Genomic DNA, 67,592 nt, shown 5'->3' on the forward strand with positions numbered 1-67,592 from the left:
TATTGTTTAGTCTATTTAATAAAATAGCATGGTCAACTGTATCAAAAGCCTTTGACAAGTCAAGAAAAAGAGCAGCACAGTATTTTTTGCAGTCCATTGAATCAACGATGTCATTAACCACTTTAATAGCAGCAGTTATTGTGCTGTGTTGTTTTCTGAATCCTGACTGATGTTGGGAAAGAACTGAATTTTTGTCCAAAAAGTCTTTCAGTTGTTCACTAATGAACTTTTCTAGAACGTTTGCTAGAACACACAATTTAGATATGAGCCTGTAGTTATTAACTGAAGGATCACCTCCTTTCAGCAAAGGGAGAACATAGGCAGATTTCCATATTACAGGGATCTCACTGTTCGAGAGGCTAAGATTAAAAATGTAAGTTATCGGTTCTGCTATAAAATCTGCAGCCAACTTAAGAAAATAGGGATCAAGTTGATCTGGTCCTGCAGATTTATTTAGATCCAACAGATTTAAAGCCCTGTGGACCTCAAAAACATTTAGCGGAGAAAAACTGAAGGGTTGGACCACAGATTCAGTTTGAGCGGTTGCAGAGAGAGCCTCTTGTTGATTAAGCTGTTTTAAATCTGGATATAAATAAATATCAAATAGAGATCCTGAAGAAACAAAAAGTTCATTAAAGCAGTTTAGAATGTCACATTTCTCTGTTAAAGTGCAGGAGTGTTTTATTTGTAGTGTTTTATTTGTGGCATTTCATTTGTAGTTATGTCCCCATAAGAAGATTTTATTATTTTCCAGAATCTTTTAGGATCGTTCAAATGTTTAGTAGTTTTTGAAAGATAGAATTCTGATTTGGCCTTTTTAATTAAGGAAGTTGAACGGTTTCTGAGCTGTCTAAAGATCAACCAATCCGCTTCGGATGTAGTTTTTCTGGCCTGCCCAGGCAGCATCCCTTTTTTTGAGTAGACTGGAGAGCTGAGGAGAAAACCAAGGGTTGTTTCTACATTTTACTCTAAATTTGCGCATGGGGGCATGTTTATTTATAATTTTGATAAAAGTGTCATAAAAATAATTCCATGCCAGCTCAAGATCAGTTATCAGGTAGATTCTATTCCAGTTATAGTCCCATAAATCATGAAAGAAAGCTTGCTCACAGAAATGCTTAAAATCTCGTTTAAAAACTATTTGTGGCCTTGATTTTGGGAGCTTCGATTGTCTGAATACAGCTACCACACAGTGGTCACTGATATCATTTGCGAAAACCCCAGTGTGAGAATATTTATACGGCATATTAGTTAAAAATAAATCAATAAGTGATGACTTTTCTGGGCATTTAAGATTTGGACGAGTTGTGCTGTAAATTAGTTGTGTGAGATTATATGAATCACACATGGATTTAAAACTGTGTGAGGCAGAGGACAACCAGTCCCAGTTGAAATCTCCGGCCAGCACAATTTCATTAAAATCTAAAGTAGATGGTTTTTCACTAAGTGAAAAGTTGGAGCTTGAGTGCAAGAAGTTCAGACTGTTTACAAACAGATACCAATGAATCGACAGTAACATGGAATTTGCTTTTTACATAAATTGCAACACCGCCACCCTTTCTGCGGCGGTCGCAACGGAAAAGATTATAGCCCGTTATTGCAATGTCTTTGTCAGTAATCGATTTTGTAAGACAGGTTTCTGATAATATAAGAATAACGATATCTAACTCTTTCACCCAAATTTTCACAAAATCAAGTTTGGGAAGAAGACTTCTGACATTTAAATGTTAAATTTAAAAGACCTGTTCGAGTTTTAAAATCACAAGGAGTACTTAAGCATTTGCAATCTGGACCGGGATTAGGTTGCACATTTCCAGATAAAAGACTTCTAGCGACTTTTAGGACAGCCAATAGCGATTTTCCTTACTGAGGAGTTGGCAACACTGGAAATTCAGTGGCGAACCGTCCTACCTTTGTGAATATAAGCTACAAACATACTCTGACGGGTAAAATTAATTGCCTTTGTAAATGTGACGTACAAGCATACTTTAACAGCTATATTTAGGTGTCAAATCGTCTTACCTTTGTTAATATGAGCTAGAGCAGGGGTGTCGAACTCCAGGCCTCGAGGGCCGGTGTCCTGCAGGTTTTAGATGTGTCCTAATCCAACACAGCTGATTTAAATGGCTAAAAGACCTCCTCAACATGTTTTAAGTTCTCCAGAGGCCTGGTAATGAACTAATCATGTGATTCAGGTGTGTTGACCCAGGGTGAGATCTAAAGCCTGCAGGACACCAGCCCTTGAGGCCTGGAGTTTGACACCCCTGAGCTAGAAGCATAATTTTACAGCTAGAATTCAGTGGCAAATCATCTTACCTTTGTTAATAAGAGCTAGAAAAATACTCTGATGGGTAAAATTACGTGCCAAACCATGCTACCTTTGACAATGTGACCTACAAGCATACTTATATAAATGAAGTGGCAAACCGTCCTGGCTTTATGAATGTGAGCTACAAGCCTACTCTGATGGGCAAAGTTAAGTGGCAAACCGTCATACCTACTTACATTTGTGCTGGAATTACTCTGTGACAGCAGAAATGTGCATAAACTACTTACGGTAGGCCGTTTTGCCAAAGTAGGACGTTTTGTCAGAACAGGTTTGATGACTTCTAGGACACGTGACCGGGAAAACGTTTCAACAGTCACTGGATTAGTGCTTCTCAATCATTTTCTGTTACGTTTAGATAACTGGCGCCCCCTAATTCTAGCATAGAGGCTCAAAATGGTCCTGAATTCCCTCATAGATGAAACACAATCAGGTTTTATGCCTAAAAGATAACAAACAATAAAAGACTATTACTAGACATTCTAGATTACTCTGAACTATAAAGTCTATACAGTCTATAAAGAAATGGTGATAGCTCAGTGAAACTAAGCGGTGGAACTTGTCCTAGATTAGATTTGATCTGTCAAGAGGCATTCGACAAGGATGCCTTGCCTCTTTCTAACTCTTTTTACGAGTTACCCAATTCTTAGCAGACCATATTAGATCCAGTAAAAGTTTCTCTTCTGGACAGAAATCTGATCATCACTCAACTGGCTGATGATACTCCTCTTTTTCTGAAGAAACCAAACCAAATTTCTGCAACTCTGGAATCTGTAAAAGTCTTCTCTAGAGCTTCTGGCTTAGATCTGAATATTAACAAGTGTGAAATTAGGAATGTTCCAGTACATCTATTTGTAATATACCAATTAAAAATGAAGTGCTATACTTAGGAATAATAATTACCAAGGATCAACAAAAAAGAGCATCCATAAATCTGGAACCCATCATCCAGAAAACTCAAAGTAGACTAAACCAGTGGATCCCTCCTTAAAAGGAAGAGTTCTGATTACCAAAATGGAGGGAATATTACAATTAACATATGCAGCTCTGCCTCTCCATGTGGAGAAAAAACTTTTAAATGACACTGACAAGATGCTCTTTACCTTTGTGTGGAGAAATAGGACTCATTATTTAAGAAAACCTGTTTTCATGAATGCATATGATAAAGGTGGTCTACATTTTATAGATATTAGCTATTTAAAAAATACATTTAAGATTAATTCGCTACAATATTTACAAAAATAGCCCAAATCCATTTAGAATGTTATTCCCCTCCCCTCCATTGTTGATATCTAAACAATATGCAATTATGACATTGATAAAATCACAATTAAGATATTTGCTTTTCATCACCAGGGCTTTTTGTCATGGAATCTCATCTATAAGCATAATTTGTGTAACAATAAGGACATTTTATACAGACACAAATCCCTCTTTTTGGAATACTGGTTTCTTGATAATATTACACATGTGGCTCAGTTATTTAATGAAATGGTAAACTCCTCTCATAGGATAACAAAACAAGTTTCATTTAAATTAATTCATAACATTTATCTGGCTAAAGTCTATATCCAGAAAGTACGGAAGCGTAGAGTTGCCACCCAGGCAAAAGAAAAATACAAGTGTATCACGTTATAACGTGAAAGGTTTATTGTTCTAACAAGATACTTTTCCTGTTTGTACAATATACTATCATGTTTGTACAATATACTTTTCACGTTTGAACAACATAATATCACGTTATTACAATATACATAATTATCACGTCCGTACAATATAAATATTATATTGTACGGACGTGATAATTATGTATATTGTAATAACGTGATACACTTGTATTTTTCTTTTGCATGGGTGGCAGCTCTACGCTTCCGTAAGAAACGCTTCAGAAAACCCCAAAACAATTAAAACTGTAGAAGCCTGCATTAGGGTCAACCTCTTTCTGTAGTTTCTTATTGCCCCTTAGTGCTTAAACAATCCTGCTCTAAACTGCTCTCTGTATATAATGAATTTTAAAGTACTTAAAAAAAAGAAGTTATTTTCTGTTACGCTCCGCTTAGGAAGAAGAAAACTATAAACAGATTTGACTACAAAATTATTATGATAAGTACATCTCTGCATAACATTGTATCTTTATTAACATTAAAGAAAAAAACAAAAACTTAAAAGAAAGAAAAACTTTATTAACGCTGGTTTACTGAAGTAGCTTTCACAAAGAGGGATGATTGTGGGCAATATTCGGCATGTTTTTGCTGAAAAAACTCAAGTGGCTTATCAGCGTCACTGGGGTGTAGTGTCTGTAAGTGACACCTTTATTTAGTTGGCTTTATGCTGTCTGCTGCAAACATTTTGAGACACAATAGAAATGGGAGGTTAATACGTGCAGATCCTGAAGGCTGCTCCAGAAATGATCATGTTCTAAATATTTGTTCACTTCTTTCCCAAGTCTATTGTAGGTTTGAGTGTCCACTAAAATAAAAATAAAAGCATCCTAACCTGTTTGTTTTTATTCAAGAAGCAGTATAGCTCTATACCATTTTTATTAAGAGAGATTAAACTTGTTATTCTGTCATGTAGTGATTGTGCTGACCTGTATGAAGCTTAGGGGCGATTGTCGCTCAAGAGTTGGGAGTTCGCCTTGTAATTGGAAGGTTGCCGGTTTGAGCCCCGGCTTGGACAGTCTTGGTCGTTGTGTCCTTGGGCAAGACACTTCACCCGTTGCCTACTGGTGGTGGTCAGAGGGCCCGGTGGCGCCAGTGTTCGGCAGCCTCGCCTCTGTCAGTGCGCCCCAGGGTGACTGTGGCTACAATGTAGCTTGCCATCACCAGTGTGTGAATGGGTGGAAAACCCGTGAAAACACGGGTACAGACTTGCATACTTGAGTACCGAGAAACGTCCCGGGGCTGTGAGCTTGGTACACTCTGTCAGCTGACTGTTAGCAAAGCTAGCGACTGAAAACATCAGAGCACTACAAACATGTTCTATGTTGACAACCTGCCCTAATAAAACTTACATTTTAGACACCACCACTAGTGCTGCTTGTGTTTTGAAATGCATTCTGGGATACCTGGCTGCCCCAAGTCCACACTACCACGAGGTCATAGCAATTGATTATCTAGACTTTGACGAGTGAGGCTGACAGATAAAATAAATTCAAGAACATAGTGGCAGGGTCAGAAGTGCAAAATGATAAATAAATACATCATTAAACAATTAAATGTTTCAATAATTAATAAAAATGTAAAATAAATAATCAATGTGTTATTTATTAAATACGTAATGAATTGTGTCATTAATTACATTAAATTTGAATAAATAATTTATTAAATGTTTTAAATAAAATGAATGGGCATTTAATCATTGAAATATTCATTTAAATATAATTTTAATTAATTAATGAAACAATTATTTAATGGCGTATTTAATTAATTCATTTTGACACTCCGGGCCCTCCATATTTAAACTGTAATCACATTTTATAAAAATAAATGTAATTTCACTGGTGTTGAATTAACATTTCTCAGTATTCTGAGAGGCTGATGAGTTACTTGGCATTTGTATATCAAGTAACACGACATTAGCGAAAGCCTTCACTGGAAGTCAGTTCCTGGTGTCAAGATCGAGGTCCAAGCCAGCCCCCAGGTTGTTGTTTTTTTTGGTGTTATTTAAGTATATAAGTATACACAAAGAGACATTGAGGCCTGCATTAAAAATAAAAAACACCTCTGAGTGAATGAAGCTTCAAGATCAACAAACACTGTTTAATGCATAATAACAACTAAAACATTTAACAGCATCTAAATGTTGCTGTTAATTACGACTAAGCGCCTTGAGGTGACTTTTGTTGTGATTTGGCGCTATATAAATAAAATTTAATTGAATCTACTGAGGGAGACAGTACATAAAATGTCAATAAGCACATCCACCATCTGGATTACTGTCAACAGGGAGTTTTTCCTCCTCACTGTCGCCCAGTGCTTGCTCACACAGGATAGTTTGATAGCTGGGGTTTTCTCTCTAATACTGTATGATAGGTTTGTAGCATAAACCTATTCGCTGGAACGTTAAGGACAATTCAACTACACAGCAAAAAGCATTAAACACCAAGTAGGCAAAGTTCTTCGTGTTACTCATGCATGAGGGAGAGAACCACGACAAGCGCCGTTCCTTCGCTTGACCCCAGTCGCTCTCGTCCGCTCCCCCATAACACTGCTCTTTTATTGAGGTTACATGAATATACATAGGTTCATTAACATATGACGTCTACATACAAACAAAGAGTACCTTGCCTGTGTGTGTGTGTGTGTGCGTGGGGTCAGAGTGTGACCCCATAAATGACTTCCCTAAACCTGCTGGTCTGGAAGTCCAGCAGTTCATCTAAACAAAAGGCACTTAGCCTAAAACAGATATAGCTATGTTTATCCTACCATAAAACAATAAGACAAGGTACGACCTCTCCCATGCTCCCAGAGTGCTCTGGAATGCACACAAAGTTTGCAGATTATTAAGGATCAAACCTCTACCAATCTAAAACTAATTATAAAACTCTAAGCATAAATGACAATCAGCAATACAAAACCTAACACTGTAGGTTGTTGATCTTACAGAACAAAACACAGATGAGACTCGTTATTTGCCACTTGAATTATAAAATGTCTAATCCATGGAATTCGAAAAAATCCAAATTAAAAATATATTCTAACTTTTGTCGTGTTTTCCTATGTTGTCAAATATGTCAAATCTGGGCATCAGTGATGCTATTGTAACATATTAGAACATGATTTGAATTGCATTGCCGTGGCAACAGGGAAACCAAAACTCAGCCATAACAATTTAACCCAAAAACATCATAATTTTTTATAAATCTAACCAAACAGGTTTTCTATTGGGAAGCAAGTGAGCTATTTTTAGTTAACAGGGAAAATTATAGATATCTGTAAAAATCTGTAACATACATTGTCTAACAAATTTATGGGTGCTACCCCTCAGCTGGCTTCCAGAAGTTAGCCAATCAGAGGAAAGTGGGCCTTTAACAAAGGGGCCTCAAATGGGCTAAATTATTTTTTAGATACAAATCAAGAAAAACAGTTTGGTTGATGTCCCACCATAAAAATTTGAATTTATGGATGGTTGAAAAAGGCACATAATGTATTTATTTTTTGAGCAGCATCATGCACCTTTTCATATCTTTGCTTTGAGACTTGGGCCACAGTACAGGTGAAACTGCAGAAAGCTCAAAATCTTCCTCCAGGAGTCCTCCTGAGCATCAGAGTGAGGTTTGGTCTTTCCTCCCCACAGTAATAGCACTGCAACACACACACACACACACACACACACACACACACACACACACACACACACACACACACACACGTCAAACTACAAATAAAGAACGGTTCATTGTCAGCCTGACGTTTTCTGCAGCAAACTGGACTTATCGAAGGAAGGGCCAGCAGTACGGTTGCACTTTTTTCTTAAGTTAAATGTGTGTTTGTAAGCGAATCAGTAATTAATGTCATTAGCTAGCTAGCTAAGATGAGTAGTCAGTGCTCAGGCTTTTACCTTAACCGATTAGATTTGTTTACGTATTCTACTCTCCGTGTTCAGAATGATGCCTCACGTGTTGATTCGTTATTTTCACTGAATGGTCATCTGTCCGACAGTGTGTCATATGGTTTGATTTATTAAAGATGCTGGAATAAAAAGGTCTCCATCTTGTGCAAATGCATATATCTATCAAAATTACATTCATACAACAATGAAATTATTGTTTTGGTTTGTTTTTTTAAAAAAAGGGAAAAAAAAGATCTGTGTTTTTGTAACATAAAATCAGGAATCCGCCCACATTAACTGGTGATAATCAGTTTCACAATATTCAGCACAAAATAAGCAAGTATGCCTCATTTCCTCAGCACAAATCTGTTGGAGTTTGTGTTTACCCTGACTGATGCGATTTAACATATTTAAAAGGAGGGATCAATGGACAGAGTACTTTATTGGCACACTTTTTGTTTTAATGAGCACTTGGGCTTTTTGCATTCAATACAGAGTTAATGACGCACATGGACTGGTACCCGTGTACCTCAGTAATATAGTCCTGCAACCGATCTGCTCAAATGACCAAATATCCTCCCCTCACGATGTGACGAGTGGTGTGACTGTAGTGACAGTCAAAGGCAGTCAGTGAAGATTGTGACAAACACAGAGGAGATCATTAAATAATCAATCGGGTGTTATGGAGTATAGGCTCGAGTAAATTTATTTGTAATGTTTTGTTCTATGTTGATATAATAAATTCTTTCAGGATGCCCTGAATGTCATTAGGAGACAAAGACTTGTTTTTAGCAGTTTAGAAATTGGTGATTCCACTACAGCCACCTCAGCAAATAAAAATACATTTTTCTTTATCTCCATTTTAAGACAATGCCCAGCACAGAGTCCTCTAAACAACCTAAGCCACACGTCTTACATTGAAAAATAGAGCATTAGAAACAGATTATTACAGCCTGGCTCTTTCAGCTTACAGCCTGTTTCTATGCTGATTGATCTGCTGCTTGGTGTCCATTACTCCCTCGTTTTAAATCTCATTTATCAATTTTAAATGACATCAGTCGCTCTGAGGATAAACACAAGCTCCACAAGATTTGCGCTGAGGAAACGAGGTCGATTTGTCTGTGAAGGTTCTCATTCATCCAGGTCATTGTACTCTAAGAAGTTTGGGGAAAAAAGCGGATTTCTTTAAGTTTCTTGAAGACGCTTCACCTCTCACCCGAGAAGCTTCTTCAGTTCTAAGATCAGAGAGTGGAGAGTCCCAGGTATCTTTGCAGACCTCTGTTTAAAAAGCACCATCCACTTAAAGATTAATATTATACTAGATAACATATAAATTATTGCCTATGTTGAACAGTTCCCATGTCAGCTGTCAGAGGTAAGTAAAAAAAAAAAACCCTAAGAGCAGAACGTCCGATCAGTGTGTGAGGACTGGCAAGATTTATTTATTATTTTAGATTTGAGGGATAAACTTTGATAGTTTGAGATGATGCTTTTCTCTTTGTGATTACAGGAGCTGCCCTCAGAGTCAGACCTCAACACCACCCAGTGATACCCTATATGTTCCCTCTTAATGCTGAATACACTTATTTAATCTTGGAGGTTTTTGTACCAACTCCAAAGTTAACTGATGACAAAGTACAAAGGCTATAAAGCTGCAGCTGTTTTACTGAAAAAAAAAGTTAAAAAGACAAAAGGTCAGAGTGATTAAACATCCCTGTAACTGGTGTCACTATGTAGGAGCATAAAATACCCGTGGTCTCCACCTGTAAAGCCATTCCTGTTTGTCTCATTGTTGCTTGTCTAGTACACCTGTTCTTCATTTAGTCTTTAATTACCACTTAACTGATCAGGTCAATATCCCAAAAGTTTGACTTGATGCTATACTCTCTTTGTTTGAGCAGTGTATTATAGTACTTGATGAAGTTTTGTTATTATGACCAGAATCTGTATCAGGTAAGAAACAGGAAGTGAGGCCAAAGCCTTTGTACAGGTGTGGGAATCTGACCTTTTTCTTTACTGCTGTGTATGACAAAGGTCGTAGCTCTAAAATGAGGTGAGAACGGTGGCTCAATCAGGTGTCCGGTGTCCGGATATGCTAATCTGCTCAACAGGTGTTCCTTTCCAGCTTCACGCATCAACCTGGCCACCTGAGGGTCAGAGGTCAACCTTAGATTAACTGTATGTTAATGTTCACATTCATATTTGTTCAATGTTCACAATACTCAAACAAGAACTGCCAACTTTCCAGTATTCTTGACATCCATCACTCTCATAAACAGCATTTGTGTGAGTGTGTGTGACCTCACATCGTCCGCCATCTCCACTGTGGGCCAGTTCTGATCATCACAGCCGTTAACCAGCAATGTCGGGCAGTTAATTCTGCCTACCTGTCAACAAAAAACACCTTTAAAACAATGTTACAAATAATAAAATAGGTCCAGCACTGACTTGTATTGGTATTTAACATGCAGGTGTTTGCAGTATATTCCAGCACTCACTTCGGCAATGTTTGAGGGGTCAGTGATGAACTCCAGACCAACATCTTTCCAGATCACTTGGTTGTCCTCATTCACACGCGCCTTGTAAAGCTGCCTGTCATAACATATTAGTAATTACGAAACAGCAATAATAATTTAATGGACCGACAAACACGGACCCACCTGGTTACTCCTTCAAACCTGGATGCGACTGTGCTCCCCTGTGCTGGATAATAGTGGTTGGAGCTGATACAAACAATACAACAAGGCTGGAATGAAATGACAAATTACGAAATTTGATTTATACCTCAGTTGGAGTAAGAAAGAGGTCAGTGGGTTAAGGTCTACTTTAAAGGTAAAAGAAGAGGAAATTTAAGTCATTTCCCTCGCACTCTGACCTTGATAATGGTGCTGTAGGCTGCCAAGGTGACAGCAACAAGTGAACCGAGAGAAAGACCAAAAATTCCAACTCTGTCTGGCATCACTTGAGGATGGTCCTTAATAATATTAAACGCCGTCTGAAGAGATCAGAATATTAAATAATAAGTACAGATGTAATGAGGAGTTTACAAACACTCATCATGGACATGAATGTCAGAGTAATTTTGGGCTTTTAATGAATTCTTTGAACTGTTCTTTTGCCAGAGTTGAATCATTGTACAACATGCGTGACTTTAAACAATAATAAATGGGTGCACAAGTTTGAATTTATTTTGGGTTTTCTATACATACATACACTCACTTCAATCTTTTTAAGTGGACCTGAAAGTTCTCGAGTGTCCTTTAACTTGACAAAGTCAAGACCTTTTAACTTCTCGTAAGTTATCATGATTAACTACAACTGATAGTTTATCTTTGCAGCCTAAAACGGATTTGTTTGACAGCACTCACTGAATTGACCAATACTGGAAAGAATGGGTCCAAGTCCAAGAAATGAAATTTGCAGCTGCCCACATGGACAAGACAAATGCCTTCTGGAGAAAAGTCTAATGGTCAGAGGGGACAATGGGAATTTTCTGACCACTCTTTCAAAAGCACATTTGTGAGGTCAGACACTGATGTTGGACAAGAAGGCTTGGCTCACAGTTTTCGCTCCGATTCATTCCAGGGGTGTTCTTTCAGGTTGAGGCCAGGACTCTGTGCAGGCCAGTCCAGTTCTTCTATGTCTTTATGGACCTTACTTTGTGCACTGGTGCACAGTCACGTAGGATCAAGAAGGCGCCATCCCCTCTCTGCAGAAAGTTGGCAACCTTGGTGCCACAGCATCTGCTGACCCACTCTGTGATTTCATGAGGCCTGCCACTTTATGGCTAAGTTGCGGTTGTTGAGTGTGAAATATTTAAGTAGCAAGGAAATTTCACAACTGGACTTGTGATATCCTATAATGGTACCATGCTGGAATTCACTGAGATCCTAAGAGCAACCCATTTTTTTTTTATTAATTAAGCAGTGTGCATGCCTAGCTGGTTGATTTTATACACCTGTGGCCATGAAAGTGATTGGAACGGCTTAATTCATAATTTTGGATGGTGATCTGTCACACAAACCTCAAAGTATTTCAGTTCCAAATTTTCAGACTCCTGGTCAAATCTGAGGTAATCCAGTGCCAAAGAAACATAACCGTGAGACGCGAGCAAGGCAGCACGATACTCCAGCAGCCCTCCACCACCTCCCCACATATCCAGCAGCCCAGGAAACGGTCCAGGACCTGAAGTCAGACAAACAGGACAAAATTACTTTGGTTCAAGTCATCCTTGTGAGCTAAAAACTCGGACATCAGGTGGATTTTTTTCCTACTCTTGGATCTGTATATTGTCAGAAAGAGAGGAATTCACTAATATGGTCACACCAGGCACACAAGCCCTGCCCGCATGTTTCAATGCCACAGCATTTAGATCAGCTTGAAGCCTGAGCTTTTGCTTTTTTTTTTTTTTTTTTTACATGTTACTTGTACACAGGCTGATTTTTATTTATTTTTTTTAATTTTTTACCTTTAGCCATGTTTAATATGAGAATATATTTTAAAGAAAAGCAGAACTGATTTTTTAAATTTACATTTCACCATTATGAAAGAAAAACCCCAGCCACTCTGAAAAAATAAAATCAACAAAATACGTATTTAAGAGAATAAACGTGTCATTACAGGTGCTGTAGGTGTACCTGGAGGTATAAACAGAGTCCCTTGCACTCCTTGCTCATTAATACTGATCCTCTGGATGCCAGGGGCCATGTACCATCTCTCTGTGAGGACTGAGACTAGAGGGGCCTGGTCCCTGAAGCCCTCGTGTCCACTGTGGACCGAGATGGTGACCAGCATGGGTGTGCACACATTCATCTTCCTTAACCTGGCCAATAATGACATGAGTTACCTGACAGATTAAACAAAAAGTAGCCTACACAAGCAAAAGTTAGTTATGGAGTTCAACAGGGTTCTGTAGTAGGACCAATACTATTTACTTTAGAGGTCTGTGTATGTTCTCTGTCATCCAGATCATGGTAATCTAAGGAGTTTGGGAAGAAAAGCAGCTGAACTTCTTTAGGTGTGCTGAAGATGTTTCACCTCTCATCCATGAAGCTTCTTCAGTTCTAAGATCAAATGGTGGTGAGTCCCGGGTATTAAGCCCTAGGGAAGATACAACGGATAATAATTTGCCATCTCTGGACTGTGTTCTTTTCATTTCAAGCTCCTTAGATTATTTACATAATACTTGCTTCCCTTAGGCAATACTATCACAAAGCATGGCATTATTGTGATTGCTATGGAGAGAGCCACCTGCTGTGGAACTCTGTGTGTGAGGAAGACTCGTCATTTATAAGAACTACCAAGGATCCCTGAAGATTTAACTGTATCAGCTTCTTGTTCCTGTGACATGTGAGTTCCTGTGAGTTGTTTAAAATCCTTCTCTTCATATATTAAGTCCTGAGTGATCAGGCCCCATCATATCTTAGACCTTACTACATGGACATCTTCAGATGTCCCTTCCCATTGATTTTTTTTGTTTGTAGTAATAATCCATCCACAATACGAGGTCAGTCATTAATATACTGCTGCATAGGCTGGGCTGTGGTTACATCGTAAGGCTTTAAAAACTAAGCTTTAAAATGAACAGTGGTAACAAAAACTGAGAGAGGCTGAAAGTGATCACTGACTTTTTTTAGGGGCTTGTTCAGATTAAATAGAAGAAGATACAAAACATTAAAACATGTTAAAAACACTACAGCCTTAATAAACGCAGAGTAATTTGGACCTGGAAGCAGGGTTCATACGTCATCACTTAAGAACAAGATAACAAAACAAAAAGTAGCTGACTTGCTGTCGAATGGATTGAGTGAGGCCACAATGCTAAATCAATGGACTGTCAAGCGGTATTGCATCAGTAATTAGTCATTTTCTGACAGAGCACGGCAGCCACAGAGACAGGGGAGGTGCAGCAGATTGCCATGGAACTTTTGATAAGTTCACTCACGCCACAATAACTGGATTGCCAGAAGTGGGGACTGTTTTCACACTGGTTAGATTTACACTCTAAATGCTTCCTTTAGGCAGTATCATTAGAAGGCGTAGCATGCATTTTTCCTGCTATGCAGATGACACACAACTTTATCCATCAATGAAGCCAGATAACACACTACGACTGCAACGATTAGTTGCCATAATAGATTATGTCGACTATAAAAATTTGTTGATGCGTTATATTTTCAAATCGGGTAAATGTGTTTTTGTAACTGCAATACACTCCAGGAAGCTATGGGGGAAGTATTGCCTATATCATCTGCCAAGACTGCACTCAATACTAACAAAGAGCGTAGTGCAAGCAGCAAAACAGTTCAGTTTTGTTAGCTAATGAGGGAAATGTGATAGTAAACCATTAAACAGGAGTAACTACACTGTCTTATAGCTCATAGGCTCTTGCATGTCTCAAATAGCTGAAGTCATTACCGAGAGCATCTTCAGCATGGTTATCAGCAGCTGGGAACATCATCTCAAAAGCAAGCGTCACTCCAGAGCATATACTGCAATCGTGAATTCATGAACTGAATTATCTGGAAACTTTTTATTTTGGACCGGAAAATAAAATCTTTTTTATTTAATTTGAAGCTTTAACTGAACTTATGTGCAGAAGCCATTTAGGTTCCATTTAGCATTTTTATTTTTTAAATACTTCTAGCACTTTAATCTTTATTACCTAACATTTGTATTTATTTCGTTTTTAATCTGAGAGTCCTGTTGAATAATGTTAAAAATACGTTTGATTATTTTCAAATTCATATGAGTGATTGTTTTAATTTGCTGTGGGATGAGACAACAGGGTGATATTCACAAATGGGCAGTCTTAAGCAGGTGAGGTACTACAGCCTAGAACAGGAGGTTTGCCCACAAGAAAAGGTGATAAGAGTTATTGAAATAATTGTTGACTAATCGATTAATCAGAGAAAAATTGGCAGATTAGTCGTCAAATTTCTATCTAGATATGTAACACATCTGGACAGAAGTATGTCCAGACTACCTTTGCTGTTTGGGATTTAATGCAGACCGATGATGTCACTGGGGAAAAAGCCTGGAGTACAAATTTTGATCCAGTAATTAAAAGTCATTTATAGAGCCATGCTACGAGATTTACTAGAAGATTGAATGTGTTACCTGAGGCCTGGGCGGCTGCCCGGGACGGGCCGCATGCTCCACAGCAAACCCATGGGCTCTTTTCCTGTGTATGTGCCTCCGTAACTTAAATCTTCTGATACTGCAAGAGGGGGGGGGGGCAATTTATTTTTCGCTTTATTTGCTTTATTAAAAGTGAGATAACATTTTTTTTTATGTCATTTACAGTTCAATAGAACATGTGCAACAAAAACATCAAAAGTAAAACACCTTTTTCAATAACACTCACTGATTTTAGTTAAAAATGTAAAAAAAAAAAAAAGTAATAAAAGTAATAGTAATACCAAAAGTAAGACCAAAAAGTATTTGGTTGAATTTAAAGATTATGTAGAGGAAAAAAACAAAACAAAAATCCCACTGGAGTACATCTGTTGCATTATGTCAGACTCTGGGACACAGGAAGCCTTCAGCTGGACTACCTGTGCAACCTAAATGAGCTGCAGGTATCCATCTCCAGATTACCTGTCGTCACTTTGATTTACACCAAAGGAGCTGGAATGGATTCAATGCTTCCTGCTTCATAAACTAAATATGACTTTGATTATAGCAATTATGTGTGAATGTACAAATATAATTTTTAACGTCAGCTTCTTATGCATCTGTTCAATGGTTTACTTTATTATTCTTTTCAGGTACTTGGGGTTTTTTTTTGTATTGGTAAGTTAAAAAAAAGGAAAACAAAGAAGCCCACCTGACACGACGCCACTGTGGTCACTGACGTAGTGCCCGTAAGCCTCCCAGTCGTGCTTGTCCTCGGAGTTATGGAGGGAGCGGACGGTTACCGGACATCCCGGAGGAAGATTCTCCACCAACACTTTGAACTTCTCATCAACCAGAGCCCGACTCGGGGTGACGGAGAGGATCGGAGGAACGACCTGGGTCATGGCTGAGAACAGTCTGTGGAGAGAAACTGTGACAACTGAATAACACAGACAGGGTAAAGTTCATGTTCAATGGTTCATGTTCAAAGTTCATGTTCTGGACTGATGGCCAAAGTTCATTAACTTCATGCATTCTTCATGTCCCTTGCACGGGCGGATCTAGAAGGGTGGCATGGGGTGGCAAGTGGCACCCTAAAATGATCCCTTGCCACCCCAGTTTTGCATATGACAGTGTTGTTTATTAAAATAAGATAGCATTAACAGTTTGAGCGTAGTTACAGTCAATACTGAATATAAATGCTAAAACTGAACATATTGCATAGTGTCCCCCCCCTCCACCATTAACAAATGATTCAGGCCATAGCAGGACAGCTTTTTTCTTGTTTTCAGTAGCAAGCGATGGTTATGATTGTGCCAGAGCACATTTTGAACAACACCATGGGAATTTCGGATTTTACACAGGTGGTTGGATGTTACACTCTGGAAATGGAAGGAAGGTGAGTGTTATTAACCCTCTGTGGTCCACGGACACACTGCACCTCCAAATCACATGACTGATGTAAGCTGACATAGCAACACGCTGCAGCCACGCTGACTCTCTATTTCAGCTCACATTTAAAGTTCGGACTTCAAAGTTTTTTAATTTTAATTACAGGCCAGTAAATCCAGAGTTATGATAATGTATATAAGCCACGCTTTTTTCTAAATGCTGTCATCATGATTTTGAGTGTGTGTGTGTTTTAAAGCATTTTGTAATGACAGCGCGAAAACAGTAAAGAAAGAAAAAAAGCCACCTATTTCTTATTGGTGGAAAAATGCACCATGTCGACCAATTAAAAAAAAATAAGTCAACACGTGGGATTTGATTGTTTAGGAAGAGGGAAAGTTTTGGAAAGTTTTGGAAAGTTTTAGTACACAAACACTTGCTGTAATAAATAACCACTCCTGACATTTTGGAGATGTTAGCTCTTTATACAGTAAAGTTACAGTGGGATACAAATAATATCAGGCTGATCCTGCCACGATTTGTTCCCTCGGTTCAAATCCCGGACAAACAGTATCCCACAGCTGTTTATGTTTTTAAACCCATTTTGCACAGAGAGGCATTTTTTGAAAAACGTATGTGCGTATTGATAGCAATGTTGAATATTATTACACAGGGAAAAAAACAACTACATGTAAAATAATTACACCGTGACACCTCTGCCTTTCTAAATAGAGGGACAGTAACTGCATGTGTAAAACCTGAAGATAGTCAGATTAACAGTATTTTGTCTCTATCATTCTGCAATTCATCTCCTGTAAACAATAACGTGGCGCACAGCGTGACGTGGAAAAAGGCACATACCTTTAATGTTGCGTGACGAATCCCTCGTCCACACATAAACCCAAAAAAGGAGTTTTAAAAAAATCTCAGTTTTCGGTGATTCCAAACGCCGTTTACGTGCGGACGAAACAGCTGCGTTTTCAAAATCACCCGTGTACGTGCGGACGCAGCGTAAAAGAGTTAGTAGTTTATTTTCTTACTACCTGCAGATTACTTGTATTTGCTTAATTGTTTACTAAATGTTTGAGGTGTGAAATAAACCGCAATGGAGAAAAATACGGGTGCGTGTGGTTGGAGGATGTGTTTGTGCGTGCGTGTGTGCGTGAGCGGGGGGAGGGGGGGATATTTTTCTTGTAAAACAAAGTGGAGGTCCAGCAAAAAAAGTTTGGGAACTACTGGTTCAAGTGTGCTGCGTTCAAGTACCACATGTAAAATAACCGCTGTCCTCTGTTACCTTCGAAACGTACACCACGAAGAGACGATTTTCTCCTGAATTAGTTCCAACAGGGTGTGACAAACTTCCACCTGTTCGCTTTGTGGAGACAAGTTTCTCTCTCTTATTCTTGACGATTATTTCCACCGCTTCTCCCTGTTGTTGGTGAATTTTAGTAAAGGCCTAAATTAATGGACACCGACTGGATCCGTTGACTGCAGCCAGGAAGAGGAGGCGGGGTTTAAGGCGGGTTGTCACACGTGGGCGTAGACTATAAGTTTGTGCATTAAATTGTAAATGCACGTCATGCAGGAGGAAAGAACACTTACTCCTGACAGGGTAATAGATAATCTACAAACATATACTCTGATTTCAGCACACTGAAGGGCTGCCAGGGGAGTAAGGCCTTTCATCCTCCTTTATGTTCTTCCATATTTTCTTAAATGCGTAGAACAGTGGATATTTATATTAAACATGGCCAAAGGTTCAAAATATTCATGAGTATGTGAGCCAAAGATCAGGCTCTAGAAAGTCTCTGTGAAATCAAAGGCAGCAGATATCCTTAATGTAATAGCTTAGGAGTAACATTCACAGGAGCAAAGGCAAAAATGCAGAACAACAGAGCAGAAATGTCTTGAAGAACATTGCACTTCTCCTGTAGTTTAGATAACCTACAGTGTATAAAACAGCAACTCTCAGTGTAATGCATTCTTCCCAAATGGGCGTCTGCTGAGATAAATGAGAAATTAGTCTTAATAACCAATAATAAATATGTTTTTTAGCTACTCTAGTGGAGTCAGAAATAAAAAGGAGGAGGATTAATGTGGAAATGAGTGGAAGAGATCCACTTCATCATAATATTCTTGCAGACATTGAAAACTCGGAAGTAAGGGCACATGTGAAAACACAAAAAGGCCTTTAATCCAGCAGACTTTCATTGCTTTCAGAAAAAAAGTGGTCAGAAAGCACAGAGTTTGAGTCTGCAGGTGCACCTGGCCTCTCTGGTGGACTTTAAACTCTACCCGCATACTTTCCTCTGTAAATTCCACCCACATGTTGTGTAAATCTCCAGGGATTAAAGCAACACCAACTACAAGGTATTCTTCTGTTGTGTGTGAGCAAACTTTGCTGTTTTGGAGGTTTTTTGTATGCCACTTTCTACGTACCAGTGATCTGTTTTAATACACATTTTGTTCCCTGATCAGAAGTCTTCCAACTAACGAGACAGGAGCAGTCACCCTTACATGAATATGAGCACCCATGTGACTTTTACCTTTTAATCACTCAAATGGCAGCTAGCAGTTTTAAAACATTGTTTTGTTTCCAAACAGGTAACACAGTTTTTACTATTTAAATTACCAAATAATAGCTAAGTATTTAAAGTTTTCATTAATAGTGGTGTCCCCCCCCCCATCCCCCCCATTTACTTACAGCTACTGAATATTCATAATTTATGTGCTACAATTAAACTAAACAATAGCAATAAGTAAAACCTATACATAAATAAAGATGATGGACAAAACTAGAAGCTGGTACAGTCATGAGTCACACATTCCTCTACTTTCAGCCAACAGTTTATGACTTAATGTAATAAGCAAATAAAGAGACAGAAAATGATGTGAAGTAACACTATATTAGCAAAAAAGATCAAAAGAACCACAAAGTGTGGTAGTCTTCCATTAGTGATGAAAAATGGTGCAAAAATGGAAAAAGATTTTTAAAAGATTACAAAGTAGCACAAATTGATGGAAAAACAAAAGTAAACACACAATACAGATATAAAATGACACTAAACTATGAAAAGACAAATGTATACGTACATGAAATAATAAATACACGGAATATTTAAACTCACCACTTGACCAAATACCAGATATAAATTGTAGTTCTGCCTTATAACCTCCAGAGGGTGCTGTTCCCCGCATAATTCTTTTTGCTGTGTGGCTTTTCCAAAGATTTGGGTGAAGTATCAGCGCACTGTTGCTCCTTTCCTACCCCGACAGAAAATATTTCAGAAAAATAAAACTACATTTTTTTTTTTTTGTGTCCCGTTTGGATCTTTAGCCATCAGAATTGTTGTCTTAAGGCCAAGAAAGATGCCAAGCGGATTTATTTTACCAAGTGGATCATCATGGCCTTGCCATATTGGTCCATTTGATTGACCTTTATTATAATTATGAATTTATTTTATTTTCAGTTGCTACAAACGGGACAGACATGACTGGGGGATAGGACAGGGAGAGAGAATGAAAGAAAGAGAGGGAGAGAAAGAAAACCGAAGGGGAGAAGAGACGGTGAGAAAGGGGGGGGGGGGGGAAGGAAAAAAACAACAACACACAAACAAAACACCTGGATCACCTGTATGGAGAAAAAAAAACAGAAGAGAAAGCAAACAACAAAGAGCAACATAATAAAAAAACAGCACCATCACAATAAACTAGCTAGCAGTAGATAACAGTAGATATTAAATAATAAACGATATTGTGCAGCACGCAAGATAGACAGCGCACAATGTGCTTTGAGGCAGCAGCCAAGAAAGGTGTAGTCCGCGTCTGTGAATACCCGTGTGTACATCTGTGTGCATACCTGTGTGGATCAGCATGCTTGCATTCCAAAGGTTTCTCCATGTAACGATCTGCTAGGGAGTGTGGGGGAGCCACAGCCCCGTCCTCCAGGGTATGACGCAGGTATGGAGGAGATCCAGGCCCCAGATATCCAGAGGCCCCAGAGTACAAGGACCCGAGGAGGACCACCAAAGGGGGGGAACCGTGCCACCCTCCTGGGAAGAGCTGAGTAGAGCCCCAAAGGAGAGGTCACCCAGCAGCTACGGAGCAGAGGCCAGAGGGGGTTGCAGTGGCGTGCCCGCGGGCTCTGCCGGCAGCCAGCTGTGCCAGAGAGGACCGAGCTTCAGGCCCAGAGGCCAGAGGCCTGAGGGCATCCCACCCCCCGGAAGGAGCCCAGCCGGGCCACAGGCGCCCGGCCCCGCCAATCAGCCACCAGGAGTGAGCCGGTACATACATGAGCGCCCAGCCCCAGACGACAAGGACCACCAACACACCAACGTCTGAGGGCATCAGCCACCGGCAGGGAGTGTGGTGAGGGGAGGCCTCCGTACTTTAGAGGGCCTGAGATGTACCCAGAGAGGTACATCTCTCTGGGTACATCCCTCCCTCATCATAAAACTACATTTTTATGATGACCTGTCAGTTTAAGACCCACTTTTAATCATTGAGTTTTTCTTCTATGTGGACCAGTATTACTTCTGCATATTGAAACTATGCAGTCCATCACTGTGCCGCTTCTAGATCTAATATATATATTATATCATACTTAGGTACTATTAAACAGTACTGTGCAAAGCTTTTGAACTCTTGAAAAGAGGAAATAAGTGCGATGATTTATTGAAATGTGCAAACATGCAACATGCAGTAATGCAGTATATCAGGGAAAACAGAGTTTAAATAATTCTGGACTTGAAAGTTGATATTTAGTGTGACAACCTTTCAGCACAGTCTGAACTCTCTGAGGCAGCTTTCTTATAATTTCCTTAAACAGTCCTCAGGAACAATTCTCCAGGCTTCTTAAAGGACATTCAAAGGTCTTCTTTGGATGTTTCTGCATTTTGTTCAATTTTCTATTAAGATGATCCTCTACTGCTTCAATAATGTTGAGGTCAGAGCTCTGGGGAGGCCAATCCACGACTAACAGTCTTCCACAATGTATTTTTCTATCCAGATATGCTTTTACTGTGTTGGTAGTGTGTTTGGGATCATTGTCCACCTGAAAAATTAATGCCTTTGACAATCAGGTGTTTTCCATATGGTATTGTAAGATGGGCTAAAATCTGATGGTACGTTTCTCTGATCATAATTTCATCAATTTTAACGAAGATCCCCAACAACACTGGTTTAAATAGAGCCCCAAACTATGACAGAGCCTCCACCATGTTTTAGCTCTCTCCTGACCTCCTCCATGTACACTGATGATGATTGAACCACAAGTATCAAATTTGGATTCATCACTTCATTAGACCAGTTTTTACTGAATTTCAGTAAAAACTGGTGTAATGCATACACCAGCCTTTAATGTCTGTTACCTTACTTACCCTTACTTACTTCTTGACAGCAACCCTTCCACTGACACAATTTCTGATGAGGCTTCAGTGAACAGTAGATGGATCAACTGAAAGGCCAGATGCATCTCTCAGGTCCTGTGTCACATCCTTGCTGGATTATTTCCCATTTCTCAAATGTTCAACTGCTGTAGATAGTTTTTCTTAGGCCTGCTACTTCTTTTTTGTCCTCAAATTGTCCACCATCCTCAAAAATATTTAATGGCGCAGTGCACACCATGCATAGATATGCAAAATTGTCAGCTAATTGCTCTTTAGGAATCTTCTTGTTGGTGAAAAAATGCTATTTCATATCTGTCAAACTGTGTTAGCTTTTGCATTTTTTCTAGCTTCAACTAAATAAATTGGAAGAAATTGTGTTTGCTTGTAACAAAGAGCCTAAAGATACAATTTAAAACTGCTCATTTGTTAGTTGTCTGTTATATGTAGACACAACACTGGCTAAGTTTTTACTACTGTTATTATTGCTTTTAGAATATCAATAACAAAAAGTTGAGTTAGAAAAAATCTTGTTTTTCCAGTTAGAGGCACCAGCATTCTCAGGCATCTATGACAATCAACCTGCAGAGTAATCCTGGAAGTGCTGTTTTCTGGAGGAACTTATTTTCACTATTGAATTTCTACACTATTATGGTTAATTATTTACATTTTTTCTTTTGTAAATGTGACCTGTTGAACCCTTAAAAAATGATCATTTCTACATTTCTTAAACCCAGAGAGTTCTCATGCTGTGGGGTTCCGGAAAAATTCCCTAAGCAGCAGGTTGGAAAGATCTCATCTGCATCTTCAGATTTAAGCTTGATTGAACTGCCCAAAGTGATGATGCAGATCCTAAATGAAGCTACGGAATGACCCTTTTAGCACCCACACAGGATGCAGCAGACTCAGATTGCTTTGGGCTGATCAGATTATGTGGGCGTCTTTCCACAGGACTCGTTACGGTTGCTGTCAGAAAGGTTGTTATAAATCAAAATGTGGATCTTCCACTGCCTATGCATAATCAGACCGGCTGACATTTGGCCTTTTATATGGCAGATCATCACAGCAGTAAAATGCAAGTGTTTTCAGTTAAAAATGTTATTACCTCCTGATATGGCAGTTTGCAGCAATGCTTAGAATGCCCAGTTAAAATGTGAGAGGTGATAGATCTTTATGCCAATACCTCTACAGTCAATGTTTTCAATAAGTATACGTGATCAAATCAAAGACAACTTATTGCAGAAAACAAGAGCTCATGTGTTGGACCTGGAGGAAATATTAAATGCTTTGCAGCCTGAGTCCATTTGTAAGAAACCAACAGTGATCAGATCCTGACCTCACAGCAACTCTTCGATGGTCTAACTCTCATTTCTGTGTTTCAGCCAATGATGCTTATTCCAACGAAGTAAGATTGATAGAACTGATGCAACAGTCCAAGGAACCTGCAGACATCAGAGCCTTGCTCCAGTTGACTGAACTATGTGAAGAAAATAAAGGTACAGCCGTGGTTAGAGGTTTACACAAACTCAACATGGGCATTGGATGGTAATTTTAAGCTTCTAATTGTTATTTTGAACTGTTCTTGTTTCAGGGTGGAATGACTGTACGGCATACATCTTTAATGACTTTTGAAAAAACAAGAGGTTCACTAATCCACACAGGGTCAAAATTACATGTACAGGCTAAATTATATATGCACTCACTTAAATCTTTTTATAAGGGTTTCTAGAATGTATTTTAACTTGAGAAGGCCAAGGCCTGTTAACTTCTCATTTGTAAGCACGATTGACTACTACTGATAGTTTATCTTTGCAGCATAAAAAAGGATTTGCTTGACAGCGCTAGTTGGAGTGATCAGAACAATGGGAAAGTCCAAGGAATTCACAGAAGATCTAAGAAGGAGAACTGTAGATTTACACATTTCTAAACAACTGCAGATTCAAAGATCATCAGTTCAAACAACTGTATGTAAGTACACGTTATTTAGATGTGTCACAACTTAACCAAGGTCTGGACAAAAAATCCAAACTGTCACCCTTTTCTTGTTCAGGAACAATCCAAGAACTACCAGTTCTCAAGCCTGCCACGACCTGGAAACCGCTGGAACTCCACATCACTGTGGACAGTCACACCACATCACTATCCAAAGTTACAGAGCTGATCAGTAAAGATGCCTGTCCTTAAAGAAAATCCACACCTTCACTCTTGAATGATACTTGCTGCTACCCACATATACAAGCAAAGTGTCTTCTGGAGAAAAGTTCTATGGTCAGACAAGACGAAGTTTGAGCTATTTGGCCACAATGACAACAGGTATGCTTAAAGGAGTAAAGATGAGGCTTCCAAACCTAAGAGCAGTAACCACCCGTCAGGCATGGTGGTAGTAGCATCATGCACTGGGACTGTTTTGCACAAAATGCTTAGAATAATGAAGAAGGAGGACTACTTCCAAATTCTTCAACTTTACCTCAAATCAACAGCTAGAAGTTTAAACTTGGACACAACAGGACAATGATCTCAAATAACCAAAACTGGTTATGGAATCGATAAAGCGGGCTAACCTTAAGCTTGTGGAAGGGCCTTCCCAAAGCCTCAAACCTATTGAAAATTTGTGGATTGCACATAGAGCTGGGTCCATGCCAGGGGACCGATCAATTTAAGTGAACTTTACCAATTCTACCAAGAAGAGTGGTCAAATATCCAGCCAGAATTATGCCAGAAGCTTGTTAATGAACTACAAATGTACAAATACATACCTCTGACCCAAAAAACTAAACTTCTAAAGTAATTAAAGTTGTATCCTGTACAATCATTCCACTGTGGAAAAAGAAAAGTTCAAAGAACTCATTAAAAGTCCCAAATTAAATGGCATTCATGCTCAGGATGACTGGATGTAAACTTCTGACTACATCTGTGTTTCCAGATTGGCATTATTAACATGACAACACCAGCTGTTATTCAAGCTAATATTATTCAGTATGTGGCCACCATCTATGTCAATGTTTGTTACTTTGGTATAAGTCTGGATGATTATAATAAGACTACATGAAGCTGAGAGGTCCGGCATGAGCATTTCATTTTCAGAGATAAGTGTTGGATACAAAGATGACTCACTGATTTTCTTCTTAAACTGAAATAATAGACTTTTAACAGTTTCTCTATCACTGACTCTTTGTTGTGTGTTTTGGTGTTTTCACAGAGACTTCACACTTTGGTGGGCCAGCTCTGACCCTGGGATTATCTGGGACTGTAACACTATAATTTCTACACACTGATGGGATTTTCTGAGTTTTCTTCAGGAACAGAAATTCTGTCAGAAGAAGAAAAATCTGTAAAAAAAAAAAAAAAAAAAAGATCTCTGGGGAAGAGTGTGTAGGAAATGGACACACATACTAAACACAGTTCAAGGAAATGGAGTCAGGGTGATCTGTGCAAAGATACCACCACAGGATGTAGCCTCGCCCAATGTCTTTAATGCTGAAAGCAGCTTCTTTTTTTCTTTCTTCCTTTTTTTTTAAAAACCGGCCTTGCTTTGCCACATTCACCTTTGCTTCCTTCCTTTAATAATACACTTCCTTTCTCTGATTTCCCGCATTCAACTCTTTCATAAATGGCGTCCTCCACAGACAAAGTGATTGATTCTCAGTAGAAATGCCTTCAGAGTGAACAGGAAATTACAGTAACCATGTGAACAAACCCTTTACCCTGTCACAGTGGTTACGATTTAAAGCGCAGCAAGCAGTTTGAGTGTTTTATATACAATTACTGCCCGCTTTGCAAATACTGCTCTGCAAGCATTCATTGTAAAACGCTTCATGAATTTATAACAAATGCATTTATGTGACTATATGAGGCTGTTAATACATCAGTATTAATTCTGTTAATGTTCAATATTAGTTTATACACAATGCTTCACAACATAGGGGTCAGGTCCCTCAATAGGGTCACCAAATACAGCTAAGAGGTCGAGAAATAAACAACTAAAGTCAGAAACTTCTCCTTCTCAGAAAATTGCACGAATGCAGCTTTATATGGCTCCTTAATTTCTTTTCAATAAAGAGAGATTATTAGAAGGAATTGAACATCATTTATTGATGCGCAGAATGCAGTTTGATGTCGACTGCTATAAGCTGCTGTCTTTGATATCGAGTGGTCTCTGGAAACTTGTTTCCAGCTCTAGATTTTATTCTTGGACTGTACTAGAGCAGCTTTGTGTGATCCACAGTTACAAATGATACTTTTTTACCTTATACTTGATGTCAGTGCCCAGGTTAAGCTCCTCCCCATTTAAGAAAACGTTCGTCTCATTGGCTGCTCCACAAAGAGAGAAAGTTTAAAGAGCTGGTAGGTGGGGAGTCTGTGGCTGTATCCCAATCCAGGGTCTGCAGCCTTAAAGTACGCATTTCAAGGCCGATTACGTCACAGCGGCGCGCCGAAGGCTGTCCCAATTCAAAGGCTGCTCGAAATGCGACCCTGAAATGCGTCCTTCATTTCCCTGAATTTTAAGGCTGTGGCAGTGTAGACTTCGTGGCCCAACATATCCCAGAATGCATAGCGCGGCGGTGGGTGTGGATAATTTTGCCGAAAAAAAACGGCGGATGAGGGGCGGCCGAAGAGTGAACTTTAAGTAAGTACTGAATATTATGTCACTTATTTATGTGCAAATGTTTAATAACGAAGAACATTAAAACATCACTGTTGGCCACATGTCGGCAAAGTTATGTGACATTAGTGACGTTTGTACTAACTTGAGCCTTTACTTTAAAATATACACCGTTCAATAGCTGAGCTTAATCTTACAGAGAATGATCAAAGCTCATGTAGAAACAAAGAAACAAATGAACAAAAGATTTTCTCCTTCATTTCTGTCAAACAAAGCTGTATCCAGCTGTTAGTATCATGGTTGCTAGGCAACCTGGGCAGCGCAACGGAGGCTAGACCGTCCCATTTCACAAGCCTCGCACTTCCGGCCTCAGCGGTCTTTGAGTATGCGGCCCTTGAGGATCGTTGAGGCTGCGTACTTTAAGGCTGCAGACCCTGAATTGGGATACAGCCTATGAATGAGATGACTGTATTAGGGACGTGCCCTCTCTATGACATCAGACAGACAAGGAGTAGAAAAAAACTATGTAAAAATGCATTTGTCTCAAAGATATTACTCTCACACACAATCACCTCAATATTAGAAACTTTGGCCATGGGTAATATGAACATCCACTGTTAGAACAGCTTATAGAAAATAAGGAAAAGCTTTGTCTTCACTTGAATAAATTACCAGAGTTTCTTGGAGAACATTTTTAAAATGAAATCAAATGTCTTTTGTGGTTAGATTGCAGGTGACAAGTGACCAAATTAGGAAAACAAGTGCTGCTGATATAGGTCTGTCTGCCCTCTGTGTTTCTTTTTTATGATTTGTTTTCATAGATATGATTCCTATGAAGCCTCTGAGCTGCCTTACATTTGCAGGCTCAAGCCTGGGTTGAAATATGAGGCCCTGGTGCGTAAAGATAAGCATTTTTTGCATTCCTGTTTCCCCTCAGCTGTCCTGAGTTATGAGAGTCAGTCTGAATTTTCATCTGAGATCCACCTTTATGCACTGGCTCTGTGTGTCTGTTTACACGGCAGAAATCAGACAAAAACACATCTCTAAGAGGTCAGTGGGGGTGATGTGATCCTGGAACAAGAGTGTTAAGCATGTACACAAAGAACCTTTTGAAGTTCTGGTTGGTGCTTTCAAACTAATCAAGTTGGCTCAGGCAGGAAATTATAGTTCCTTTCATTGCCACCTCTCAGGGGTTCACTTCAGCCTGGAGGCTCTCACTTTTCCTGCAAGGAATGAATCAAAAATCACAGGATGAACTCTTTGATTGAAGCGCTGAAACCTTTTTATTTGTTTTCAATTTCAGACATCTGTTGCATGTCATGCAGCCAACCTGCTTCCAATTACTCCTGTTTCCCTGCGTGAGTTAAAAAAAAGGAAAAATCCTATTGAAGTGTTTTTATGAGAGGCATACTTATGCCGAGATATTGCACAGAGAAAAAAAAAGGTCTGAAGTTTAATATTCCCATGTAATTTTCTGAAGTGTCCTTGGGCAGCTGTCGGGCATGAGCTGATAAATTTAGTCATTTAAATCTGGTGAGTGGCCGCTGCACCTGCTGCATCTTGGCCTTATGCAAGAGTCACGATATCCATCTCCTGTTAAACCCATTCATGCACCAGTCTGTTGTTTAGCTACCAAAAACACGCCATCACAGTTACTATTGTTACTGCAGAGCAATGTCAGAAATGGAGAACCTCAGAAATGTTTGAACCTCAGAAAAGCAGCATCATTAGAACACCTGCAGCTGTTAAGAGAAAAGCAGCTCACGTTTACGTGCCACGTGTGAGACAAAAACTGTCTTGTGCTAACAGTAACAGTAAACACTGCAGGAGACATCTTGTGGGTCAGATTTGAACCTGAAAATCAGGTAATCACTCCTGGACTTAAAATCCCTGCTGAACTCCCTGCTGATCCCAACTGTAATTTTCACCTAAAGGCCAAATTCCTGTTTGGCCAGATGGGCAAAGTGTTAGCCAATCACTTTACAGTTTCACAGACTGCTCTCTTAAATTAAAACCACATCAATACAGAGGTTTTGCAAACAGGTGACCAACCCGTCTGTGACACTCATTGTCTGTGTGTGTCCCCCAGCTGGTTGTCAAAAACCTCCTTGCAGTCACTTTGGCTGCCACAGTCGCCTCTAGTTTGCATGGAAGATGGTGACATGTCTGCAGAGACTCACCAACTACCAGCTGAGTGACAGTAAAACTTTAAAAAGGACAGTGCAAACTGGAAATAGTAAATGTTTGTTCAAAGTAAAAGTCACGCCATTTGAATGACAATGTTGTTGCTAAGCTGCTAGTTAGCCAGTGTTTGCAGACCAGTTGCCATTTTCCATGCAAGCTATAACCTCCAGCAACCAGTTAAGAAGTGCTCATTTTTCCCTTTCGTCTGCTGGTTAAACCACGTCAACTCTCGAGCAGTGAGTTCATGATGTCACTCGGGTCACTCAGGTCCACTCTTTAGCAAAAACACTCAAAATGCAGTCTTACAAACCAGCTGATGATGTCACCACGGTTACACTTTAGGAAAGTCTTTATCTGATCCTGATACGTTTATCAGACGGAGACAAAAACAGCTGGAAATGGATGATAATGCTGTGCTGTAATATGTGGAGATAAGCACTTGTTTGTTAAACATATAAACGTCTGAGCTACACTGAGCTCTCACTGTTGGCTTTTTGGTGCTCCAAGTGGCCAGAAAATATAAATATTTCACTATTAAGCTCAACCCTGACACGTTCACACTGGACAACATGTTGACTCTGAACACAAAGAGAACCCGATCTAAAGAGGTTAGATCAGAAACAGTTACCATCAAGAAACATTGTTGAGCAAAGACAAAAATCTTCATGGAGCCTCAAAACATGCTTGAGCTTTATCAATTAAAATTATATCATGTCTCTCACGCAAGCCACCTAATTTGTGATCCCTCTTCTAGAGGAAATAGGAAGAACCTCAATTTATTGTTCGGATATTTTACTTAAAACCCCTGAAATTCCAGTTTTATGGTGGCACTGCAGGAAAACCATAACTCTGATGATCATAATAGTCTTTATGAAAGATTACTGACTTATGCAGGCCGGATCAATCCACAGATCCATAACTAATAATCTTTCATTACTTTAGCTCTTCACTGCTTTTATACTTAGTGAAAGTTACTAAAAGCAGGTAAGTGATCACCTATAAAACCCTCCTGTTACAGACAGAAAGCAGTCGAACATCACGTGACGACACAAACAACAGCTTTTATCTGCCTTTACAACACGTGCAATACATATTAGAGCAATACAGAGATGACAGAATACATCACACTCATGAAATATTTTCAATATCTACAAACACATCTGAGAATGAGTCTCTAAAGAGGCTCAAAGCTGCTACAGAAGCCAGCAAAGCATGAGCGAGCATCAGAGCATCATAATAAAAATTAATAATTAAACAGATGTTCACAGAGGCAGTGTTAATTATACTGAACAAATAGCACTTTTAATTAGGATTTACACTTTTAAGCAGGGTAGTGTGGATACACGTGTGATTGTCCCAGAGTCATTCCAGCTCCTTAAAGGTAAATATGAGTTGATTTTCTAACCTAATTTCTTTTTGTGAAAGTATTTTTGTTTGTTTGGTTTTTTAATTTTGAAAAAAAAAAAAAAGTTCAACCCAAACTTTCCACATTTTATAACTAAAAGAATTAAATAATTATTAATAAAGTACCTTTCCACTCCAGCGTCTTTAAAACAATGATTTCACAGTATGAAGGTTAAACTTCATAGCTTCATTAAGTGCACTGTGATAGAGGCACTGACTGATTAAATACGGAATGACATCAGGTGAGGGCATGGATATCCCAATGTAGACAAATTCATCCGCCACTGAAAATAGTCCCCCCAAAATGCACTATTTTCCTGTTTGATTGTTAAATTTAGAAAACAGCACAACAAAGAGGATTTTATTGAGGCTTTAAGAGCTGGAAATATTTTTTTTAAGTTTTGTATGTTCAGAGGGAGAAAGCAGAAGCGAGAAAGTATGTAGCAGAAACAGACAAACACATTTTTTTTTTTGAGAGGGAAGGGATTTGTACATGAATTAATTCAAGGACTGCAGAGTAACACCAGACTTAACCTCAAGTCTTAAAAAATGATCTCGTAAACATGCTTTAAATACTTCAATGAGAGCAGCTCTCCAAGGAAACACACCCAATAGTGCATTCAAAGTGAAATACATCCACACTGCCTGTACTGTACAGCATTTACTATCCCCATAGTCTCCAACCCCGCAGACTGGAAATGAGTTATTAAACGTCAGCTGTGTGAACCCAAACAAGCCAAACACCAAAAATGTCCTTTGGAGTAAACTTTCCCACTGGATTGGAACAAAAAAAACAGAGGGTAGGTGTGAACGCACCCTCAGATGATGTCATACCTTCCCTCACTGCTGCAAACCTGCTGCAGTTTTACTAAACACGCACACACATACACACATAAACACACAAAGGTAGTGTTTCTGGGGGTCAGGATGCAGATGGGATTGGCGGGCAGCTTTTGGGGGTGTGGTTGAGGTCTCTGAAAGGCTCTGAAGGGCGTTGACCCTGCAGGCGGGTCAGCAGCGTGGTCCGGCGGATGCTGCTGTCAGAATCCTGGTGGTGGAACCGGTTTCTCAGGTGGCAACAGCACGGCAGGCTGCGGGCGAAGTCCGACAGCAGGTTACCGCTGAAGATCATGTAGATCCAGGGGTTGCAGCAGCTGTTGAGGCTGGCCAGCAGGGCGGAGAGCGTCACAGCGGCATTCTCAGAGTCTGCAGGGGAAACGGGAAGAGAGATTTATGAAGCACACTCAGAGACGTCAGCAACTAAACCAAAGTGTTTTTCCTCTTAAAGTACATGTACTAGTCTGAAACACACTGGAGTACTGCCAGCCTGCCGGGCAGCTCTTAATAAGGTTTGGCCACCTTCATGTAGCTGTGGCCTGCAAAGCAACCCTGAGCGAACGCCAGTATTAACAGACCAGCTGAGCTCTCCTGCACCACCTGATAACAAGGACAGCTGATGCTGAAGGCCGCGTGAGACTCAGCAATTCTCTCCTGATTAAAGACGAATCGTTTGCGGTGAGACAGCAGCAGAGGTTTGGAGGGATAGAAATGGTAATAATTACTGACGTGATGGAGCCGCTGAGACAAGTTTCATTACAGCAGAGCAAATGGTTAAGTCCAGTGAGCCATTCAAACAGGAGTGCATCAAATAGAAATACATGCATTAACTACTCTAAAAATACATTATTTGGCCTTGCTATCATATTCAGGCCTCCTGTTTTTATGTCCTCCAAAGTCATGTGTTTGGAAGAGTCAGCGTATCATTCTGTTTGTAAGCACGATAACTTACATTCACCAAGGTCTTCAAGGTCAACTTAGTGATTTATAACGTATATAACCTCTTACAAGTGTGCTGTGTATTATCAACACATAGAAAGTACCACATAAAGATTTTAAATATCATGTCACATTTGACCTCTGACCTCTCCTTCAAGGTGAATAGATTGATCTGAAGGTCAAAGTGACGATAATGCTATGTCGAGCTATTTAAAACTTTTCGTTGAACTGCCATCGTTTGTATTGACAACATATAGCCATACGGTGAGTATGTGGATACTAAATATCACGTTACTTTGAACCTCTGAACTCTTCCTTAAGGTCAAATAAGGTAAAAGTTTAATAAAATGACTTTTATATTTAAAACTCTATAAAAATTCTGCTGCCTTCAATTCAGTTCAATTTAATTGTATTTATATAGCATCAAATCACAACAACAGTTCCTTCAAGGTTCTTTATATTCTAAGGTAAAGACCCTACAATAATACAAAGAAATCCCAACAATCAGCAGGCACTTGGCGGCGGTGGGAAGGAAAACTCAGTTTTAACAGGAAGAGACATCAAGCAGACCCAGGCTCCAGGAGGGGCGGCCATCTGCTTTGACCGGATGATGCTGGTATACAGGGGCTGAATCCCAATTCAGGGTCTGCAGCCTTAAAGGCCGCATTTTAAGGCCGATTACGTCACAGACTGAGGGACCCACTACTGCACATCATCTGTGAGGCTTTGCACCCCTGATGATCCACCAGGACAAACTCAGCAGTGTGTGAGGAAGAGGAGGCGGAAGAGCCAGCAGCAGCTGATAGATGGAGAGAATAGACAGACTGTTCCCTGTTTGGGAAGGACTGCTAGAAAAGTTTAAAATAACTAATTATCTGTCCTGAATCAGTCTTATTAAATAATTTAATCATTCCAGTGTTTTCAGTGTGGGAGAAAGTACTCAGGGCCTTCAAGTTAAACACTATGAAAGGCAGAAACAAGTTTAACATTCAGAAACCTAAAGTATGTATCAGCAGCAGAATGGACCTAAAAATGTTTGTTTCAGTTCTATGAAGCTTTGAGTATTTTGGATTAGTAGCACTGCTGTGTTTGTTGCATCATATTGCTGTAATTGTTTATAATCTTTATATATTCTGAGGTAAGTTGATCTATAGTGTTACATCATATTCTATAAGGATGTTATGTGTTTGTATACTTTCTGCCCAGTTTGACCCATTTAGCAGAAGCCAGCCTGTTTAAGGCTCTGATATCTATTCTGTATGACTTAAAGCAGTTATGACATGGTCTGATTTTCTCACCCAATAAAGGAATATTTAATATATCAGTCTACTCTTCATTCTATCAGAAACAGTTATCACAGCTTGTACATTTTCTTTTTACACATATATGTAAGCAATGAGCCAAATTTAGTAATGCCAACATACTGAAGGAACAACATTTGTCTCTTATATATAATACATCTATAGATACACTGTCAAAGATACTTGTCTTTGAGTGAAGATTTAAGGTCATAGGAAATATAAATAAATGCAACTTGAATCTATACTGAAGCTCAGTATTTGACACGGAGTTCAAACTCACGGCTGTAATAACTAATAATGATTAATATAATAACTATAATATTGGCCATATTATATTTACATTACCAAAGTGATATGACTTTAGTCTCATGAACAACATCAGCTAATTCTTATTTACTAACTAATCTTGAAATAACTGTTCAGTACAGAAATGAAGCCCAACAATCATGTTTTACTGTCCCGTGGTCTCAGCCTCAGATACTTATTAAATCACACAAAGCTCATGTAGAAACAAATGTATAAAATGTGTTCTCCTTTATTTCTGTCAAACAAAGCTGTATGAAACGTTTCCAGCTGTTAGTATCATGGTTGCTAGGCAACCTGGGCAGCGCAAGGGAGGCTAGACCGTCCCATTTCACAAGCCTACAAGCCTCGCACTTCCGGCCTCAGCGGTCTTTGAGTACGGCCCTTGTGGACCGTTAAGGCTGCGTACTTTAAGGCCGCAGACCCTGAATTGGGATACAGCCAGGGATTCTAAATGTCATATTGACCTCTGTCCTATGAACTATGACCTCATGTTTGCATTTCAGAGCTGCCTTTCTTTCAAGATGAGCCAAAATGTCTTCTATTTGAGAGAAATGATTGAGAGAATGAGCTGCATAGTTTGTTAGAAGTATACGTCTATACAAATCACCACAAATGTCCTAAGGTACATTTAAAAGAACAGCTAAAACTATGTAAATTTGTAGAAAATACAAAAGTGTTCAACTTTCTGGCCTACCAGAAGTTTCTCTTGCCGTGCTTCTTGTCATAAAACTGTTATTCTGCAATCTGTTGAACTTTTGTTGACTTTTTGGGGCCTTTATGTGGACAAAAATGTCATTAAACAACGTACATAACATTTAGTTGCTGATATGATCGCTGGTTCCCAGTGTGGCCCCGCCCATGTGTGTGTTGACAGAAACACAAATATGTAATCAGCCAATCACGGAGCAGCAATTCAGTGCATTTAGGCACGTAAACACGATGAAGATGACCTGCTGAAGTTTAAACTGAACTGCAGGATTGAGATAAAAGTGATTTAAGTGACTCTACAATACACACAGGGTCTTCTTGATTGCAGAAAATTGGAAAAATGTTGCCTGCTCAGCAGAGCATCTTTGGGATGCGGTGAAATGGGAGATTCGCATCGTGGATGTTCAGCAGACAAATCTGCAGCAGCTGTTTGATGCTGTCGTGTCAGAATGATCCAAAAATGATGTTTCCAGCACCTTGCAGAATCTTTTCCACAAAGAATTAATGAAGATCTGGAAGAAATAGAGGTCCAGCCTGGTCATGCCCATGTTCCTGATGACCAAAATACCAGAATTTAGACTTGAAAGCATTTGCTAACTGACCAACACCACTACATTGATCATTGTTTGAATTTTTGGCATTTTAAAACATTTGAAAATGAATCTCAAATCTGATATGTTCTAGTTTTTCAACTGTACAGAAACTCCAGCAGAACCCAACAAGCCCAACAGGGTCCCTATATGATGATACTAGAAAGCTTCATCTCTGCTTCAGCCATTAAATGCATGCTTTAATAACAGATATGGTTTGGAAGGAAAGAGTTGGTATTTGTGTAAGTTTGGAAGATTTCCCTGCAATATTGTAATTATTTAAGTTTTAATTAAAGGCCAATTAAAGGCTTTCTTTGTTTATCTTTGAGCCAGTTTAACCATGTGTGAAGTTTCCAGCTTTTTCAAATACCAATTAAAAAGTAGAAAATATAGAGAAGTGTGGCAGGTCACAGAGAAATTGGAAAGCAGAAACTTGTGGCCAACCTTAACCACAGAATAAATTAAAAGAGGAGATATGTGAATTTTTTTTATTTTTATGTTTTTATGTTTTTTATTAAACCTCAAGCCTGTGCATGTCAGTGCAGAGTAATTTTCCAATGATAGAAGTCAGGATATGAATTTTATTTTGCAGCTTCGGAGTCTGTTAAAGGAGAAAAGGCTGCCCTGGTCTGCTCACCCACTTGAAGAATTTCATTATCACTGTCATACAGAGCCTTACTGACTGGTGAGGGCATGAGTGCTGCTTCCAGCAGCTTGATGGGAATTCATTTTCAGGGAACATCAGGGTTATATCATTTTCTGGCGTAAAACCAGTCAGAGCTCTGAACTTTTTAAATATAATCCCTTTCTGAGTGCAAGGAACAATTTAACCACTTTGTCTCATTTTGAACCCAAACTGCTGCCAGAGTGGAGCAAATTAAAATGAAAGATTTTAACCAAACTGAGCCTCACGTGTGAGAGAAATGTTATAATATGCGAGACAGTAAACTGGCTCTGTCGATTTATAAACTGACCAAATGTTTACCAAACTGCCAAAAGATTATCAGCATATTCTATTTTGTAAGCTATGATCAAGATCTTATTTAAAGAGTTTAGAAATGCTTCATGACTTCACTGATTCAATCACTGTCTGTGTTTGCAAAATATTTTTCCAGTGGCGGAATGTAACAAAGTATATTTACTCAGGTGTTTTACTGATATGCAGTTCTGATGTTATGTTCTGCTCCTTTTCTATTTTGAGTGAGAATGTTGTGTTTTGTACTCCGTGTTATAGTTTTAAAATTTAAGTTACTCATTTTTATGCTGATGTTAAAAATTTATAAATAGATAGATAGAAGGTAAAACTAACCAGCAGTAAATCAGGTCATTAAAGTCATCTCCAGCTGCATCTTTAGAGTGATGGCAACATATTAACCTTTATGTTTAGCGCCTTAACATTTTTATGCTAAAACTTTTGCCCTGTTTGGCAACACTGTGTATAAATATGATTATTATTTGAGGAAAAGTCTAAACATCACTTGGACCAAACTGTTTTTTCACCGGAGGCTGCAGAGATTTGGAATTATTTTTTTTCATACCAGAAAATCTCACAGAAAAAAGAAAAATTTCGATTTTAGTTTGAAAATGTGGCTGAAATATCTTCAGGTCTGCAGTTACTGCCTGTGCGAAGCTTTGGCTCACATGCCTTAAATTTCTTTGCACTGAAGAAATGTATCTGTGGGTTTGTTGATGGTTTGCTCTTCAACTGTAATTTCTTCTTCTTCTTTAAGTACTTTCATTATGAGTACACTTTGTTTTATGAGGGTGCTTCATTTCGCACATTTTTAATATGTCACATTTTTTAATCTGCACTATCGGATGATCTAAGGAAAATGAGCCTTTAGCTCTATCTGGTGTAATATATGTAGTGCACATTGTTCTTGTTAAATAAACCCAAATCAACTACATTAATTAATTAATTAAAATAAAAAATTGTTTCACCACCTTGTAAAAAAAAGTTATTGAGCACTGAAGCACGTTTAAATTATTGCGCAAAATAACATCTGCATGCGGCACGAGGCTAAACACGTGCCTACCAATAGCAATATTACATTTGGATTTATAGGCTTTGCATTGTGATTTTTATTTAACTGGAGCCGCCAAGAATTGAACCAAAGACATCTTAATTAAAGAAAATTTGCTCTTTAGCATTCTTTTGATTCCCTTAAAATCCCTTCCAGGGAAGGTGGAACGTCTAAAGCTGCATTTTCAGGAGCTACAAAGCAGAAAATTTGACTGCAGACCGGGGTGGACAAGTGCGCTAATTTGTAGATGAGTGCAAAGCATTTTTGCCTCATATGTTGAGGGGATGTGCCTCTTTGTGGCTCAAAGGTGAACACATGTCTCACCAGAAAAGATGTGGCTCAAACAGAGACACGTGGACGTGTCTACAGGCTGAAATAACAGTGTTACAGGGGAATACGTGAGCTGTTAGCTTCCGTTTATTCTCACAAGAAGTTGTGATTCAATTTAAATTAAATTAAAAATCTGCATTCTGCCTTTAGCTTTGTAATTTCAAACCTGTGAAGTTCGCTAAATTTACTTAAACCTCAGTCTGCCCATTCGCTTTACTCACACTTTGCCACAAATGTGATTTATATTTTTAGTAAGGTTCTGGTCCTGTCAGCAGGTCACTCACCGTCCCAGGAGAATGTCTCATCCCACACCGACCACATTTGCACCGTGAAGAAAGGCGCCCAGCACACCACGTACGCCACCACAATCACAAAGGTCATCTTGACCGTGCGTAATTTGGCACGGGAGATGGTGCTGACGCTGCTCACCGAGCTCCGGCTCAGCATCCCGCTTTTGCTGGCCTCCGCGCTCTTTCTCCTCTGGGTTTTGTATCTGAGGTTCCTCCAGATCGTACGGCAGATAAATCCGTAGCAGAACACGAGCACGGCCACGGGCACCACGAAGATCCCGACCGTGATCCAGGTGATGTACGCGCGAACCCCCCACGGCTCCACGAAGTGCCCCCAGCAGTCGTAGACGGCTGAGCCGGGGCGCACCTCGCTCAGGGAGAAAATGCAGTACTGCGGGGTGCTGAGGACCAGGCTGCACGCCCAGGTGGAGCCGATCATGATATAGGCGCGCTGCGTGGGCTGCTGGAGCGTCTGCAGCGGGTGGCAGATGGCGATATAGCGGTCCACGGTCATCATCACCATCATGTAGGTGGAGGCGAACATGCCCAGCACCTGCAGGTGCTTCACGATGCGGCACAAGAAGTCCGGCCCATAGAAGCGGAACGTGACCTCCCAGCAGAGCTGCGGCAGCACCTGGAAGAAGGCCACCACCAGGTCAGCCAGGCACAGGTGCTTCATAAACAGGTGCATGCGCGACGGTTTCCGCCGGGCTCGGTACATGGCGAGCAGCACGCTCAGGTTGCCCACCACCGCCGCCACGAACGCCAGGCTCAGCACGGTGATCTCGAGCTTGGCCACCTCCTCGTTACGTCCGAACGGGTCGGTGTCGTTTCTCTTCAGCTGCTGCGTAAAGTTAGAGCTATCGGTGCAGTTTTGGTGCGTGGCATTGCAGGAGCTCACCGAGGGGAACGGCATGGTCACCGTTTCTCCTCCGGGCGCACGGAGGTGTCTGCGCGCTTGTGCGTAACCGTAACCCTCCTCCAGCGTGTACGGGACAATCGAGAAGAATTCACGGGTTAAAAATCCAGAAGGGATCCATCTGTTTCCCTGCGAGGTGCACAAAAACTCCAACCTGAATCCGAGCAGCAGATCTAGCCCCTTTTAAAGTACACTGCCCCCGAGAACCAGCCCTCTGCATGCCTCACTGTATCCAAAGCCCCACACACGCGCACTTCATCACCTTACTCCCTCCCACCAGCTCCATGCTTAGGATAAAGTGAAAGGGGGAAAAAAAAGTAAAAGACGAACATAGAGGACAAAATAAAAACTGAAAATACCAGATTAAAAAAAAAAAAAGAAAAAAAAAAAAAGAAAGAACGATTATTTATTTAGTCTTTAAAAAATTACTTTCAAGATCGACTCTTTTTTTTTTCTTTTTTTTTGTAAATGTCACTATAATAATTTGTCAGTTTCAGTTTTTGAACTTCATCTCTGACATTTTTGGAAAATTAACAAAAGCCACAAAATTCCAGTTCTGGAAGTCAGAAACTTTTCCTAAGCTACAAATATGTGAAATCAGAAGACCATAACTGCTGCTGCTGTCTTGTGACCCAGAATATTTTACTGTTACTCTCAAAATTTTTCCCATTTGCCCTGCTGTGAACCCCTTTTCCAGTAAATTAAAATTACATAATGGAAATTTAAAATGTCACATCTCAGGGTGCATACTGGACACCACGGGCCATATTATTGGAGAGAGAATCACAATGATCATGAGCAAGACTCTGGCAACAGTGGGGAGGAAAAACACTATTTAACAGGAAGAGACCGGTGACCTGTCCAGGATAATTTTATTACCAAAATCAAAGGTATATTTATATTTTCTCATCATAACATAATGATATGTTTGGTCAAACACAGCAGTATTTTGTGTTTTAAATATCAGTGGAGCAACATGGGGACTACAGCTCTGCCTTTGAGACCATCCCACCCAGTAGACTGCGCCAAGATGTCTGACCAGGATCAACACTGCGCATCTCACATCCCATAACACAACAAAAAAGACAAAAGAAATGATTATTCACTTTGGGAGGAAGCAGAATCTCCGTGTGTAACCGGTGTGTCCCTGCACACGGCACACACGTTCCACGTATTCACAGCATCTAGTAAAAACAGGCGTAATGATGACAATAATGAACTAAAACACACAATCAGAAACATCAGGGTGGAGAAAGATATAATTAGTGTTAGAAAAGAAATGACACTGACCTCTGCTACAGAGGAATTGCAGAAAAGGAGAGAGGCCAAACGGGTACCACAAAATTAGGGTTGCACCAAAGAAGAAGAAAAGGATGAGGAGGGGCTGATAATGAGCTGATAATGAAGATAACGACAGGCTTGGAGGTCTTAGAAGTCTGGCATACCACAAACAGTTGCAGGCAGCTGCTCTACTCGGAGCCCCTCCCGGATGGCCGAACTTCTCACCCTATCTCTAAGGGAGAGGCCAGCCACCCTTCGGAGGAAGCTCATTTCCGCCGCTTGTATCCGCGATCTCGTTCTTTCGGTCACTACCCACAGCTCGTGGCCATAGGTGAGGGTAGGGACGTAGATCGACCGGTAAATTGAGAGCTTCGCTTTTACACTCAGCTCCCTCTTCACCACGACTGACCGGTGCAGCGTCCGCATTACTGCAGCCGCAGCCCCAATCCGTCTGTCGATCTCCGGCTCCCTTCTCCTGGTTTAGAACACATTTTGTGTAATTATAAGAATATGTCATTTATGACCCGGTTACACACACATCCTGATACATCAACGGGGAGAAGGTGGAGAAGGTGTCCACACTTCCTGAGAGTGCTCAGGAAGGTGAACCTCACGCAGCATCTCTTGGTGTCTTTCTACTGGTGCTCCACTGAAAGTGTCCTCACTCAGCTCTGCAAAAAATGATAAAAACATCAGAAAACACCAGCTGGCTGCCCTGGAGACATGTTCAGCATCCTGGAAGACTCGGCCTAATCTGTCTGACCTGTTACCCTCAAGAAAACGTACCGATTCATCCACACTTTTCCATCTTAAAGCCATTATCATCCGAAACAATGAACTGAACCCCCCCCCCCCCCTCCCCCAACCAACACACACACACACACACACCAATTACAACACATGCAACAACAGTTACAGGAGTGCACTTTGATGGATTTTTAATGTGCAATAATGGACTTTTTAATGCACACAGTGACAACGAATGTATGGCACTGTAGAAATATGTTTTGTGTGCCTGAGTGGAAAGAACTGTTTTATTATTTCTATTTACGGTATAACTTATTTATATCATAAAATTAATTGAGTCAGACTTTGAGAGCAACTACATTTACTTGTATATGTTTTTTTCTGCGAGTCTTTAATAAGTGTTTTATAATGCGGTCAAACAAGCATTCAGTAATCCAACTTAAAAAATTAAAAATTAAAACCACCAAACTTGGGTGAAATAATGAATACCATTAGATACAACGCCACGGCTTAGCTGTCAGTTTACATTTTGTGGCATCACATGTAACGCCTGCAGGTGGATGAAACGATACTGAGCATGTGCAGTAGGCAGAAGCAAACCATGATGCTTGAAAACAGCAGATCCAAAAGGTAAATAAAATCCCTCCATGAGCATCAGAAGCCCACTTGCCAACAGGCTGATTTTCTTATGAGGAATAAAGTGTGAATCCACATTTGTTTTCAGTTTATGTGCATAATAGAAATAAAAAGATGACACCGCGACCATTAGAAAAAATAAACAGCAGTGCTTAAAGGCTTCCTGCACATTTTCCAAACGAAATTTGCCTCATGGGACCTTTAATTCTCCTCCTCTGTGGCAGAACTTGGTTGTCCCGCCGTCCTCTGCCAATGAAGTAAATAACGCCGTCACTTCTTGCACTTGCTGCCTTACAAGGCCACAACTTAGTATCTTAATGTTCAATCTATATGCAAAGAACGCAAGCTGAGCGAGGGGTGGAGAAAGCGGACTGTTTTTCATGTCAGAGGCAGAGCCAGCTGCTGATGCAGACGATTACATAATGTGTTGTGTTTAAACAATGGTGGGTAATGGTCAGGGCTGTCAGGAGTTATAGATTAATTACGCTGTGATTAGGAAAGCTGTCAGGCTGGTATGGAAAATGATGCATGGCCCATGCCGGCATGCACACTGATAAGGCCTCAGAGGAAGGCACACATGGGAAAAGGCGCATGTTACATGTGTATGATATACAGGTGCACACGGCAAACACACTTCCATGCTCTGTTTTGAAAGGGTTATGTGACCAAAGCCACAAAAATCAGTATTTTCTCCAAGCACGCATATATTAGACATATTGATTTCACTGTGCAAGTCTGAGTTTGGTTCTGGAGACCTCAGCAAAGCAGGGGAAACCACCTCAAAGCCAGAGTTCAGGAGCTTGGCAGAAGTGTTTTTGTCTGTCTGTCAAAATGTGCAAAATTCAAACATGAAACTTAGCAGGTGTACAGCTCAGTTCAAAATACAGGATCTACTTCAGCTGGTGCGATCCCAATCACAACATGGTGTCTAGCTTCAGTTATTTATATTATATAAACAAAAACATTCAGCTAATACCAAACAGGAAAGCAAAATCTATAACAATCGCTTGCTTTAAACCACAGACTGTACAGGGAGTGCAGAATTATTAGGCAAGTTGTATTTTTGAGGAATAATTTTATTATTGAACAACAACCATGTTCTCAATGAACCCAAAAAACTCATTAATATCAAAGCTGAATGTTTTTGGAAGTAGTTTTTAGTTTGTTTTTAGTTTTAGCTATTTTAGGGGGATATCTGTGTGTGCAGGTGACTATTACTGTGCATAATTATTAGGCAACTTAACAAAAAACAAATATATACCCATTTCAATTATTTATTTTTACCAGTGAAACCAATATAACATCTCCACATTCACAAATATACATTTCTGACATTCAAAAACAAAACAAAAACAAATCAGCGACCAATATAGCCACCTTTCTTTGCAAGGACACTCAAAAGCCTGCCATCCATGGATTCTGTCAGTGTTTTGATCTGTTCACCATCAACATTGCGTGCAGCAGCAACCACAGCCTCCCAGACACTGTTCAGAGAGGTGTACTGTTTTCCCTCCTTGTAAATCTCACATTTGATGATGGACCACAGGTTCTCAATGGGGTTCAGATCAGGTGAACAAGGTGGCCATGTCATTAGTTTTTCTTCTTTTATACCCTTTCTTGCCAGCCACGCTGTGGAGTACTTGGACGCGTGTGATGGAGCATTGTCCTGCATGAAAATCATGTTTTTCTTGAAGGATGCAGACTTCTTCCTGTACCACTGCTTGAAGAAGGTGTCTTCCAGAAACTGGCAGTAGGACTGGGAGTTGAGCTTGACTCCATCCTCAACCCGAAAAGACCCCACAAGCTCATCTTTGATGATACCAGCCCAAACCAGTACTCCACCTCCACCTTGCTGGCGTCTGAGTCGGACTGGAGCTCTCTGCCCTTTACCAATCCAGCCACGGGCCCATCCATCTGGCCCATCAAGACTCACTCTCATTTCATCAGTCCATAAAACCTTAGAAAAACCAGTCTTGAGATATTTCTTGGCCCAGTCTTGATGTTTCAGCTTGTGTGTCTTGTTCAGTGGTGGTCGTCTTTCAGCCTTTCTTACCTTGGCCATGTCTCTGAGTATTGCACACCTTGTGCTTTTGGGCACTCCAGTGATGTTGCAGCTCTGAAATATGGCCAAACTGGTGGCAAGTGGCATCTTGGCAGCTGCACGCTTGACTTTTCTCAGTTCATGGGCAGTTATTTGGCGCCTTGGTTTTTCCACACGCTTCTTGCGACCCTGTTGACTATTTTGAATGAAACGCTTGATTGTTCGATGATCACGCTTCAGAAACTTTGCAATTTTGAGACTGCTGCATCCCTCTGCAAGATATCTCACTATTTTTGACTTTTCTGAGCCTGTCAAGTCCTCTTTTGACCCATTTTGCCAAAGGAAAGGACGTTGCCTAATAATTATGCACACCTGATATAGGGTGTTGATGTCATTAGACCACACCCCTTCTCATTACAGAGATGCACATCACCTAATATGCTTAATTGGTAGTAGGCTTTCGAGCCTATACAGCTTGGAGTAAGACAACATGCATGAAGAGGATGATGTGGACAAAATACTCATTTGCCTAATAATTCTGCACTCCCTGTATATAAAAGATGGACATAGCCAGCATGACATCACAGAAAGATATTTTAGACACATGTGGTCTGATTGCAGTGGTGGTCCCTGAGAGGTCAAATGCACTGTGACTGAAGAAAACACCAGGAAATACAAAAACTCAGCAAATTTTAAAAATAGAAAATGGAAGTGTTTCTGGGAAAGAAAAATATTTGTCACTTCTTTGAACAGCTCAAAGAAGTGACAAAGTAAACAGTAAACAGTTAATAGCTAACGTGTGTCTACAGTATTATATGAGTCACGTGATTAAAGTGTGTCTCACGTTTTTGTTTCTGTCACTGTTCCGTCACGTTATTATGTCCCCAGAAAAACATTTTCCTTCTGTTTCGCAGTTGTTTTGTTTTTTGTGCTTTTGAGGTATTTTTCTGTTAGCTGTTGTTTTCTAAGTTGCAATGCGCTTGAACTCTCAGGGCCACTGTAGTTTTCTGCCCCCAGACTGGTTCACTTAAAGCTAACTCAAGCCCTGACACTGGCTGACTCCTGAAGCAGAATAAAATCCAAAATCCAAATCTGTAACAAAAAAAAGGCAGCTTGCCGTTAAAGGCAGGCAAGTAGGTAAACAAGTGGACACAAAGTTTGAGTCAAAAAATAGATTTTAGGCAGAACAAGTGAAGCTGATGTGAAGTGGTTTAACCGTTTAAAGCTTGGACCATGAAACAAAAGCCAGAAAATTCCCCAAAATTTCAAAATTTTTGAGAATGGAAAGTTTATTGAACCATTTGACAAATTTCTTTCAAAACTGGTGAAGATGAAAATTGCCTAAAATGTATTGTGGGTTTTATTTGTTTTTCAGGGGGAAAAAAACAGAAGGATGATGGAAAAGTCTCATAACTTTCACATAAAAAATGGGATGATACACTGAGCGCTACAGACTAAAGGTTTAAGTAAAATAAGTAAATTATTAGCAAATACTAGCAGGCTTGGTTAAAAAGGTGTAAGGCACAGATGCAGATATTTGCTAAACAGTCCAAAGTGAGTACAAACTTCTTATGTTTGAAACAAGTTGAAACAAAAAATGCTCCAAAAGGTAGCGAAACTGCAAACACAACGAAGAGGTCAGTGGAGCCACTGAACTCAAAGTGGCACTACTTTAACTTTAAGCTGTAATAGAAACTAAATGGGTGAGTTATAAAAGCAAATCTACTGTCTTCATTATCTTTATGAAGGAGGAAATTCTTCATGGAGACAAGTGCGTTTTGTGTCAGGCTGCAAACATGTTTATTTCTGCTGCAAAGTTTATGCAAAGAGGCTATGAGGACAGACTCACCTTTGAAGCCAGCCTCAAGTGACCACTAGAGAAACTGCAGGTTACAATTTGCATAGCCACAGTGGTCTTTTTTCAGTGCTTTGTGTGTCTTTAGGGATGTTTGAGTCTCTTTGTAGCTATTTTGGTAGTTTAATAAAGAAAAAAAAACACGAGGGTAATTTTAGCTTTTGGTGCGTTCTGACCTGTCCAGGGTGCACCCTGCCTCTCACCCTATGGCAGCTGGGAAAGACTTCAGCCCACTCAGATGGAAGGATGGATTGACTGATATGTTGATAAACACTTTTCCTAATTTTGACTCTTTCTCTGGAGGTGATGTGGACAAATAAGCACTGTGTCAGAATTTTTTTTTCCACAAAATTCACATTTTTCTGTCTCCTACCACATTTTTAGCCTATACATTTACGTGTTTGTCAGTCCCTGAAGGCTATGAGTCTCTTAACATCATCAGTTCAGGAATTTTTGTTCCAAAATAGATTATGTAGGTTTTCTGGAGCCAGAAGTATCAGCATCTGTTCCAGGCAGATCATTAGTATCGATCTACAACGCTATCAGGACTCACAGATGTGGATTTTCTGCTCCGAGGCTCTCCGGTACACTTTAATTAACTATACATTATCCTAGTCAGTGTGCTGGGCTTCTCTATTATCTCCCTGGGTCCAGGTTGGGCACTTCAATACACAATAATTCAATCCTAAATCAACAGCACGCCTCGGGTCCAAACTGTGAGAAGCCAGAAAGAAAGCACACCAGAACTGATATGAACTGAGATGCCAGAACTTCTTCCACCATTCAAACCCTTTAGTGCTGGCCAAAAATGAATCAAAGCCTCTTTTCTACTGGAAGTTTGTACCAAAACACATGACTCATGAGCTTCTGGATGAAGTAAGAGCTTCTTCTTTGAAAAGCTTTACAGCTTATTGTAATAACTCCAAATTTAGAGAAGGACCACAAAGAGTTTCAAACCAGCTTAAAAAAGACACAAAACGTGCAAATGTGACTCAGAACAGTGCTAAACTTTTTACAAAGAGGCTCAAAATGAACCTAAAATGAATTAAATTGGACCCCAAAGTAGCAGCTGGAAAGAAAAAGCTTTAGTGTAATCATGCACTTTGTCAGGGGTGGTTTGTGCTGGTGAGACTTAAAACTGGCTGGAGCAGGTGAGCAAATGGCGAGTGATTAAAAGAGTGATTGAAACTGACAGTTATATAGAGAAAACCCTGCAATCAAGCAACTACCTATGAGAAAGCACTTGGCAACAGTGGGAAGGAAACACTCTTTTAACAGGAAGAAACCTCAAGAAGAACCAGGCAAGAGGTGGCGTTGAGTAAGACAGGATAAAACATAAAGACATAAACAGAAGACTTAAATAAAAACGAATGATTAATCAGAAAACAGTTTAAACACCATCTACGATATGAATGTTTCTTTTATGTCCCTCTATGCCAAAGACACTAAACTGGTGAAGACACGAGGCAGGATAGATCCATGCTTTCACGTCAAGTGGGCCTCTGTCATTGTACTAGTTTTGTTTTATTTTGAATTTTGGATATTTTGGTGATCATTAGTTTACCTTGCTTCTTGCTTCACAGCTATCTTTTCTGTAGTTCCTGGTTATAGTTTTGGTTATAATACATTTTTTTGTTTTATTGTTTTACTTTGCGTTTCTGCCAGGGACCACCAGCTCCCAGTTGTTTAGAATTTAGTTCTATGGTCTTGTGTCAATTTTTGTCCATTTGTGTCTGTGTTTTTCCCCATTTAGTTATCGCGTTTCACTTCCTGTTTATTTAGTTATTCGTCCCTTGTGCCTGGGGTTCAGTTTTGGAAAGCTGTTGAATTTTGGCCTCAGTTATCTGTTCTTACCTGACAGGTTGTGGTCTTCTGCTGTTGCAGCATTCAGAGATGCTCTTCTGCATATCTTGTTTGTAACGAGTGGTTATTTGAGTTACTGTTGCTTTCCCATCAGCTCAGAGCAGTCTCGTCATTCTTCTCTGACTTCTGACATCAACAAGGCATTTTCACCTGTGGAACTGATGCTCACTGGTTATAGTCTCTCTCTTTTTTCTTTTTCTTTTTTATACTGTTTTCAGTAAAACCTAGAGATGATTGCGTGGGAAATTTCCAGCAGATGAGCAGTGTTTTTTAAATGCTCAGACCAGCCCGTCATGTTCAAAGTCTCTTAAATCACCTTTCTTTTGTCATTCTGATGCTCACCTTGAACTTCAGCGGGTCGTCTACACGCCTAAATATTTTGTGTTGCTGTCATGTAATCGACTAATTCGATATTTGCATATTCAGCAAGCAACTGAATGGGTGTGCCTAATGAAGTGGTGTATGTAAGAAAGAAGCACCACAAGGATAATTTTGTAGAAAGACTGATAACAACGCAAAGAAACACACATGACAACCTCACAGTTTAAAGCAAACACAAAGAAAAAAGCGCACATAGAGACTCAAAACAATAACATGTGTAAAATTACCACCAAAGAAAACTTGTAAGGTGTACATATTAAAATATAGCGCTACATTCAAAGCCTCAATGAATGATTTGAGACATGTGGATCACACATCTCCACAAAGTCTGGCTGATGACCTGGCACGTACTAACTAACTCCCGTATATCAGACATATAACTTTGTAACTTTACTTACATTGCTGTCAGAGACCTGAAACAAAGCTGTTTTTTCAAGTTTTAAATACATTTCAGACCAAATGCAATTTTTACCTGACAGCAGGAGCTTTTCTTTAATTTACTGGAACTCCATCAGTCAGAGAAATGATGCAGAAACCTAAATCTCCCTCTAAGAGGAATAAAAATAACATAAAGTTGTTTTTTTTTTTGTTTGTTTTTTTAAAGGAAGCGAAGTAACTCAAAATTGCTTAATGTTGCATGGAAAAGATTCACAGGTTTTATCGCCACAGTCTGACATCCCTCAGTGGGAAACAACCTCAAACAAACAGCATCTGAGTGGGTTCGTCCTCTAAAACCTCACGGTGAGAAACGGACAATCGTTTCTGTCTGCTGCTGCAGCTCTTACTGAGTGTGTTTTTGGGAGATATGACATTAGAAAGAGCTGTTTACCAACGTGAGCTTCCACCACAGCTCTCATCTGAAATCCTTGAGATTAAACATTTTCAAACTGCTTTTTAGGAAACACAATGAAAAACAGAAAAGGTGATTTTAACCTCTGGGTGCTTCTTTTTTCCAGTTTTTTCATATATTTTAATATTTGTGAACTTCTCGTAATCATCGGTTTGATAAAATGTTTCTCTTTGATCATTTTGATGAGTCATTTACATAAATGAATGTTTTTGTGGTTCTAATTAAATTTTATTGTGAAAATGCTGTAATTTAAAATGCACGTAGTCTAATTTTACAGTTTTATTTTAAAGAACAACAAAGCTGCGTTTTCCTGTCTCAAAACTCAAAACTTCAATTTCAAATCTTTTCCTCGGTTTTATGATTGCTTGTTTTGTTGGAGGAAGTTTATTTTATCCTCTCTGTGCTCTTTTGTTGAATCATGGTGAATTCACCCTGTGCACCAAACTCTCCTCTCTTTAAAATTATTTTGATGATTCAGTTTGAACTGAAGGCTAGATATGTCAAATTCACATGTTAGTGTTGCTTTTGTAAGATAAACCAAGAACAACAAAGCCTCTCAATTATATCTTAAACCTCATAAGTCATGCTTTTTTATTACAATTCATTTTTTTGTATTTGTTTTGTTATTTATTTATTTTTATAGAATTTATTTATTCTTTCATTGCTTTTTAAAAATGTATTTACAATTTTAGCAGGAGGCTAAACCACTTCAGATAAACCATTTTATTTTCACGGGTCTTTATCAACACACATACAAAAAACAGAATGCGAGGTGCAATTAAAATTTAATTTAGCAGAAATATCGTAACTCTGATTTAAACTTGATGAGTCTCCCCTTCAAGATCGTCTCCTTGTGGACCTTCAGCGTTCCTGATATTTAGGCATTTTCCCCATCTGAGCATCCTCCGAGTCAAATGTGACGGGTAGTTCAGGTCTGCACAACCTGCAGAAAATGAAGAACATGTTCCTGCTGATTGCACTACTGACGTGTGGCCTGGGCTATAAAACAATTGAAATATACTCATTTGTAACCCCACAGGAAGCGTTTTTCACCTACTGCACACAAATGGATGCGAATGCCCGGACAATTGGCCAAATGCTGCCTGGCTGAAAAGTGGGACGGGATAGGGAAGGAAGTGACAGCAGAGTTGCTCTGCTGTCACAGTGGCCAAAGCAATCGTAAGAAGGGTTTTAATGTAGCAACCACTCACCAACTGGTCTTGAGGCTTTAGTGCCTATGGCAGGAGTGGGCAACTCCAGGCCTCGAGGGCTGGTGTCCTGCATGTTTTAGATGTGTCCTTGATCCAACACAGCTGATTCAAATGGCCAAATGACCTCCTCACTGTATCTTGAAGTTCTCAAGAAGCCTGGTAATGAACTAATCATTTGATTCAGGTGTGTTGACCCAGGGTGATATCTAAAACCTGCAGGACACCGGCCCTCGAGGCCTGGAGTTGCCCACCCCTGGCCTATGGTGTTATCAGTCTTGTCACTTTCATGGCTAAGGTTTATGAGTCTGTTTGGTGGCGCCATTGTAAGTGGCTCAGACCTAAGGGTGTTGATATAGCCAAAAAGACGGTGACCATGGAAGTTGGAATCCTCTAAGGCAGCCGTCTCATGCGCCGAGGCGAACATGTGCTGTCACGTCCCGCGCGTTCCAGACGAAAGGAGACCCTTCGGCGTTCTTAGGTACGCGGCGGGTTATGGCTGAACCAGTGCAATGACGCGCCCAAAGCGGTAATAGATGTTCCAGCCCTGTATTCCAGCCCTAAACCTAACCTTATCTCTAGCCCTAACCATAACCTTATTCCTGATCTTAACCAGGACTATAATGATGTTAAATAGCGTGTTTCTAAACGATTTGACGAAAAAGAGCGAACATGTGTAGATGGAGTCCAGGCGGTTCTCATATTTCCTCTTTTTTCCGAGGTCGTCATTTAGGAACATGGTGGGTAGCCGAAAACGTAATATGGTGACGATTTGTCACCTAGCGTAAAATGTTACGCTTTGGGAGTGAGAACGTGTTGTCTAAGGCGTACATAACAACTGACCTGTTGAATCAACTAAAACCTGAAAATGGATGGCATCAGAGCGTCTGGTCCATAACTGGGCATTGTTAGCAATAAGAGCTGCAAGAGCTACGCCTCGAGAGCATGAGCCCGGGTGGAGGTGCCACAAGTGTGGATCTAGCTGTTTGTTGAAAATGCTCAAATGAGAACTTGGACGGATGAAGTGGAGAAAGGATCCATGTTGACTGAGAAAGACTGACAAGTGACACTGGGGTGGTTGTACTAAGCAGGAGGTTGGTGGTTCGGTCCTTCGCTGCTCCAATTTGCATGCACGTATCCTGAGTTGCACTGGAGTGTTAATGTTAAGTAGAAAGCACTTAGAAGAAAGGCACATGGGTAAATGAGACCTGGTGTTTAAATCGATTTGAGTGATAGTACAGCAGAAAAGCACCTTATAAGATCTAATTCGTTTACCATTTATTGTTGTAAAGTCTAAGGAAGCTTTTGAAAAAATGGCAGCTGCTTACAAAGTCAGTCATCTTTGTCGTCTAAACTTTTCTCATTTATTTCCTAAGAGGCAGGAAGTCATTAACAGCCTCTGAACAAAACAAAAACAAAAAAAAAAAACCCAGCCGCCATTCATTATCGCAGCGCAACATCAGCATGAGGATCCCTGATGATGAATTATTGCAGATTCAATGACCTGAGGTGTAACCATTAGTTTATAAACACAATCCCAGCACAGGAGCCATTTAATATTCTTATTCAGCATTTTGTCACGTTTTCCCCCTTTAGGACAGTGAAAATCCTTCATAACGCAAAGAGACAAAATGTCCTCACTCACCCCTGTGTGGATAAAATTCAGTTAGGTCAAATCATGTTTATTCATAATGTACACTTAAAAACAACCCCAAGCGCGTTCCGGTAGAGGAGAACAGATTAAAAGTCCAAGTTAAAGAAAGAAGAAAAAAAAACACAATTAAAAATGAATTAAAACATGATTTTAGATAAGTAGCCTCTCTCATCATGAATGGTTCAGGCAGCTAAGAAAAACACAAAGTCTGATTAATTTTAATAGATATAATAAAACTTTCATGGTCTGTGGGCTTATTTTCTATTTTCTAATTAATATTCTGTTTAATGGCTCCTCTGGGTTTGAGTGCTTTCTTATTCACACGTTTTTATTGTTTCTTAGTATCCTGATTCTGTGTTTCTCTGTGAAGCCTTTGTTCCCTTTGGCTTTCCCATCTCATTACCTTGATGATGTTCAGGTGGTTTTTTTTGCTATCCTGGCATTTCCCTTTTCTTGGATCAGGCTCTGTCCAGAGTGTCTGTTTGGATTTTGCTTCCTTACTTCTTGGACTTGCAATCCAAATAAATTATTCTTCCTGCTACGCTTTCCTGAAAAGTCTAAAAAAGCAACAATAAAAGCATCATGACCCCAGAGTTTGGTGATGCTTCGATCAGTGTTTATGTCGAAGTTTTGAATTCTGTTTGGTTTTACTGTCATAGACAGTATAATTTCTATTCTCAACTTTTGATTTGTTTCTTTGCATTTCAGTCATTTCTCCTATCGCTTCTCCATCTCTGTGCCACTCCGCCTTTGCACATCCTCGACTCATCTCGTCACGCCTCAGGCCCTCCTGCCTGCGTGGAGCCTGCGTGGTGCAGCCAAGGGGCGATGGCTTGAGGCAACAGGTTTTTAACTGAAAGAGACACCCTCATTTAGGAGCCATCATTTCACAGCTGCATCACCTGTCCATATTTTTATGGATGCTTACAGATGTTTGGGGGTTTTTATCATTCCAGTTGGAACAATGCTCAATGAATTTCTTTTAGAAGAGTTCTCCTCCTACGATCTGTGTCATGCCCCTTTTATATATTGAAGGTAGAAAAAAAAAACAATGCACATTTATTTGTATGTCACAATTCATTACACTCAAAAACATCTTCTTCTGAAGTGTCTTGATAAATGGTGTTGGGGGTCATGGTCCTCCAAGATGCCCTGTCTCTCACACCGTGAAGTAACTCCTTTGTTGTTGTTTTTCATCCTCCAGATGAGCCACATATGCTGCAGTGATGTATTCACAGTTTTCCTGTTTATTGTCCTTGTTTTGCTTCCATATGTGGACATAGCTGTAATGGAAGCAAAGGCTTTTTCTTGTCTCAAAAATCTTTCATAATGTCTTTTCCAAGTCAGAGAAAGCTTTCTTTGCTACTGCAACTGGATTCTTCATGTAATCATGAAATGGATATCACTGTTCACGGTAGAATCCAACTATTCATACAAGATCAAAACATTAAAAAAACCACCCTATGTTAAAGTCGAGGTAGACGTGTGGCCTTCTTCTGATCTGATTTTCTTTCCTTCTGTCATGCCCTCAGGTGGAGTTGTAAGCAGAGCCTTCTCTCTGGGTAATTGAGGACTAGGAGGTGCAGCTGTTCTCTGCCAGATAGTTTTCACCAGCTTGATGCTAAATTGACTGTCCATGATGTTTTTTGAAACTTTGTGCGTTCCAGTTTGATGCGGTTTTCTCGTCCTTTTCCTGGTTCCCTTCTGTGCAGCTTGTGTTGGAAATCATCCCTTGCCCTGTGGAGAACCTCTAGCCACGCCAGCTCATTAAACCTAGCACACAGAACCAAAGCCTTACCTACACCTTACTTCTCAACCCACTCTCCACCGAGCCGACCTTAGCCTCTCATTCAGCCTCAGCCTTGCTATTATTTCCATTCCATTGCTTTTGAATCAGGCTGGTCTAAAAGAGCAGCAAAAAAGCACCGACAGTGGACACACAGACTTTTTTAAGTGAGAGGTGTGGACCTCAGTGACCTGGAGGCAAATAATGGATCTGTGATATATTTGTGAGCTGTTTCTAGATCGTTGATACACTTCTGTACTTTAGCAGCTGCACTATTTTCAAGCTTTGTATATATACAGGAAGTTAAGCAGTCCAGCCAAGAGGTAATCAAAGCGTGGATAAGTGTGTCTAAGTCCCTTTGGAGACAGAAATAGCTTTAGTTTAGTGATACTTCTCAGCTGGGAGCGAAGCTGCCCTTCACAGAATGATTGGCATGTTTGGAAGTTAGAATCACAAGAACACAAACACACACCGTAGTTAGCGAGTAGAAAAACATGTCCCTGACACACGCACTGAAACATGATTACATGTGTAATGACCTTTCTGAGAATTGTTAATGGCTAGTGCAGCTAAGGAAGAAATGAGGTTTGATTAGCAGCACTTTTATCTGACTCCAACACGACCCTTTAATTAAAGTTACGAAACAGCCGCTGAGCTCAAGGATCCGACTGAGCGCACACACCAGCAGCTGTGGAGACTCACTCGGGAGTCACAGCATGAAAATTTCTTCATTTTTGATTAAACACTCAGCACAGCAAAGGGCTGCTTTGAGATTTTTTTTATCTAGATGTACAACATAAACACAAATCGAAAAAAAATAAATAAATCACAGCTTAAAAGACACTGCTTTAGGGCGTGGCTTCTTTACAACCCCACCCAACTTCTCATTCATCCCACTGTGGAGCTAACTTGGGTTGCAGCAAGGGAGCTCATGAGATAACACGACTGGTTTTCAATAAACAAAACCTCACGTTCTAGTTTAGTTTTCACAGACAGCACTGATAACGTGTCCACACTGGAACAAAAGAATACTTTTGCTCTGTTAGCATTCAGCTAATGAATGCTAATTGGCATATCTTTTGATAATAACAAATAGTATAAAATGATAAACGATAAAATACAGCAGGCACACACATGTGTGGTGGATGAAGTGCAGTGCTATACTGCAAATTTTGGTATCGACCCAATACCAAGTAAATACAGGGCCACTATGATACCAATACCTTTAACCTGTAAACAGACGTGACAATCAACACAAAAAAGTTCAGACATGTTTCGTACTGCATATTTTTCATACTGCATGTTTGAGGGATATTTTTTAATCCCCCCCCCAAATAATTTAGAACACTTCAGTGGGCTGCATCCTAAACTTGGAGGATAGAAACAAAATATCAACCCAATGGCACTTGTATCGAGCCAATACCAATACCAACTGATATTTAGATTAATCTAAATGTGGCTAACATGTACTATCTTGTCCATTATAATCTCCCAATGTTATTTTTACTACACTCAATACCTGTTAAAGCAGGTTTAGCCAAAGAGTTTAGCCTTCATACCTTTCATTTTGGACCTCAGCTCCACATTGCAGTAATCCACTCTTTAGATGCAGTCTGTGGGTGTACTTGAATGCACCTTTTAACATTTTCTAGGTAAAAGTTTCATTTTCTTTCAAACTGCACATTAATGTGACCTCAAACTATCTGAACTTAAACTGCATTCATACCTCTACCAGCTGAACATTTCAGCCACCCACTCTCTTTATTTTTTTCCCAAATCCTGCAGAGGCAAATGCTCTTTAATCACTGAAATCCAAGATTTCTGAGTTGGTTTGTAGTTATTAGCTTTACCGACTGAAGCTGAGCATTTCAGTTTAATCTTTTACCCTGTTTAGTACCATGCCAGATGGCCACACAGTTTGCCAGTCAGCTGTGGTCATGTTGAGTGCACATAAAAAATAAAAATCCTTTTTTGTTTCCTTCAAATTTCACATAAATGTGAAGCCAGGACCTTGAACTGTCAGAAGTTAATCTGTTATTGGACGAGTCTGCATTTACTGCTACCACCTGAACATTTCAGCCTCTTTTTTTGCTATATGAGCTATGATGTGGTTTGCAGATTGAAGCTGAGCACTGATTTTTAAAACTACCCCAGTTCAAAAAAAAAAAAAAAAAAAAACCACTGCTTTCTGTTTAATCTTTGTTTAGCTTTAGCAAATGTTTCCACCACCAAATGTGTGCAGTTTACTCTCATTGTGACATGAATATATAAATCTGTGCATCACTTTCTCAGTTATGGAAACACATTTTGTTGCTCTCCATCATCTGAGCCAGTGGGAGCAGTGGATAAACAGAAAAGGCCCAAGAATGGATTCCTGAGGTACTTATAATTTCCTACAGACACAAAGCACCCCTGTCCTTAAAAATGATTCAAAACAACTTAGTTCTGGTCAGCTGTGTTCCGTGTTTTTCTTTTTTGGGCAAAGATGGAAGTTTCTTTCAAATTTTGCATAAATGTGAATCCAAGACATTGAACTGTCAGCACTTAATGTGTTTTTGGATGAGTCTGCATAACATGAACATTTCATCCACTTAGCAACTTACTTTTTGCTATTTGAGCAATTATGTGACAATCTTTCAAGAGCAATTTGACTATTTTTTTAGTAATCGGTGTGTAATTACCTGCAAACACAAAAAAAGTTCCCATTCTTTAAATGAGGTTCAAAGCAGTTTAGTACTGTGAGAGAGAGTCCCAGTCAGTTGTGGTTATGCTGAGTAAACACTGGGAAAAAAAATCGATTTGAAGTAACCTTCAGATTTCACATAATTATGAAGACAGAGCCTAGAACTGTCAGACCACAATCTGTTTTTGGTCAAATCTCCTACCAGTTGAATATTTTGAACTCTTGCTGACTTCTTTTGGATACTTTAGGTATTATGAGATAGTCTATGGTGAATAGTGTGAACTCAGTCTGTGCATTAGGGGTTTATCAAAATCCTGCTGCTTTTAACCCTTGAAATCCAAGATTTCTGACTTGGCTTAAATGACACCGGTGTAACACCATTCTTTTCCAGTCAATAATATTTTTATGAGCTCATGTTGATGAAGTTGGTCCAAGTGATGAAGTTCACTCAGGTTTTAGCCGTAATCACTGCATAAAAATTATTGATATACAGTATCTCACAAAAGTGAGTACACCCCTCACATTTTTGTAAATATTTTGTTACATCTTTTCATGTTTAATACATACATACTTTGATACAATGTAAAGTAGTCAGTGTGCAGCTTGTACAGCAGTGTAAATTTGCTGTCCCCTCTAAATAACTCAAATAACTGCAAACCGGGAGAAGGTGTGTTGAATTTGGTGTTATTGCTCTCACACTCTCTCATACTGGTCAACGGAAGTCTAACATGGTACACCGTGGCAAAGAATTCTCTGAGGATCTAAAAAAGGAAAAAAAATCTCTATGTAAGGATGGCCCAGGCTATAAGAATATTGAGTGAACAGTTTTCAGCAAACAGTTTGCTGAAAACAAGCAGACTAAGGACATTGATTAGCTGTGGTCTGATGAGACCAAGACAAAGTTATTTGGCTCAGATGGTGTCAAGAATGTGTGTTGGCAACCAGGTGAGGAGTACAAAGACAGTGTGTCTTGCTTACAGTCAAGCATGGTAGTGGAACGTCATTGTTTGGGGCTGCATGAGTGCTGCTACAGAGTGACAGAAAACACAAGAAACTCAAAACATGCGAAGACACAGACCAAGAAACACGGACTTTACACAGAACAGAGGGGGCACAGAGAAACATGAAGGGCAAGGGATCAAAACTAGAAACCATAGAATAAATCACACGAGTACAAAATACAAAAATCACAAAGAACTAAAAACGCTGGGTCAGGAGACCCAGGATCCTGACAGGAGGAGTGGAAGAGGATTGCAGTGACAACCTGTGAAGCACTGGGGAACTCAATGCCAAACAGAGTTAAGGCAGTTGACAATATTTTTCTTATTGTCAATTTGTTATGTGAAAAATATTTGACTTTGAAAACTTCTGTAGTATAACAGGGCCTAATTTGAGTGATACAAAAGCAAATATAAACATTACTTTAACATATACTTATTTATAATGCCTCTTTATTCCATGCATATGATCTTACATATGATATTACAGGACAAAAAGACAATTAAATACAGGACAAAGGAGAAATTATGTTACAGGCTAGTGGCTTTGTGTCGCATTTTGCAGGCTGCAGTGTCCTCAGTGGTAAATTGCACGCATCATACACCATATATACAACACATTAATCTGTGTTAAAATAAAAATTTTGATAGTTTTAACGATATAATTGACTTTGATAGTCAATCATACATGTTAGGATTTTAAAAATACAAATTAATTGACAGTCAGTAAACTTAGCATGCACTTGTTTTCAATGAAATTACTTTTTTGTCATTATCCTAAGATAATATCAATATTTTTGCTTTGTTAACATTTATCTGTTTATGAGAATAAGGAAGCTAGTCAAAAGAAAACAGGCAAAAACCATAACAAAATAACAAAATTTTACACACACAGTTTAAACTCTGATAAAGTTGCTGAAACAATAACAAACCATTCATTATCTGGGTCAGTGGGAGTGGGAGTTGTAGATATTGAACAGAAGAGGCCCCATGATGGAGCCTTGTGGTACTCTGCATCTTTTTTATTTGCTCTGCTGTTTGATTACCTACAGACACAAAGCAGTCCTTGCCCTATAAGCAGGAATCAGACCATTACACATAACTACTGAAGATTCCATTTATTATGACAGATATCAGTTTTGGGAGTTTTGCAATCATACTGTCAGTCGCTTCCTTGTTTTGCCTTTTACGTAACTTGACTGCTTTGAGTTCAGTTTATGTCTCTTGACTGTGGACACATCTGTGCCGTGTAGGACATGAAAGGACGGACTGTGTGTGCAGTTGGGCGTGTTTAGAGGATGATAAGAGTTAAGTCTGATCAGCTGTGTCACCCTGAAAATCTGTCCAAACTGAGCTGCTCTGCTGTCTGCCAGGCATTAATCCACTTCATGGGTTCCCTCTGCAGAGACACAGACAAATAGCCGAACCATCCAGCGGCCACAGGAAATTATTTAGACAATTAAATACAGGCAACCTGACATGCCCGGAAAGTTGTCTGCTGGGTCATGTTGACACTCGAGTTCTGATCAGGTGAAGCTCCAACACAGCTGTGGGAACTGGGCAGAGTGAAACAATCAGGGCTTGCAGACAGTTTTATTTATATAGAGCAGCAGTTCACAACAACAGTCATCTTAAGGCCTTTTGTGTCTGGCAGCCTCGCCTCTGTCAGTGCGCCCCAGGGCAGCTGTGGCTACAATGTAGCTTGCCATCGCCAGTGTGTGAATGTGTGTGTGAATGGGTGAATGACTGAATGTAGTGTGAAGCGCTTTGGGGTCCTTAGGGACTAGAAAAGCGCTATACAAATGCAGGCCATTTACCATTTTAAGTTGTAAAGAAAAGACCCTAAGAATCTGATTACACCGATCAGAAAGCAACTGGCAATTGAGGGAAGAAATGGGCAAGTAAAGGAAACACAAGATATAACCAAAAAAAAAACCAACCCATAAAGAACCTGTTTATAGTTCTAACTTTTAAAAGATGATATTATGCATGCATGTCAGGAGTGCAAATGTACACATTCCTCCACATTTTGCACATAGAGGCAACAAAATTACTGCTAAGTAGCCTCACTGCTATGTTTTACAGACGTATATGAATTCAGTAACACATAGGTATCAGTTAGAGATATACAAAAAATAGACTCCTGAATCAAAAGGAAGGTTCAATTTCAGAGCTTTTATAACTTCTATAACTTAAAAACTCCTCCTGGAGATTTAATCATATCGTATTTGGTCAGTCCAACTTACTTTACATTGTCCAACACTCACCAAATTAAACGTATTTCATGAAAATCCAGGCCGGGAGATGTCTACACACTCCCATAGACTCATTGAGTCATAGCATCACCTAATGTCAAAATCAGCATTATTTAATTAAATACAATTTTATTTATATAGCTCTAAGTTACAATAAAGGTCACCTTAACGTGCTTTATATTGTAAGGTAAAGGCACTGAAACAATACAGAGACAACCCCAAGAATCAAACGACCGTCTATGAGCAAGTGTTTGGCGACAGTAGGAAGGAAAAACTCCCTTTAACGGGAAGAACCAGCTTCATGGAAGCTATCTGCGACTGGTTGGAGGTGAGTGGAGGGAGTCAGGACATTATGTGACATATACATGAGCAATGAGTGCTCTTTAATGCCACATCTGACTTTTATGCAAACGCTAACAAGAGTACAGAACTTCCATGTGGCTACAGGAAACAGCTCAGGCTTAGTGTGCTTGAATTTGTTCTTTCTGCCCTCTTTGTTTTCATATTAAGTCTCAAATTTGCCATTTTGTGACTCTGTATCGCTTTGTCTCGCTCATTTGTGTATATTTGTGATTCTATATATTTTAGCCCATTGTTTGTGTCTTCTTACGTCTTATTCTGGTCACTTTAGGTCACTCTCTGCTGTTATTGTGCCTCTTGGAAGCAATTTTGCATCAGATTTGAAGAATTTGTCTTTCTTTCTTGGATATTTTATGAGTGAAGGTGAACACTGGGGGCATCATGACCCTTTGGGACCCTTCGGCTTTACCGATTAAGTATTATTATATTAATCATATTAATATATTATTGTGTGTTATGTAATATTGTGTTTTTGCCATTGTGAAGCGTACTAGTTTGTCCACCCCTGCTTGCTTTATTTTGGCCGAGGAAATAAAATTAAAATGAAATGAATCCCTTTGTGGAGGGCGGATAATGAGCCAGGGGTTAATTAACACACTGAAAATTTGATTGAGAGAAGCACAGAGGAGATGAGGGAGATGAGGGCAGACACTGATAGGTGGAAAAATGTTGGACTTGGCATACATTTAAAATTGCTGTCCACTTAGTTTCTGTGCAGCTCTGCAGAGTTGGTGGCCACATGCTGCACAAGGAAAGTCATCCAACCATCGGCAAGAAGTTGAAGCACTGGAGACTATGTCAGACTTGCTGCTGCAGTCAGACGCTGCCATATCCGCAAGCTGATGTGAACATTTCTCAGTGACTGTGTTGGTTGCCATGGTGAATACAGCCTGTTCTCCTCTGATAAAATATAAGAGCATTACTTTACTGCATGTATTAAAAACTAAATAACTTTATGCCCTCACGAGGTTCAAAAGCTATACTGATAAGATTTGAGCAAACATTTGTGGCCTGGTTTGATCCAAGATTAGAACACTTTATTCAGGACAGTTTAACCAGCAATGCAGCATGAGATGATGTCCAAACATGATTAGGATTGCATAAAATGTGTCTTTGAAATCTCGACTATAAGGCCATTTGGACTGGATTTATGTCTGTAAGGATCACAAGTCATTTTTAATTCACCACTAGGACACTTCTGAGATGAGGTGTTTCAGGCATGTTCTACCAGAAGGACTTTGTTTGTAAACCTCAGGGCTCTGGTGGGAGTGTCACAATGTATGAGTTTGGTCTAGCAGGGCGGTGCCAAACCATCGAGACACTTAAAAACATCATGAGATGGACTAAGCAGCCGAAACAGCTGTGACACTGTTACAGCGTTTCTTTCCTGTCAAAAGGCTGCACTTTGTACAGTTTGCAGGTGATGAGAGATTGAGGCCAGTGTACAAAGAATTACAGCAGTCTAATCAAGAGGTAATAATAGTGTGATCTGCTCTCTCAGAGTCATGAGAGGAAGGTAGACCTTCACTTTCCTGAACAGCCTTAATTGAAAAAGCTTGCCTTAGCAACAGAGCTAATCTATTTATATCAAGTTTAAAAGCACAGGTAAACATCACACCAAGGTTCAATACAACCCGGTGGCAGTAAGAGAATGGATGGACCTGAGAAATAATCACACCCCCAGTGGCAGTGGGAGTTTTTGTTTCGTGTTTTTTTTCCTAGTTACTTATCCTTCAAGTTCTTTTCTCCTTTTATCTCAATATAAGTGCATGTGCTGTTAAATAAATATCCTATTTTTGAACCAACTCATAAATCAATAATCCTGAAATCTTTATATTTGGCACCTGTTAACAAAAAAACAATCTCAATGTATTTTTTATTGTAAGGCAAAGACCCTAAAACACTATAATAGAAACCCAACCATCAGCTGATCAGCTGAAGAAGAACTCCCTGTTGAGAGAGAGAAAATTCAAACATAACCAACCACAGATTGGAAAAGAGAAGCAAGAAAGAGAGAAGAGAGAAAAGGCTAGCAACTGAGTGGCTGAACAGATTTATCTGCTAATTAAGTGATTTTACTCAATAAAATTATTCTTTTTTAAATGTATATTATCACTATTCTGCTCTCTCATTGCATTTCACCAAATATGGTCCCAGCTAGCTCCAAAAAAATAAGATTTAGAGAAATACCTTGTATTTTTCTCTGTGTGTCGTTCCAGCTGTTTGCATACTAATCAGCAGTAATATAAAGTAATATAGCAGCGCTGCTACATTTGCAGATTTAGTGTTACAAACTGAAGTTGTGGTCATGACATTTTCCCCCAGCGATGGCGCCAGATTAAAAAAGGGCAAATAATCACCAGAGTTAATAAAATTCACCCAGCTGAGGTCACAGATATTAGAATTTCACCGGATTCTATCCAACAGCGTTTTCCTCAAACCCTGAACTTGTATCTATCCAACAGAAACACATTGAGTTCAGTGTAAAATAAGGGCGTGTTTATTTTGTTCATAGCTGAGCTGGAAACTTCTTCTCGCTGTCAGATTAGAGTTGTGTGTTTCTTGGTTTAGCTGATTTCACACTGACACGCTCCCACTAACCCCAGTAATCCCTGTTCTGGATAAAATGCTGGAATGTGGGAGAAGAGCTCGTTGTTTTCAATAAGTGTTAGCACAGTAAGAGAGAGGATGATGAGGAGGGAGGCTGGGGGGCTGTTAGCCATTCGTCCTGAAATAATTCTGCTTTAATGTACTGATAGAGCAATATTTATTCTAAATACCAGGCTTAAGAAACCAAACACAAAGTGAACAAAGACAATGGACAGAAAATAATCACAATAGTTACTGTTTGCCACTCATGTTATCTCCTTATTATATCAGGTTTCCTCAACAAATCCAATTGGAAGCCTTTCAAAAGTCCCCAGAGACCCTTTAGACTCTTCATTCGGATGAAAAATAATCAGTGATAATGAGAAGGATTTCATTATTTTATTTGTTTTAGTTACCATCTTCGTTTTCATAGGAGGAGGTATGTGAGAATAACCAGTATATCCACATGTAAAAACAAAAGGAAAGAGTGAAAGAGTCAAACATATTAGCGGTGGACCAAAAACTGAGCAAAAGTGACTTTTTACATTTATTGTGCTGCTGTGTGCTGGATATGTGCTGGATGTGTAGATAAATAACTGTTATTAACATGTCCACTGCTTTGACGTGACCAGAGTGAAGTTTGGGTTTTGTTTTAGCCACATGCTAAATAGGAAAAACTTTCATAAACTACAGGGTGGGCCATTTATATGGATACACCGTAATAAAATGGGAATGGTTGGTGATATTAAAGTCCTGTTTGTGGCACATTAGTATATGTGAGGGGCAAACTCCTCAAGATGGGTGGTGACCATGGTGGCCATTTAGAAGTCGGCCATCTTGGATACAACTTTTGTTTTTTTCAATAGGAAGAGGGCCATGTGACACATCAAACTTATTGGTAATGTCACAAGAAAAACAATGGTGTGCTTGGTTTCAACGTAACTTAAAGCACAGGTTGTTACGTAGTCTCGATTGATGTGCCTCTGCAAAACTGCATGAACAAGTCCTACGTAGCCACTTGGGTTTTAGTCTTCCTAATAAGGTCTAATACAGGGTACTGGAGAGAGGAGTCCACCAGTCAGTTGAAGTATTGATTCAGGATGAACCGTTAGTTTTTGCCCTGATAGTGGAACACTAATGGCAGGGCATTACCACCTTCTAGTCTGAACCCATGGAAAAGGTGCATTCAAGGGTCATGTTCATTGACAGAAAGGTTGATGTAGGCTTCGCTGGTTTGTTGTGGGTAAGAAAAACTTTACTGGTTAATTTATATTCCTGCCCTCAGCTAGGAAGTTGAACCGGAATAAAGGGACTGAGGACACAAGAGGCAGAAATGAGCTCCTCCACATCAGAAGGAGCCAGTTGTTCGGGCATTTGACCAAGATGCCTCTGCTAGGTGAGGTATTCTAACTAAGAGGATATTCTGGAGCAGACCCCGGATAGCAGGAGGATTTATGTGTCTCGACTGGTTTGGAAGCTTCTTGTTATCCACATGTAAGAGCTGGATAAAGGAGGTTGCTGCTGTTCCAGGTTTAAACCGTGGCTCTTATTACACTATTATTCACAGTAATTAACGTATTTTTCAGCTGTTATGAAACGGCTTATTTTGTAGCCGTTTTTTTCCTTTCTAATATTTCTTCCTAAATTTATAGTTATTGCACAATGGCTGTTGATGAGGGGTGTCAGGCATCTTTGATTTTTTAGGGAGCTTTTACTACTGTGACTAATCACTCACATGCCTGTTTCAAGTGCATCCCAGCTGGGTTGGTATAAATCATTATTTTGTTTTGTTCTTTTCCTACAACTCTTTGCTTGTGATGTCTTGTGTATTTATGACATAAAAACCAAAGCATTAGAGCAGGAATGTGGCACGGGGTGTTTACATCTGGAACATTAGAGGGTTAAACGCAGTCATGTGGACACATACTGATCTTCATACAACCAAAGTGCTCTCCAACCCTCTCTCTGTCATGCTTTGAAAACTTTCAACACACTTTAAAAAAATAAAAATAAATCCAAGCTTAATGGGGAACATATCTGAGACAAAAGACATGTGGTTACCCTGGATTCTGTCCCTGTCCCCATATTGTGCAGACTTGTAGAGATCCAGAAGGGTAAAGTGTGAGCATTTCTCTTCTTTGTCACTAATAATGAAGGTTGACAGTCACTGAGTCTTCTTACAGAACCAGGTTCCTGTTTTAATTGACATATTTCTCATTACAGCACCATTATTTATGAGATTAAAAAGTAGGTGAAGTGGAGGTGGAAAAAAATGAGATGAAAAATGAGATGTTTGAGTCAAAAATTAAAGTCATTCTAGGAGGAATCCCGTCAAGTTGACCCTAGAAAAAGCCTGAGTAATGCTCAGAAATCACGACAGAAGGACTGTGCAGAACCTGCCCTGAGAAATGACGTGTTTTATGTTTTTCTGCAGTATCCCAGTAATCCAATGGCAGTTGTCTGTACACTCAAGAGTTCAGTTCAAACAGGAGCTGCTGGCAGCTTGATTGACCTTCTTTTAATGGTGCCAAATTCAGGCTGAAAACTGGAATCAAAAGCGAAACCAGTCTCCAAGTCCAAACAGCACAAAGAGCATACCATGCCTTAGAGCAGGGGTGTCAAACTCAATTGCACTGGGGGCCAAAACTCAAGGCACACTTTAGGTCGCAGGCCAAACAAGATAAACATTTATTGAACACACTAAAACAATGGTTTTTTAAAACATAAATATGAATAAAAACAGACAGGAATATTATTCCAGAATAAATAAACTTAAAAAATAAACTTTAACTTTAAATATTTTGCTTTTCATAAAAATATATCCTGTCAAAATTATGCAAGTTATAAATATGAACATGCTGCCAAAAACCCCAGAAAAAATTAATTAAAGCATACACAAGGTTCGAGCCGCATGTAGACGGAGCTGGGCATTGCTTCAGGAATGGAACTAATAAACTGTGCGAGCCATTCAGTGTCGTACTTTGTCTTGAGTGTATCATTACACTGCAGCTCCATCTGAATCTGCACAGGTGCAGTTTCCACATAAATGGGTTGCGAAGCAGCTCAAAATTCTCTTTTTGTGCTTCAAACTCTCCAAAGCGCCGTGTGAACTCAGTGTGCAGTGTACAGAGTTTATCAGTAAAGTGCGCATTTGTGAACACTGTTGCGCTGACTTGGTTCAACATTACTTGGCAACAGGGAAAGTCAGGCAAGTTGCACTGGTGCATTTGTGACAGCTTCACTTGAAATGCCTTCACAGCATCATACATGTCATGTCCATAAACTGACAGTTTTCCTTGCTGAGCTCAAAAACTCGATTGAGAACTTTTCCACAACTCAGCCAACGGACCTCTGTATGATAAGGAATGTCAGCAAACTCTGAATCTATTTCCCACATATAAGACTGAAATTGACGGTGATTTAAACCTTTAGCTCAGATAATATTCATGGTCTGCGTTACGGTGATCATTACATGCTCCATTTTTAGGACTTTACCACACAGCCTTTCCTGGTGTATGATGCAGTGATATGCTGTTAACTCACCAGTACAGTTCTCCTCCTGCATCTTTACTTGCATCCTGCCGACTAGTCCACTTTTTTTCACCGCACAACACCGGCGCTCCATCTGTTGTAAGTCCAACAAGTTTGTCCCAGGGCAGTTTCATGTCGGTTACACTTTGACATACGTTTTCAAAAATGTCTTTTCCTGTCGTTGTCCCGTGCATTGATTTAATGTTCAATATTTCCTCTCCACGGATGAAGATGGCCAGCTGTGCAATGTTCATCATGTCTGTACTTTCATCCACAGCAAGAAAGTATGCAATAAAGCTTTTGCTTCTTTCACACAACTGTGTTCTTAAATCAGTGGCCATCTCACAAACCCGATCAGCAATCGTATTTCTGCTCAGGCTCACATTTGCCAAAATCTGCGTTTTGTCTGGACACAAGATGTCGCACACCTTGCCTAGCGTTCAGCAAGGAGACTGCAGCGCTGCATTATGGGATCTGTTGTTTGTGTGTTGTTAGCACCTCATATCGCCGGGCCATGCATAACAATAGTAATAAATCTATATAAAATGATCTCGCAGGCAAGATATAAATGTCCGCCGGGCCAGATGTGGCCTGCGGGCCTTGAGTTTGACACATGTGCCTTAGAGTAAGAGGAAATAAAAGTAGTAATCTTCTTTGCATGTTCACCATTTGACAACTCAGAAAATTTGACTTTTGATGTGCAACTTAGTCTCTAAACAAAAACCAGCATTACTGCATTTTTCTGTTTCATTAAGTACGTTTTGTTTTGTTGTTACGTGGTGAACTTAACATGTCTGATGTCATCATTATTCAGGTTTTTGGACATGTGACACTGTATGGTCACATGATCATAGAGAGCATCTGAGAAATACTGGTCGCTAAGGTAAAATGTCTATTGCCCAACTAGTTGCCAAATGGTTACTTGCGGTCGCTAAGTGCCACTGGTCACAAGAAGGTATATGCTGCTGCACCGGAAACCTCCATGCGATTGCGCTGGTCACTAGAAGACTGCCTCAGTCATCTCTACCTTGCATAAAAGATGCTGACATGTCTGCAAACACTCACCGGCTTCTCTCTTAGGCTACGTCCACACTAGCCCGGATAGATTTGAAAACTGTGTTTTCGTCTGAAAATGCTCCACGTCCACACTAGTGTTTTCAGTCGTTTTCACAGAGTTGTGCATCCACATTGAAATGCGCAAAAGCGAGTGAGAGTTAAAGAATTTGAAGAAAAGCTATCTGGAGCATGTACAAACTGATATGAATGTTTTTAAGGCTGTCAAAATTGAGAGCAATCAAAACAACTGCTGTATAATGCCTCCGCTATCTTTGTTTAATTGGTCACATGACTGCATCACATGACTACAATGCGTCATCGTTTTAGAAAGTCTGCATTTTCGAGTGTCCACACTGCGACGGGACAGCTCCGTTTTGAAATGTATTCGTTTTCGAGAGCGTTTTCAAAACGCTGCGATTTTCCTTGGGGAAAACGCCGTCTCAGTGTGGACAGGAGGCCAAAACGGAGAGAAAACGATGCGTTTTCAAACGAAAACACATTAGTGTGGACGTCCACACGTACCAGGGTATTTTTGAAGACTGAGATTTTTCTATGCGTTTGCACCTTTCATCCACACGTAAACGGCGTTTTCGGTCACTGAAAAAGGAGATTTTTAAAAACGCCTGCCAGGGTGGATATTTTTGAAAACTCCGTTTTTGCATTTACGTGTGGACGAGGAAAACTGAGAAAACGCAGCGTCAAAGGTGTGCCCATTTTTTGACGTCACACTGTGCGCCAGGTTATTGTTTCGGTGAAATGAATTTCTACAATGGGGGACTTAGACAAAATACTGTTACTGTTAATTGTATTCTCTGCAGTGTTTAAATGCTTACACATACACACACAGTTACTGTCCCTCCACACATAGGACTTGGTTCTGCTTCTATGCGCCATCTTTGTTTACTATCTCCCACCGAGGCTTCTAGACTTCTGATTGGCCAACATTTCTACACGGTTAGGAATATATTGCCACCTGTTGCTTTGGCATGTTCCTAGCAGCATTTTCCTTCATTTTTTCGCGTTTACGGTGTGGACGGGATTATTTTTTTAAAACGAAAACAGAAAATCTCAGTTTTCAAAAATACCCGGGTACGTGTGGACGTAGCCTCAGAGTGAAAGTGTGAAAACCTGAAACAGCTTTCAAAGTAAAAGTTTTGAAACATGTCGACCAAAGCACTAAAGTGTATATTTGACTTTGAAGGTGAACCTTTCAAGTTAAGTTTCACAACCATTCAGCTCCTAGTTTGCAGACAAGCTGCCGTCTCCTATGCAAACTCTGGACAGTCGTAGTCATCTGCTTGTGACCAGCACAATCATAAGGAGGTTGTTACAAAGTACCCTAATTAATCACCTATGCAGTCTATGGCTGGAATAATCTGTCGTCTACGTAATCTGCAAAATGCGTAGCGTCAATAAAATATTTTCACTGCATAATCATGTGATCAGTTTGTTGAATTCAATAAAAAAGTTATTACTATAGTCGACTCTGTGTGTGCTCCTTCTGTTTTCTCCCTGACTTATTGTTCAGGTTTCCCCTTTATGCTTTATGTGACATGTTTTTTGTTTCTTTTTCCTTTTTAATTGTGATGGTTAAGTTTCTGTTCCATCTAATACC

At 39.8% G+C, this 67,592-nt stretch overlaps 2 protein-coding genes and 1 long non-coding RNA gene across 7 annotated transcripts; 1 reads left to right on the forward strand and 2 right to left on the reverse strand.

The window, feature by feature from the left end:
- Positions 1–7,036: 7,036 nt before the first annotated feature.
- On the reverse strand, positions 7,037–17,895 carry LOC120736113 (acyl-coenzyme A thioesterase 1-like). 5 transcript variants are annotated; one of them, XM_040036088.1, is made up of 11 exons: positions 17,679–17,895; positions 15,708–15,913; positions 14,999–15,098; positions 12,517–12,701; positions 11,904–12,064; positions 10,755–10,874; positions 10,540–10,625; positions 10,378–10,471; positions 10,186–10,266; positions 9,885–10,026; positions 7,037–7,632 (listed from the first exon to the last, which is right to left on the reverse strand). In XM_040036088.1, exons 2-11 carry the CDS (start codon positions 15,898–15,900, stop codon positions 7,508–7,510), a joined length of 1,287 nt encoding a protein of 428 aa, XP_039892022.1. In that variant the 5' UTR covers positions 15,901–15,913; positions 17,679–17,895; the 3' UTR covers positions 7,037–7,507. The 5 variants fall into 5 exon arrangements, with proteins under 5 accessions (XP_039892022.1, XP_039892024.1, XP_039892023.1 ...); XM_040036090.1 differs by having other exon boundaries at positions 15,708–15,926; XM_040036089.1 differs by lacking the exon at positions 17,679–17,895 and adding an exon at positions 17,246–17,365.
- Positions 17,896–21,169: 3,274 nt separating this feature from the next.
- Positions 21,170–25,121, forward strand: LOC120735582. The gene is made up of 4 exons (XR_005696307.1): positions 21,170–23,264; positions 23,360–23,736; positions 23,819–24,081; positions 24,968–25,121. It is a non-coding gene; the product is annotated as an uncharacterized LOC120735582 (long non-coding RNA).
- Positions 25,122–29,596: 4,475 nt separating this feature from the next.
- LOC120736145 (arg8-vasotocin receptor-like) lies at positions 29,597–38,557 on the reverse strand. The gene is made up of 2 exons (XM_040036132.1): positions 37,279–38,557; positions 29,597–31,165 (listed from the first exon to the last, which is right to left on the reverse strand). Exons 1-2 carry the CDS (start codon positions 38,198–38,200, stop codon positions 30,882–30,884), a joined length of 1,206 nt encoding a protein of 401 aa, XP_039892066.1. The 5' UTR covers positions 38,201–38,557; the 3' UTR covers positions 29,597–30,881.
- Between the last annotated feature and the right edge of the window lie 29,035 nt (positions 38,558–67,592).

This window comes from Simochromis diagramma, unplaced genomic scaffold, assembly GCF_900408965.1.
Source record: "Simochromis diagramma unplaced genomic scaffold, fSimDia1.1 OVJJ01000816.1, whole genome shotgun sequence".
Lineage (NCBI taxonomy): Eukaryota > Metazoa > Chordata > Actinopteri > Cichliformes > Cichlidae > Simochromis > Simochromis diagramma.

Coding starts and splice junctions, on each gene's coding strand:
- LOC120736113 (XM_040036088.1), bottom strand. CDS start 15,900: ATGACCCAGGTCGTTCCTCCGATCCTCTCCGTCACCCCGAGTCGGGCT. Junction 15,099..15,707: donor CCACAGTGGCGTCGTGTCAG/GTGGGCTTCTTT, acceptor CCCCTCTTGCAG/TATCAGAAGATTTAAGTTAC. Junction 7,633..9,884: donor ACACAGCAGTAAAGAAAAAG/GTCAGATTCCCA, acceptor TGTGTGTTGCAG/TGCTATTACTGTGGGGAGGA.
- LOC120736145 (XM_040036132.1), bottom strand. CDS start 38,200: ATGCCGTTCCCCTCGGTGAGCTCCTGCAATGCCACGCACCAAAACTGC. Junction 31,166..37,278: donor TGAGACATTCTCCTGGGACG/GTGAGTGACCTG, acceptor TTTCCCCTGCAG/ACTCTGAGAATGCCGCTGTG.